Consider the following 72089-nt stretch of genomic DNA (forward strand, 5'->3'; position numbering starts at 1 on the left):
AGTAATTAAAAATTATCGTAATAATCTGTGGGGTAAGACAAAATAATAAGAAACCAAAAGAACTTTGTAATAATGAATAGGTGGAAAGAAAAAAAAAACAAAATTAAACTGAAAGTGAAAGGAACTAAATAATTGGCAAAAAGGGAGATTGAAATTAAAGTGAAACTAGGAGAAATTCAAAGAAAAATGTTTGAACCGAATTAGCAATATTTCCATATGCCCTCACCCTTTCGTATTAAACTATTAATCTAAATATTAAAAAAAGGTAATTTTTACAAATTATAAAAAATATAAAAAACTATCAAAAAGTGGCTCCAAATCTGATGTTGCCGCGCCCGTGTTTTTGTTGTGTTTGACGTATTTTTAGCATAAATTCCTCGATTTTTTTGTTGCCAAGTTGTGCCTTCGTACAACTAAAGACAGTACCCAGTGTTATGTTTTGAGGTGATCTGCGAAAATTCAAAAAGCAAACTTATTAAAACAATAAAAAAGAATTAAGTTACAAAAAACTGATGTTACAAACGTGTGTACATATGTTTGTTTCTTGTTTGCATGGTTTATATGCGCACCTAAATACATATCTCTGTATGGAGGCGTGAACATAAACCTGCAATTTTGCTTTTGGCTTGCTTGAAAACTTGCATATGTGGAAGCCAAGTTCCCAGTGGGCACGCCAGATGATAAAAATTGTGGCTAGACTTACCAAGAGTATTCCGGGTGTGAGTCTGAGTAATAGCTCGCTTGACTGTTGATGGGATTGCCTTCCTTGGTTTTTTGGTACGTTTCGCGAGACTTTGCGGCGCGCACAACACTGTTTTAGGAACAGAAACCCTTAACTTGCGAATTTATTAGCGCACTTCACTTTAAAACTTAAATTTTCCTTTTTTTCACTCGCGCTTAGCGAACTGGCACTTTCACTGGACACTGATTCAACCAAACTTTGGCCCGTTGTCTAACGTTCTGCCTTTTTATCTCTACGGAAGTGGTAAGGAAAGTTACCCAAAAAGGATAGTTTTAACACATACAAGCTACTTACTTTCGAATTTCCCGTACTTTCCTTTATGCATTCACACAATCATACATTCACACATTTGTAAATTCACACAAAATAACACCTACACAGATACATCTAGATCGCGTCTTGGCCGCAATGCTGCTACGCCATCAGCAATGTTGCTACGCTGTCTACTCCAGACACAATGTTGCTATTGTGCTGTTGCGCCAGTCATTGCAACATTGCGGCCAACACGCGAACGTGGACACAAAACATATAGACACCTAGACACGTAGACACATATATATATGATGCCACTCATTCAAGCCAGTATGGAGACAGGCTGTCGTTACAGGTGCTAACAACTAGCATATCGATTTCGGATTTAATATTTGAAGGTAAAGTATTACAATCATTAGACCAAGATATATTACTTAAATTGAAATCGCTTAAATATATAATTTAATCAGAAGGATTAGGATTATTGACAACTCGACTTAAATTATCTATATGGAATATAGGACAATAGAAAAATTATTTTTTTATTACTAGTAAACGTAACGCATATACAAATTTGTTCCACGCCACCGTTATTATAATCAATATTAATTTGTCTACATAGATCAGATCTAACCGCAATTAGGACACCGCCACACCTTTCAAGCCCGATTGCATTAGAGCAACGATAATTACGATATACATAATAATAGTTATCGAAAAACTCATTAGATGAATAATTTTCAGTCAACCACGTCTCCGTCAAAGCTATTATATCGTATTCATGTGAAATGACATTACTATATAATTGCGATGATTTCGTACGCATTCCACTTACATTTTGATAATAAAGCGTATATTTAGATTTTAACTCAATAGGTCTAAGAATACCCACGTTAGATTCAATGGTTACGATTTCCGAAGAACCGGTTTTTGGCGGAACCGAAAAGGACAAACAGCCAAACCAGCAGGCCAAAGCTCAGGTTTGAGCATACTGTTGAACCAGGATTCGGGAACACCTAGTTTAAAGGTAATTCGTTTTAGTGATTCCACGGCAGTACCATTCTTAATAAGCCTGTGGCATGAAAGCAATACTTCCTGTATCCCGGAGTGTTTGGAAATATATTCAATTATATCATTTTCCGTGACTGATGGCGACAAAGAAGAAATGTACAGCCACTTAGTTTTGGCGGCAACACAAAGTTCAGAGTTTGCATTTGAGCCAACAATGCGAACATGTTTATCGTTAGATTTATTTTTTGCAGCAGCTACCTTCTGACGAGCAGGTTGCCCTTCATTTTCATTGGTAGTGTTCTCGGTACGAGTATCATGTTATTTATTGATGTTATTATTTGCTTGATTACAAACCGAAGCATAAGAAGGCAAACGTTTAGCCGAAGCTCAGCATCAGTGACGGAACGTTTAGCTGTTGTTTCGGTGTGCGAAGCAGAAGAAGATAAACGCGATGAAAACTCAGCAGCATCACCCTTTGATTTACTGGTCCACCTTTATGGCCATATCCTGAAATGGCGTCCACCTATAGAACTATGGCCCACTCCCTTTTAAAATATTCTTTAATACCTTCCATTTGATACCCATGGCATACAAACTCATTTTAGGGTTACCCTAGGTTCACTATCCTACATGGTAATTTTCCCCATGGTAAGGCTCTAAGCTGAGTATGTAATGTTCGGTTACACCCGCACTTAGCCGTCCTTACTTGTTTTAAATAACTTTTGAACAGTTAGAAAGAGTTAAATTTCGCAATTAGTTTCTTATAACTGGCAGTGATGCGTATCCGTTCATGCCACTTTCTACCATATGCGACCAATTTTCGACATGAACAATAAACGGTCTAAACAGTCTTAAATGAGTAGAAAATATAGTAACGCGCCGGACGCCGCTGCCGCTGCCGCTTCGCCGATATTTTTGACATTCTGCGGTGGCGTGCGAAAAACAACCAAAATCGGGGGCGGCGGCGGCGTTTATCTGCGGTGTATATCTCTACCGCCAACAAGTCCATTTTTATGGCGAAGGTCAAGTTGGCCAGGTACGGTTTGAGGTTGCCCCAGATGATGCCAACCAACTCCTTCTCAGGGATCCTCTTCCGCAAACGGAATGTAATAATGTGAAATTCGCTATAGAAATCGTCGAAAGCTTCCGCGGGCTGCTATTTCCTATCCATTATTTCACGGATGATTTCATAGTCGGACTCGGCAGTCTTGAAGTGGCTTAACAGCTCGGACTTCAGCTCAAAGTAGCCAAAGTCCGGCTCATCCGCATGGTGCTCGAGGACCTGCCAATACCACTTCAAGGCACCGCCGGAAACCAGACAATGAAAGTCCGTGAAAAGCTGGTAGAAGGAAATGTTATGCTGCTCTCGCATCCTCTCCACCCGAAAGATGAAGCTTTCGGCGCTTATGCATTTAATAGTGCCATCGAGTTTGATGTTCCATTTTTCCAGGTCGATCTCCTTTCACCTGGGAGGGTTACTGGAATATTGCCCGGCACTCTGATTTGTTGTTGGCTCATCGATGTTTCCAGTATCCCCACCCCCCGGCCACTCCTATGCTGATGCTGGGGCGTAGACGACAAGGCGGACCGATGTCCCGACGCTTGCGCAGATGCCTCCATCTCTGCCACGCAGCCACCAAGGCTTCCAACATTGGCGTTGATGTTCCGCACCTCTGCCGCCATTTCCAGAACCAAATCTAGCTGTTGTGCCATCATTGCCATCATTCGGTTCAGCTGTTCAACGCTGATTGCGTTTTCATTGGGGTCAGCGCGAGGAATATTAAGACCCCCGTAAGCCGTTGGAGGTGCGTTCACCATCGGAACACCGCCCCCTTGGTTACCCACGTCCTCAGTGTCGGACATTTGGCACACCAAATCGATCTTTTGTGAGAACTTCAAACTGTCCCCTTTCACGTTGAACGACACCTCGTTTGCGAAAGAGACCCTAAGCGGATGTTCAGGGCCAAACGATCCGAAAATCCGTGAAGCGCACCTATTAAAATAGTCTGTGGGCACAAAGTCGACGGCCCTCGGGTCAGTTTGATTAAAAACAGAACCAGCGATCTGGTTCTCTAATCCAATCGGTTCGCGATTCTTGACCTGCATGTCCTTATCAGACATTCGCTGTCTGAGAACAGAACAAAATAGCCCCAAAAACGAAAACTGATCTGATAAACCGACCAGCTATTTGCTACCGTACATCTTAATGTGCCCACCTGCATGAATTACTGAAACCCGAGATTTTTCGGCCAAGGTAAAACCCAAACGCCATGAAAATAAAAAGGAGAAATGTAAATATCGATGCAAAAATAGTAAATATATTCAATCCACGATCAATTGAAATTATACCGTGCGTTATCTTATAACTTTAAACGGGCAATTCTCGTATATTCGTATATTTGTATGTTTGTATAGCCGAACGATCTCGGGAACGGCTCAACCGATTTAAATGACATTTGGCACAGAGATACCGTATCACCTTCAAAGACTTTCTATCTAGGTGTTGCCACACAGAATGTTTCACAAGGGGGCCACCTATTCGAAATTAAAAATAATGCATGATATATGCCGATATGGGTATCAAACGAAAGGTATTTCACTCCGTATTACAATAGGGACATCTTTGAGTAGGGCTGCATTTTAGGGTTGCCACCTATTCGAAATAAAAAACAAATTCGATGAGATATGCCGATATGGGTATCAAACGAAAGGTGTTTCACTCCGCATTACAATAGGGCCATTTTTGAGTAGGGCTGCCATTTAAGGTTGCCACCTATTCGAAATTAAAAAAAAATTGTATGAGATATGCCGATATGGGTATTAAACGAAAGGTATTTCACTCCGCATTAGAATAGGGACATTTTTGAGTAGGGTTGCCATTTAGGGTTGTCACCTATCCGAAATTGAAAAAAAAAAATGCATGATGAAAAATGGAAATGGAAGGTATTAAAGAGTATTTTAAAAGGGAGTGGGCCATAGTTCTATAGATGGACGCCATTTCGGGATATCGCCATAAAGGTGAACCACGGGTTACTCTAGAATGCGTTTGTAAGATATGGGTATCAAATGAAAGGTGTTAATGATTATTTAAAAGGGAGTGGGCCTTAGTTCTATAGGTGGACGCCTTTTCGAGATATCGCCTTAAAGGTGGACCAGGGTGACCCAGAACATCATCTGTCGGATACCGCTAATTTATTTATAGATGTAATAGTACGCACAGTATTCCTACCAAGATTCCAAGGGCTTTTGATTTCGTCCTGCAGAACTTTTTCATTTCCTTCTACTTAATAGGTGGACGCCTTTCATTTTACAAAGTTTTTTCTAAAGTTATATTTTGCGTCAATAAACAAATCCAATTACCATGTTTCGTCCCTTTTTTCATATTTGGTATAGAATTATGGCATTTTTTTCATTTTTCGTAATTTTCGATATCGAAAAGTGGGAGTGGTCATAGTGGGATTTCGGCCATTTTTATAGCAAGATAAAGTGAGTTCAGAAAAGTACGTGAACTAAATTTGGTAAAGATATATCGATTTTTGCTCAAGTTATCCTGTTAACGGTCGAGCGGAAGGACAGATGGTCGACTGTGTATAAAAACTGGGCGTGGCTTCAACCGTTTTCGCCCATTTTCACAGAAAACAGTTATCGTCATAGAAGCTCTGCCCCTACCAAATTTCACAAGGATTGGTAAATTTTTGTTCGACTCATGGCATTAAAATTATTCTAGACAAATTAAATGAAAAAGGGCGGAGCCACGCCCATTTTGAAATTTTCTTTTATTTTTGTATTATATCATTACTGGAGTTGAATGTTGACATAATTTACTCATATACTGTAAAGATATTAAATTTTTTGTTAAAATTTTACTTTACAATTTTTTTTTTAAAGTGGGCGTGTTCGTCATCCGATTTTACTAATCTTTTTTTAGAACACATATAGTAATAAGGGTAACGTTCCTGCCAAATTTCATCGTGATATCTTCAGCGACTGCCAAATAACAGCTTGCTAAACTTTTAAATTACCTTCTGTGAAAAGTAGGCGGTGCCACGCCCATTGTCAAAAATTTTACTAATTTTCTATTCTATAGTTTCATCGATTTATCTGCCTTTGGTAATAAATTATCGCACTCTTTCGGTTTTTCGAAATTTTCGATATCGAAAAAGTGGGCGTGGTTATAGTCCGATTTCATTAATTTTAAAAAGCGGTCTGAGATAAGTGCCCAGGAACCTACATACCAAATTTCATCAAGATACCTCAAAATTTACTCAAGTTATCGTGTTTACGGGCGTACGGACGGACGGACGGACATGGCTAAATAAATTTCTTTTTTCGCCCAGATCATTTTGGTGTATATAAGTCTATATCTATCTCGATTAGTTTATGCCGTTACGGATAACCGTTATGCGAACAAAATTAATATACTCTGTGAGCTTTGTTCAGCTGAGTATAAAAAATTGCATGAGATATGCCGATATGGGTATCAAACGACAAGTATTTCACTCCGCATTACAATAGGGACATTTTTGAGTAGGGTTGCTATTTAGGGTTGGGGTAGTTAAACGAAATAGTACTCTACTGACTCATATTCTATTAAAGCTTTAAAGCAGAACATTAAAGTTAACAAGTAAAGAAGGCTAAGTTCGGGTGTAACCGAACATTACATACTCAGCTGAGAGCATTGGAGACAAAATAAGGAAAATCACCATGTAGGAAAATGAACCTAGGGTAACCCTGGAATGTGTTTGTATGACATGTGTATCAAATGGAAAGTGGTAATGAGTATTTTAAAAGGGAGTGATCCTTAGTTCTTAGGGAGGGTGGAGCCGTGTGTAGAAGTCCACGAAAGTGGGGAAAGCTTCTGACCGCCATTCACCTGGGAATGGCCAGAGCGATTATTTTGCATGCGGTTCAAGCAGCTCACTACTGCCGGTCGCTTGCGGCTAAGTATCCTCTGGGTAGCCACTAAACATCCGTTTAACGGTGAGCTAATGTGAGAAGGCGACAACCTGGCTAGGCCACTCTGACATAATCGGTTTAAGGGCTAGCCGGGGGAGATCTCATCGGCAGCGTCTGTACACCTCTAGGTGCGGCTGCAAGCGGGCGTCTGTCTTGGAGCAAGCGGCTCGCTATATAAACGTGCCAAGTACTATTTTCACTCCCCGCTGAGCGGGTTGTGCGCAGGGCTTCGGACCCGCCACGTAAAACCATACTCCAATGAAATATAACAACAAGCTTCGGATAAATACACTCTCTATTGATGACGACCATGGCAAACGTTTGAAGGACAAAGAAATGAGGGCATGCACCTTGAACGTCCACTCCCTGAATGGGATTGGTGCAGATGCCCGGCTTGTTGATGTCCCCGTCAAAGCAAAATCTGCCATCACCGCCATCCAAGAAATGCGTTGGACGAAGCAAGGAAGAAAGAAGATCAAAAATTCTGACATCTATTGGAGTGGCCATACGAATAAGCGCAGTTTCGGCGTCGGATTCGTGGTGGGAGAGAGACTTTGTCGCCAAGTGCTGGCGTTCACACCTGTGGACGAACGTCTCGCCGCTATCTGAATAAAAGAAAATTTTTTTAATATATCATTCATCTGCGCCCATGCGCCGACAGAGGAGAAAGACGATAAGGTGAAATACACTTTTACGAACAATTAGAACGCACATACGAGCGCTGCCCCCGTCATGATATAAAAGTCGTGCTTGGTGACTTTAACGCCATGGTGGGCAAAGAAGGTGTTTTTGGCCATACAGTCGGAAAGTTTAGCCTACACAATGAAACTTCTCCTAACGGACTAAGGCTGATTGACTTTGCCGGTGCTCGAAACATGGTCATATCCAGCACGAGGTTCATGCATAAAAAGATACATCAAGCTACATGGCTGTCTCCTGATCGAAATACTCACAATCAGATCGATCATAGTGTGATAGACGGACGGCATGCCTCCAGTGTTTTAGATGTGCGCACGATCCGAGGACCTAACATTGACTCGGACCATAATCCCGTTGCGGCCAAAATATGCACCCTCCTCAACGCGGCTAAAACCAAGGAGCAAAAACACAAGGAAAGCTAGACGTCGAAAAGCTTCAATCACAACAGACTGCCAATAATTTCGCAACTCGACCATCACACCTGCTCTCTGAGAGCGCAACTCATTCTGAAGGAATACAGGAGCATTGGAAGCATATTTCCAAAGCACTTCGTACTGCCGCCGAGGAAAAAATTGGTTACCGGCAACCACGAAAAACAACTGGTTCGATGAAGAATGCCGCGTTGCAACTGAAAGAAAAGACGCTGCTACGTTAAAAGCGAGCGCGACAAGAGGATTGTGTGAGCGCTATCGTGAGTTGAATAAGGAAGCGAGACGCCTTCTTAGGAAGAAAAAAGCAGAAGCAGAAAGGCGTGAGTGCGAGGAGATTGAGCTGCTAGCCCCCAGGAATAACGCCCGAAAATGATATCAGAAAATACGGCGACAGACGGAAGGTTTTAAAACAGGGGCAAATTCCTGTAGGAACGAAACAGGTGACCTTGTAACTGATGTCCAGAGAGTGCTTAGATTATGGAGGGAACACTTCTCTGTTCTCCTAAATTGAGGCAGCAATTCACCGCGCAGAGATGAAGAATCCCATTCCGCAATCGATGATGATGGATTATATGTGCCCCCGCCCGATTGTGACGAAGTTACAATAGCAATAACCAGATTGAAAAACAACACGGCCGTGGGCGCTGATGGATTGCCTGCGGAGCTATTCAAGTACAGCGGCGAGGAGTTGGTGCGCATGCAGCAGCTTCTTAGCAAAATATGAGCGGAAGACTGCATGCCCGACGGTTGGAATCTAAATGTTCTTTGCCCAGTCCACAAGAAGGGGGATACTGCAAAATGCACCAACTATCGTGGAATCAGCCTTCTTAATATCGCATATAAGGTCCTTTCAAGTGTATTGTGCGAAAGATTGAAGCCCACCGTGAACCGGCTAATTGGACCTTATCAGTGCGGCTTCAGACCTGGTAAATCTCCCATCGACCAGATTTTCACAATACGCCAAATCTTGGAAAAACCCGTGAAAAAAGAATCGAAACACATCACCTCTTCGTCGACTTTAAAGCCGCCTTCGGCAGCACGAAAAGGAGCTGCCTATATGCCGCTATGTCTGAATTTGGTTTCCCCGCAAAACTTATACGGCTGTGCAAAATGACGTTGAGCAACACCATCAGCTCAGTCAGAATTGGGAAGGACCTCTCCGAGCCGTTCGAAACTAAACGAGGTTTCAGACAGGGTGACCGCCTATCGTGTGATTTCTTTAATTTGATGCTGGAGAAAATTATACTAGCTGCAGAACTTAACCGCACTGGAACAATATACTATAAAAGCGTGCAATTACTGGCATATGCTGATGACATTGATATCATCGGCCTAAACACCCGCGCTGTTAGTTCTGCTTACTCCAAACTGAAAAAAGAAGCGGTAAAGATGGGTTCGATGGTGAATGAGGACAAAACGAAGTACCTGCTGTCATCGAGCAAAGAGTCAGCGCATATGCGCCTTGGCAACAACGCTACTGTTGGCAGCCATAATTTCGAAATAGTAAAAGACTTCGTTTATTTGGGAACCAGCATCAACACTAGCAACAACATCAGCACTGAATTCCAGCGAAGAATCAATCTTGCCAATAAATGCTACTTTGGACTAGGTAGGCAATTGAAAAGTAAAGTCCTCTCTCGGCGAACGAAAATCATACTCTACAAGTCACTTATCCTACCCGTCCTGTTATATGGGGAAGAAACATGGCCAAAGAAAGTGTTTATATCGGAACCCGCCTACGGAAGAAGAGGTAGAGGGCGGCCCCCACTCCGTTGGAAGGACCAGGTGGAAAACGATTTAAACTCCCTTGGTGTGACCAATTGGCACCGGTTGGCGCAGCAAAGGAGCGGCTGGCGCGCCTTGTTGGACGGCCATAACCGTTTAGACGGTTAAGCGCCAATTAAGTAAGTAAGTAAGATCCTTAGTTCTATAGGTGGACACCTTTTCGAGATATCGCCATAAAGGTGGACCAGGGGTGACTCTAGAATGTGTTTGTACGATATGGGTATCAAATTGAAGATGCTAATGAATATTTTAAAATGAAGTGGGCCTTAGTTCTATAGGTGGACGCCTTTTCGAGAAATCGCTATAAAGGTGGACCAGGGTTACTATAATGTGTTTGTACGATATGGGTATCAAATTAAAGGTATTAATGAGGGTATTAAAAGGGAGTAGCCCTTATCTGTATATGTGAAGGCGTTTTCGAGATATCGACCAAAATGTGGACCAGGGTGACCAAGGACATTATCTGTCGGGTACCGCTAATATATTTATATATGTAATACCACGAACAGTATTCCTGCCATGATTATAAGGGCTTTTGATTTCGCCCTGCAGAACTTTTTCATTTTCTTCTACTTAATATGGTAGGTGTTACACCCATTAAATATAGTGTTTTCTAAAGTTATATTTTGCGTCAATAAACCAATCCAATTACCATGTTTCATTACTTTTTTCATATTTGGTATAGAATTATGGCATTTTTTCATTTTTCGTAATTTTCGATATCGAAAAAGTGGGCGACTATGACGGATCTCGGCCATTTTTTATACCAAGATAAAGGGAGTTTAGTCAGATAAGTACGTGAACTAAGCTTAGTAAAGATATATCGATTTTTGCACAAGTTATCGTGCTAACGGCTGAACGGAAGAACAGACGGTCGACTGTGTATAAAAACTGGGCGTGGCTTCAACCGATTTCGCCCATTTTCATAGAATCTATGCCCCAAACAAATTTCACAAGGATTTGTAAATTTTTGTTCGACTTATGGCATAAAAAGTATTCTAGGCAAATTAAATGAAAAAGGGCGGAGACACGCCCATTTTGAAAATATCTTTTATTTTTGTATTTTGTTGCACCATATCATTACTGGAGTTGAATGTTGATATAATATACTTATATACTGTAAAAATATTCAATTTTTTCTTAAAATTTGACTTAAAAATTTTTTTTTTAAAGTGGGCGTGTTCGTCATCCCATTTTGCTAATTTTTATTTAGCACACTTATAGGAATAGGAGTAACGTTCCTGCCAAATTTCATCATGTTATCTTCAACGGCTGCCAAATTACAGCTTGCAAAACTTTTAAATTACCTTCTTTTAAAAGTGGGCGGTGCCAAGCCCATTGTCCAAAATTTTACTAATTTTCTATTCTACGTCATAAGGTCAACCCACCAACCAAGTTTCATCGCTTTATCTATCTTTGGTAATGAATTATCGCACTTTTTCTATTTTTCGAAATTTTCGATATCGAAATAGTGGGCGTGGTTATAGTCCGATTTCGTTCATTTTAAATAGCGATCTGAGATGAGTGCCCGGGAACCCACGCACCAAATTCAGTCAAAGATACCTCAAAATTTACGCAAGTTATCGTGTTTAGAGACGGACGGACGGACGGACATGGCTAAATAAATTTCTTTTTTTCGCCCAGACCATTTTGATATATAGAAGTCTATATCTATTGCGATTAGTTTATGCCGTTACGGATTACCGTTATGCAAACAAAGTTAATATACTCTCTGAGCTCTGCTCAGCTGAGTATAAAAATCTTCGTAAAAAAATCTTACACATGATTCGACTTAATTTTATTAATTTCACACACGCTAATAAAATTGAAATGCATTTTATCAAGGCACCGTGGCAAATTCAAGCAGAATATATTTAAATGCATATTTTTGGCAAATATGAAATGAATAATTGCAATTTCTCACAGATTACTTTTAGAAAGATTTCTCACCATGGCAGAAAGATATCTCACCATGGTAATTTGCTACCGTTGAACACTAGAGGCATATGTTCAATTTGAAAACGACACATAACCATTTAGCTACTTACAAACAGATGGCGCTTAGGGAAGTAAGTTGACATTTAATTAAACTAACTCATAGTTGTCATTCGTGAAATTTTCAAGTTTTTGTAATATAATAAAATTGTGAGACTTTCATAGTGTATAACTAAAAAAATGTTTGAAATTAATAATTCGGCGCATGAAGATACTCGACCTAAATAACTTAGTTCTCGATTTCACTAACTGTCATAACAATGCCTTATAATAGAGGCTGGAAATACTCATTTCAAATTTTTCATTCCAGTTCATTTTGCAGTTAGTGTTTGATATCTTTTTGAAAGCTATATTTAAAGAAATCAAATATTGGTAAGCAAAAGTATATAATATATGTACATACAAAATAAAAAGATGATAAAAAAATTTTAAGGACTACCTTTATATAAATGGACCAAAAAATAGAAGGCAATTTTTCCTTTAATACAGACATAGTCTTGTGGAATTTTGACTAAAAAATTTTAACAATAGCTCTTGTAAAAGAATTTTGGCATTTAAAACTATAAAAGTGGAGCGGAATCTTTCAATTTAAGGCAACCCATGTACTTGGGATTAACTAATTGATTATTTAAAATTTAAACACGGGCTCTACCTTTATAAATTTAAATCCCAAAATTCTTTTACAAGAGCTATTGTTAAAGTTTTTTAGTCAAAATTCAACAAGACTATGTCTGTATTAAAAGAAAAATTGCCTTCTATTAAAGGTAGGACTTAACTTTTTTTTCTTTTTATTTTAAATTTTTTAGTACTGCCTACAAAAAGGCAATTGCAACTTTGATTAGTAATTTAAGTAATTCCTAAGTGAAATTTCTTATCTTTATTTATTTGTTCAAAATAGCAAGATTTAAGAGAATTATTTGAATTTTCGCTGACAACACTGGCGAAAACAACAGAATTCCACCTCGCATCATAACAAGAAAATTCTACCTCGTTTGTCAGCTACTTAATTTGCACAGCTGAAAATCGTGGTGAAAATCGCATACGCCTGAAAGTCTAAAACAACGTGGTGAAAGTCGCGTACGCCTAAAAGTATGCAAGGACGTGCATTGGGTTGGGCCTTCAACGAGGTGGAAAGGATTTGCAGTTATCTTGACTAGCGCGCCACTTAGCGGAACTTTGTCTTCTATAAATTGTATTGTCACCAGGCCTCTAACTAAGTGCCAAGTTTCAAGTCTCTAGGTAACCGGGAAGTTAGTTAAAAATGGATTGAAAGATTCTCAAATTAAAATTTGTTTTCTTACTATCACGATCCGCATGCCACCTAGCGAATTTTTTTATCAAATTTTGCATTGTCACCGGGTTCTGACCCATGGCCCAAGTTTCAAGTCTCTAGCTCACCGGGAAGTTACTTAAAAATCAATCGCAAAATTCCCTGCCTTTTTTCAGGGATTTTCGTTTATCTAGATTCGTCTGCAACATGGCGGTATTTTGTTTTCCACGGATTGTAGTGCCATCGACTCGCAAACTATGTGCTAAGTTTAAAGTTTCTGGATAACCGAGAAGTTAGTTAAAAGTCGATATCAAAATTTTCATTTTAAAATTAATTTTCTGTATATCTCAATCCTGGCGCCACCTAGCGGATTTTTTTTCACTTGCATTGCAATGTCTCCCAGATCTGAACTATGTTCTAAGTATCAAGTGTCTAGCTCAACGGGAAGTTACCGAGAAAGACTTTTCCGTGGGTCAAAAATTCGTATGAAAATGAGGGGACAAACATGAAAGGGACTTAATATAAAGGTAAAAAAAGTTGAACAAAGTATGTTATGCGGCATACTCGAAGATTGCCGAGCAAAGCTCGGTCACCCAGGTACTATATCTTAAAGATAGCAGAAAACTTAACAGTTGTGTTTCCAAAACCAAAAGAGAAAAATGTTTATTCAGGACCAACATTAAAAATAAAAAAGGTAAATATGCAAATATATATAACACAAAAAATTAAAATATTAAAAAAAAATACTTATAACTAAAATAAAATTCAAATACTTTGTGTGGATGTATATATGTGAATGAAAATTCAGGAATGTGTGTGTATATTAAATAAAATTTTTATGCTTTAAATGCCTCATCAAGAAAATTAATAAAATTTACGCAAAACCAAAGATCAGAAATGAAATGGGGCTGAGTACTAGGTGTTACCAAAAGAAAAATTTCAAGGGTATTCCAATAATATGTACAGAACCCAAAAAAACTTAAATGTTTACAAAAACTCCAACGGAAAACCAAGGTAATATACATACATGGGTATCATAAAGATAAAAGAAAATCAAAACCCAATAACGGAAATGAGAATGAGATATTAAGTACTATCTATATAACAAAGAGGAAATTTAAAAGTGTATCAGACAACTGAAATTCAAGAAATGTGTTTGTACGTTTGATTATCTGTATGTATGTATGACATACATTGTATGTATATCCAAAACTCCTATTGAATTTCTATGTGTGAAAGGTGTATGTGTTATCTTAAATTTATAAAAGCGAAAAGGTAATAAAACATAAAAATATATAAAAATTAAGAAATGGAAAAATTTTTCCAAAAACCAAAATCAAAAAAAACTATTACGTTTATACATATATCAAAAAGAAAAAATATTAAAAATACTTAAAACTGACATAAAATTTCTACACTATGTTTATGTATGCAAACAAAATCCAGGTTGCGGGTGTATGCGAGGGTAGTACCAGAAATCAGAGATAAAAAATTAAAAGTTGAAATTGAATTGCTGTTTTGGTGTTTCGGTGCTGTCTTGGCGAAGATTCGGTGAAGGCAGTATGTTCGTCCGTATCTAACTACGGTCTAGACAGCTTTCGTACTGTCCGTGGAAGTGTGGCACATCACGCTCATGAGCTAGTCCCTTAGAGTTGATGCCACATCTCCTCTCCTAACTATCGTGGCCACCACTGCAAACCTCAATTACCGGTAGTTCTGGACTCACGGTAAGGTAGCTTAAATAGCTCGCCACGACCTCCTGCTAACGTCCGTCTTCTAGCTAAGTGCCATAACAGGTACCACTTAATCAAATTGCAGGAACCCGAAGAAGGAACCCTGGCATGCACCTCAGCTACTCCTAATCCATTTGTCATGATGACACTTATAGACCAGCCGAGCCCAATCGGCGTTGCCATCATGACGGTCCCTGTCCAGTCTGAAGATGGAAATAAGTATTGGAATCGGAAGGATAAGAAGGATTAAACAAAAAAATCTAAAGGAGGAAACGTAAAAAAAAAATTAAGAAATTTAAAAGCAACAAATAAGAAATAAGTGATCAAAAGAAAAATGGATATTTGAAATTTACAATTTAAAATAAGAAATAACTAATTAACTGGGAAATGAAAAATTGATTGGGCTATTAGCGTTGGGCGCCACTGTTACGTGGCTGGCTGTTTGGAGTGGTGAGGAATCCTGTCAGTAGTCTGTCCGTCTGTCACTCGGACATTTTTCTCTACCACTCACTGGGGTTCCTTATTCTAGCAAATAAAATAGTTACGAGCCACCCTTATCCTACCAACTCCTATCTTAAAATCTACAGATACAAAATTCAAGCAAAGTACAATAAAAAGGCAACAAAAAAAATCTAAAACCCTAATCCCTGACCTATTTTAATAAAAGTAAGAAATATAGGCAGAAATAAAGTAAGATAAAAAAAAAAAAATAATTTGGAGCAATGAAAAAATATGTATAATAATTGTTTTTGTTAATAAACCATGAGCACTTGGGAATGTCAAACAAAGTAATTGACAATAAACAAAAATCCAGCATTATCAGTGATTTGCACCAGATGGCGCAACACTGAATAAATATAGTTGGTAAAAGGAACCAGCATCAACACTAGCAACACCATCAGCACTGAAATCCAGCGAAGAATCAATCTTGAGAATAAATGCTACTTCGGACTAGGTAGGCAATTGAAAAGTAAAGTCCTTTCTCGGCGAACGAAAATCATACTCTACAAGTCACTTATCGTACCCGTCCTGCTATATGGGACAGAAGCATGGACCATGACAACAGCAGATGAAGCGGCTTTGGGAGTGTTCGAGAGAAAAGTTCTTCGAAAGATTTATGGACCTCTACGCGTTGGCGATGGCGAGTACCGAAGAAGATTTAATGATGAGCTGTACGAGCTATACGCAGACATCAACATAGTCCAGCGAATTAAAACTCAGCGGCTGCGCTGGCTAGGCCATGTTATGCGAATGAAAGATGATGCTCCGGCCAAGAAAGTGTTTCTATCGGAACCCGCCTATGGAAGCAGAGGTAGAGGGCGGCCCCCACTCCGTTGGAAGGACCAGGTGGAAAACGATCTAAACTCCCTTGGTGTGACCAATTGGCGCCGGTTGGCGGAGCGAAGGAGCGACTGGCGCGCCTTGTTGGACGGCCATAACCGTTTAGACGGTTAAGCGCCAATTAAGTAAGTAAGTAAGTAAAAGGAATAGAAGTAGCAAATTTGCCAGTCAAACAAACCACCGCTGTTTAGCTAAATGGTTAGCACGCTGCCTAAAGCGTACTGATGATGAAGGCTTAGCACCCTTCGAAATGGATCTATCTGCGCAGCTATGGCAGGTTGTCTGAAAAAATTTCTACTTACTATTCCAAAAACAAAATACAATTTTTCAAATTTAGAAAAATTAAAAAATAACAATAATTATCATTAGAAAAAAATTATTGTTCTGGCCTTGAGCTCGAATCGAACCTTGAATCAAATATGTATAATTGTAAATCAAAAGTGCCAAGTTCAATTCCTCAATCCCTTTTCTGAATTTGAATACAGCTTGGGATTGCATGCTGATATGTATATGTGTAAACACTCAATCAAACATAGATACTCAAGTAGATACAATCAAATGCAGTACTTTTCTCACTTACCAATTTCACTTAATTCGATGGAGACTTTCATGCTGTTGAGTACCTATATTGGAAAGAGAGAAAAAAAGACTCAAGGCATATATGCTCAACAGCCTGATTCAGTTATTGATCTATTGATCACTCGCTACTACTTTTGGACAATGAGTGATTTCTGCTCATTAAATGTGAAGTGTGAAAATGATTAAGGCGATTAAGCAAGAAACGTGGTAATTAAATTTTGCTTATTTTTTCCGTGGTAGAAAAATAAAAAACGTAAAAAAATTATAAATCTGCTCCTGTCCGAGCTATTGTGGCGTGAAGTTCCCAGTACCTCTAAGAAAAGCCTCGGGAAGGCCTCTCATATTATGTTACACAGAAATAACACAAGGTAATTTCCGGGCCGGTGACGTAATTTGGGAACGGGGTGTATTGGCTAAGGTTCCAAGCACCAAAACTATGAACACTTTTAAATATTCTCTAAAGAAAAAAAGGTGGACACAAAAAAAGCTTTTCGAAACTGAGGAATTTGTACTTAGTCACTACTGCCAGTCAAAAATATTGACCATGCGAAGAAAAAACAAGTAAGGAAGGCTAAGTTCGGGTGTAACCGTACATAACATACTCAGCTAAGAGCTTTGGAGACAGAATAGGGAAAATTACCATGTAGGAAAATGAACCTAGGGTAATCCTGGAATGTGTTTGTATGCCATGGGTATCAAATGGAAGGTATTAAAGAGTATTTTTAAAGGGAGTGGGCCATAGTTCTATATGGGGACGCCATTTCGGGATATCGCCATAAAGGTGGATCAGGGGTGACTCTAGAATGTGTTTGTGCGATATGGGTATCAAATGAAAGGTGGTAATAAGTATTTTAAAAGGGAGTGATCCTTAGTTCTCTTGGTGGACGTGTTTTCGAGATATCGCCATAAAGGTGGACCAGGGGTGACTATAGAATGTGTTTGTACGATATGGGTATCAAATGAAAGGTGTTAATGAGTATTTTAAAAGGGAGTGGGCCTTAGTTCTATAGGCGGACACCTTTTCGAGATATCGACAAAGGTGGACCAGGGGTGACTGTAGAATTTGTGTGTACGATATGGGTATCAAATGAAAGGTGTTAATTAGTATTTTAAAAAGAAGTGAGCCTTAGTTCTATAGGTGGACGCCTTTTCGAGATATCGCCATAAAGGTTGACCAGGGGTGTCTCTAAAATGTGTTCGTACGATATGGGAATCAAATGAAAGGAGTTAATGAGTATTTTAAAAGAGATTGGGCCTTAGTTCTATAGGTGGTCGAGATACCGACATAAAAGTAGACCAGGGGTGGCTCTAGAATGCGTTTGTACGATATGGGTATTGTGGTGAGTTGTTTGTAAAATTAAACAAAAATATAAGTTGAATAGCGCTTATGGTCAGCGCAGACATCAGATTGATTTTTATTCATGAATACTTTCTATTTTACAGTAAAATTACTTACAATACTATTACAACATTTACATACTTACATACTAGAAATAACTACATTCTATTTCGTATGCCCCAAGTCAGCAAATATTTCTTATGACGTCCCATTGAAAAACAGACACTGGCGATCGGGCATTTTAACAGGCACGTGTGCTTGTTAATGTGACTCATTGAGCAAGGGTTTACAAACAAATGCAAATGGATATGCTTGTTGTTGTCGGCATTCACATGACGTTGAACTCCCACTGTGTTGGAGTGAATGTAATTTATGTGGATCAACATTGTAATATGAGTGCAATATGACTGTGTATGGTCGGTATTTAAATATGCATAAGAATGCATTCGCATAGGAGGTCATGATGCACATGCTGAAATGCATTGGCATAAAAAGGGGTAATGCATAATGCTACACCATCCACCTTTGAGAAGGGTCACATACACTTGAGAACAATTGTATGTGATCCTTAAAATGACTTAAAGACCCAGTTAGAGTTTACAAAATTTTAATTGCTTTTAGTTTTTTATTGTAATTTATTGTATTGCGGTAACTTGATATTGAGCGTGAGGAGTTTGTTTATTTATTTTTGTATCCGTTTAAATTTGCTTGACATGTTTTTTTTTTCAATAAAAGGGTTGCTTGACATGTGTAATTTTTTGTGCTGACACGTTTTTTTCTATTGTTCTTTTGTTTGTACATTTTTTTATTTTTTTATATATATTTTGAAGTATAATGTATATATGTCTTTTTGTATGGTTATGTGGTCGTGATTATGAATAATGTTTTGCATCAAGTGTTACTGACGTTTGGTTTTACATATCAGAATTTTAAGTGTATTTTGCACAGCCGGTCTTTAAGAGCGTCGACTCGCTTAAAAATCGGCATGTGTTTACAAATTATTTTGGGGTAACCGTAACTTGATGCCAACATGACTTTATATTTATATATGTTTTTTTTTTGTTTGTTTACATTATTGATGACGAGAAAATTGGAATATTTATAGTGTGATCGTTTTGAGTTTTTATTTTTCAAATCCATTGTGGTTACTAGCAAATGTTCTGTACTGTTTTAAACCTATTCTTATTAATTACTAGCAGGGCAGGCAGACGTTGTTCTGCCCTAAATATGCCCTATCTGCATACATTTTAATAAACTTTTCCGTCTAACTCTGTCCTAACCTTCTACACTTTTTCCTAATCTTTTTATTCACTCCTCCCTCCGTCTTTTTCACTTCATCTCCATCTTCGTCTCATTCTATCTCTTTCTCTTTCTCAGTCTCCTTCTCTCTTTTCTCTGCTCTCAAGTTTTCTCCTTCTTCTTCATCTCTTATTGCCAGTCCCAGAGGGTGGTATGTATTTTGTTCCACTCCCACTCCGAGTCGCAGTCTCAGTCCCAGTCCTAGTCCTAATCCCAGTCCCAGTCCGTCTCTGGTATACTTCCCGGAAAAAAGCATCGTAAATATTAATATAGGCAAATTTATATACAAAATTTCAGGCAAATCGAATAGGACGTATGTAAATAGGTATGTGGGCATTATTAATTCTTGCCTTTATTTCGGCTTCGCATGCATATTAATCAGCTTTGCCAGGTTGATGCGACTAAATCGAATATCACAGTGAACTTTAGAGCTCTCAGCAACAACTTTTATTTGATATCCATAATACACACATATTCTAGGGGTATCCGGGTCCATGTTTTGGCCTATATCTCGAGACCCTAGTCACTCAGCGGTGTAAAACTTACTCTGTATTATAGCGGACATCAACATCATCAATTTGATACCCATAATATAAAAACACATTCTAGGTGTATCCGGGTCCATGTTTTGGCCTAGTCACCCAGCGGTGTAAAACTTACTCTGTACTAAAGCATACATCAACGGCTTCAATTTGATACTCATAATGTAAAAACACATTTCGGGTGTATCCGGGTCCACGTTTTATGCTATATCTCGAGACCCTAGCCTCCCAGTTGTATGAAAATTGTCCTGTACTATAGCACTCATCAACAGTTTTCATTTGATATCCATATTGTATAAACACATTCTAGGGGTACCCGGGTCCACGTTTTATGCTATATCTCGAGACCCTAGCCTCCCATTTGTATGAAAATTGTCCTGTACTATAGCACTCATCAACAGTTTTCATTTGATATCCATATTGTATAAACACACTCTAGGGGTACCCGGGTCCACGTTTTGGGCTATATCTCGAGACCCTAGCCTCCCAGTTGTACGAAAAAAATCCTGCACTATAGCACTCATCAACAGCTTTCATTTGATATCCATATTGTATAAACACATTCTAGGGGTACCCGGTTCCACGTTTTGATCTCAAGAACCTATGCTCGTAGCGAAAAAAAGGTAGACGTTGGCCGATTCTCAGACCTACCCAATATGCTCACAAAATTTGATGAGAATCGGTTCAGCCGTTTCGGAGGAGTTAAGCCTCTAACACCGTGACAGAAGAATTTTATATACCTATTGAATTATTTCTAAAAAAAATTATAACTCAAGAATGGCTAAACCGATTTGGGATTTCAAAATCAGCTAACCATCATCTCTCCTTCCTGTATCTTTCCTAAAAATTTCATCGCAATCTTTCTATCCGTTCTCGAGTTATGGAGTGACAATCAAAATGTATACTTCTTTTTATATATATAGATATGTGTAGGTTATAGTAAAAATGTTTGCTATTACTATTTTTATTCTACTGGAATTGAAGTAAAAAATATTTTTCCTAGAAGTAAGACTAGCGAGGCTTTCCTATTAGACGAAATGGTTCTTTTTTTGTTTTTTGGTCAAGTCTGTAACTAATTGCATAGACATGAAATATTTGACTATTTTTATTAAACAACGTTTTTCATTGTTTATTAAGTTCTACTAAACTAAGATTATGTAATTAATTATACAGGAAATTTAGGAGCTGTAATTGATGGTAGAGCCGTGTGGTTAAGTATTAGAAGTTGTAGTTTAGCTAGTGAGCAGAAGGGAGGTACAATGCATGCAAAAATTTTTCGTATCTTTAAGTGTTCTTGTTATATTTTTGATATTTCCTCTATTTTCCAGCAATTTCTTTGATCTTATTTGTCATGCGATTTTTGCAGCGGCCACCAAGACAGAATCGTCATGATTTTTATGAAGAATCATTTTTGTTTTTATACCGGGATTGTCACATGCACAACCTCTTTGGTTAATGCAATTATTTGATCTTAGAGAACTTGGTTATCAATTATTATTTTATTTTATTTGCCTACTCGAGTAAATATTCAATTATTTTTCACCAATTTGTCCCTCAGGACAACTGTGTTTTCCTTATAAATTTCAAGTCCTGGACTGGCGGCATTTGTACAACGTGTGTACAGCCTGATAAGTAATTGTCCTAAGTCAATTTTATAATCTACAACCAGGTTGCTTGTATTTCTTACGCTACCATTTTAGGACCGTGACATGTCTTTTTGCTGCAAATTTATATAGCGCTTCACATATATTTTTATATGTTCTCTTCGTGACTTTTTCTTCATTTTTTTTGTTGGATGGTTGTAAAATTTTTGTATTAGATTTTGCTTACTTCCAGTGTCCTAGAATTTCCTATTGCTTCATGACCATTTTTGTCAGGAGCATTCACAGGGATTTATGCAAATTTTTGATTTGCTGTTTGCTTTAGGCAGGGCTGCCTTTACTGTCGATTGTGACATTTTGAGATTTACTATTTGAATTGCTGATTGCTCTTCCTCAGTTTTGGGTTTGGTTTAGGTAATGGGTTGCAAAAATTGGTGTTTCTTAGATACGATCTGTGGCGGGTTTTACCTGCCTATATTTGTGCTTCATATAATTTTTGAGCATCATTGCTATTGTGATGATCAATAGCATGAATACACAACCTATAATTGCTAACCAAACATCTGGAATGTTCGGAATATTTTCTCTATCTACCTTAGTTGGTGAATCATACTTGGTTATCTTGTTCTCTGTTGTTTCAGAGCTTTCTTTCCCTAGTTCGTTTCCGGCTATCACTATCATGATGCCTTGCGCAATCTTTGTCCACCAAGACATTTTAAAAAATGTTAGACATTTTGTTTTATTTATAACTTTTTATTTTGTGAAAACTGTTGTTCAAAAAAATTTCTTAAAAATATTTTTATTTAAGGTAAACATTTTAGTATTCCAAAAAAAATTTTTTTTGATTTACTAGCTTAGTGTAGTTTATAAAATATTTAAAAATATTTTTATCATTCGTAGTAAAAAAAATTTTAGATGCTATTATAACTTAACATTTGGCATTTTGGGGAACACTCTCCTAATCATTTGCATTATTTCCTCCACCCTGGTTGTGGGATTTATAATGTCTTCTATTGTTGGTTCCCTTTCCATTCCTATTATTTTCCACCATTTCTTTAATCCTTGCAAAACTTTGAAATTACCTTCTTTTAAAAGTGGGCGGTGCCACGTCCATTGTCCAAAATTTTACTAATTTTCTATTTTGTGTCATAAGGTCAACCGGCCTACCAAGTTTCATTGCTTTAACCGTCTTTGGTAATGAATTATCGCACTTTTTCGGTTTTTCGAAATTTTCGATATCGAAAAGTAGGCGTGGTTATGGTCCGATTTCATTCATTTTAAATAGCGACCTGAGGTGAGTGCCCAGGAATCTACGTACCAAATTTCATCAAGATACCTCAAAATTTTCTCAAGTTATCGTATTTAGGACGGACGGACGGACGGACATGGCTAAAATAAATTTCTTTTTTCGCCCGGATCATTTGGATATATATAAGTCTATATTTATCTCGATTAGTTTATGCCGTTACGGATTACCGTTATGCGAACAAAATTAATATACTCTGTGAGCTTTGCTCAGCTGAGTATAAAAAATTGCATGAGATATGCCGATATGGGTAACAACCGAAAGGCATTTCACTCCGCATCCTAATGTAATGCGTTTTTGAGTAGGGTTGCTATTTAGGGTTGGGGTAGTTAGACGAAATAGTACTCTACCTACTCATATTCTATTAAAGCTTTAAATGAGGACATTAAAGTTAAAAATCTTCGTAAAAAAATCTTACACATGATTCCACTTAATTTTCTTAATTTCACACACGCTAAAAAAATTGAAATGCAATATCAAGGCACCGTGGCAAATTCTAGCAGAATATATTTAAATACATATTATTGGCAAATATGAAATGAATGATTGCAATTTCTCACAGATTACTTTTAGAAAGATTTCTCACCATGGCAAAAATATATCTCACCATGGTAATTTGCTACCGTTGAACACTAGAGTTTTGATCTGCAAACCGTTTTTGGACCCACCCAGGGTAATTTTTTATAGCGCGGCCGAAGGCCGCCAATGCAGAAAGGTGTTCTGCGCAAAAATACAATGGATACCACTCCTGGTTTCGGAGCACTCCGAGGTCATTTTACCGTTTTTATTTAAATCTTTTGAACGACTAAACATTTTTACTTTCCGTTTTCGGATTCACCATCCTGGATCCAAAACGCGTTTTTGATACCCGTCTCGATTACTTTGGACATGTTTTCGTCATGCTTTCGTATAGAATTACCGTTTTTAAAAAAAGTGGTCTGCTCGGTACAGAATTTTTCTCAGATTTCTATGTGCTACCAAGAACAATAATTCTGCAAAATTGCATAGTCATACTAACGGCTTCTAATTATCGTCTTGAAATTTTCTTTCAGTTTCTACTAAATGTTGGCGATGCCACGCACATTTTCTATCATTTTATCACATTTATATTTTTCGTCATAAAGTCAACCCACATATCAAGCTTCGTCACATGGACAGTCTTTGGTATTGAATTATCGAAAAATGTCCAGGTTTTGATACCGAGAAAGTGGACGTGGGTATCTATTGTTCGATTTAGTCAATTTTCAAACCAAGATAAACCAACATACCAAATTTCGTAAAGATATCGCTCATTTCCTTCAATAGTGGCATAACTCAAAAAACATGACTTTTGAGTTAATAACATATAAACGTACCCAATATCATGATCTACATATGTTGTATAAAAAAACTTTGTGATCCGTTAAAAATTTACCACGTGCTATAAAAATAAAAATATGCTTTTATATGCTCAACATATGGCAGTTAAAACTTTTGAATGGCTCTCCTGGAAAATTGTGTTTTTTGAGTTATGACACTATTGAAGTAAATGAGCGATATGTCCCTCAATTTTTGCTCATAATGTGGGCCCACTTTATTTTTGGCGGTACAACAAGCCTACTTCCGTCAATCGTTTAGATTCCATATAAAATCCCTACAAATCCCCTATCTGTGATTTGGGTAAAATCCCAACGATAGAAGCCGCAACTTGGGAGCACTTAAACGTCAAAACCAGCTGGCACCATAGTACAGGTCTACAAGTAGGATATGTAGCAGCACGCACATACACAGCCACGCTCACCTGATATAATGCTTGTTCTTGTTCGTGTTTTTTGTGGATGCTATTTGGCACTGTTGTATTTCTTAGGTCCAAGAAAAGTGTAGTAGCTGCTAACGAAAACTGACTAAAATTTTTGTCGTAAAATTACAAAGAAATATACTTATTTACTTTCAAACGAGCACTTAATTACATCTCCCTTTACAATCCATATGTTTTGCACAATTTTAATCAACAAATTGTGATACTTTATTACCGGGGACGATTGCTAAAACACGACCAAAACCGTCGGGGGAAGTATTAATAGACGCGTTTTTACCTCGCTTCCAATAATTCGAATACTTTTTCGCCTTTGGACTATTGATAACAGGACAAAACGCGTCTTTTCATTTCTCTTTTCACATTTTTGGACGGCTTAGTGCAGTCCACCTCGGTTTCAAACTGTTTTTCGCGGAGAACTTTTGAACGGGTAGAAAACCTTAGCACCCGTGTTTGTATTCTTAATACTGGAGTAACTACGCGTCCTCAGATACCCCAATTCAAGACTTTTGTATAATTTTCTGTAGGACCAATATAGGTGCACTACATTTTCATACTAAATTGGTTCAAAAACATTTACCATCACAGCAACCCATATCTGATATTCCGGACCTTTTTTTGTTTCCCTGCGTCTCTTTCCACGACAGCAACCCTGGTAATTTTGACACTTCGTTCAGTGTCAAACGCAAGTTCCACGCAGGTTCCACTGAGTTCCACAAAAGTTTGACACTGACCGAAGTGTCAAACGGCAGTGTGTTAGAAAGAGAAAGGAATTATTTCCTTCTCATACATATCACACTTGTAAACCTGTACTATGGCTGGCACTTTGCAGATTTGTGAAATACTACAGCGAAATCGCATTTTCCCCCAATTAAATTTAAAGAACTCGTGTTGTGATTAAAACAAAAACAAAATTCGTCTGCTGAGAGAAAATTAAAATATGTGTGAGCCGAATACACCAAGCACGCCCGGTAGCCAAGCTATCGTTAATCTAAAAGAGCGCAATAAATCTCTACAAAACTTCAAAGTACCCGCGGCAGGAGCAACGCGTAAGAAAATAAAACAAAAAATTCTAACCGAAGAAATGTACATTGAGGAGATAGCAAAAATAATACAACGTGACTTCTTTCCACACTTGGATAAATTGCGAGCGCAAAATGATTACCTCGATGCAATGGATCGTAAAGATTACGCTCAAATGGAAGCGATACGTGAGAAGTATAGTGGGCGCAGACCTACCGATAGACGAGGTAAATGAAACAATAATATAGACATATGCGTTCCTGTTATTAACATTTATCTATATACAGCCGTGTCACCAGCAACGTTTGAAACACCAGCTAGCGCGAATGCCAGCGGAACACCACGTCCTGGCTGTGACGGAAATGCCTCAGACACGCCCAGGTCTACTGTTTCTAGTTCTTCTAAAGCGTCAGAAACAGATAAAATAACGGATAAGCATTCATTAGACTCATTTCTACAATACTATACCAGCGAAGATAATCATAGTTTTCAAGAAATCATCGATACGGCGGATCGAAAGTTAAGACAAAAGTTTGCGGTGCTATATAATGAAGAAAAACTATCTGCGGATAAATTAGCGCGTGCGCTTACTTTACCATCTATTGAGCAGCAATTCGAAGAACCTGATCCAATGCGAAAGGTATGTAAGAGAATTAATGTAATTGCATACTTATACACGTAAATACTTCATTGTCTGGTGTAAAACGAATCATAGTGAAAATAGTCATGCAGTGGCCTTGCAAACAGCAAATACGTGCAACTCTTCATGTCCAACACATCGGGTTTATGTACCGCAATGGCTCCGGACTTACTCTTCCAAGGGCTATAACTTCAGTATAACATTGTTTAAGTGGATTTCTGTTACAAAAACACTTTCACCACCAAATCGGTTGGATCCAAAAATCCTTAAGAGAACAGAAAGATAACATGAGACCACCCTAAACTTCGGTTAGGTCAAACAAACCGTTCGCTCGAACAACTGCCTAATATTTGAAAGCGCAAGTTCGACTTTCGATTTTATTAATCTAGATTCTAATGCATTTAATGCAGCCTAGTTGTTATTTCATTCACAACCAAAAAATAACTGACATTATATGTGTCAAAAGTTAACTGAATTTTTTATAAGACGTCCTAAACATTCCAATTTACTTATTTAATTCAACAATCACACTATTATTTAAATTTTGGATTTGAATTTAATTTTCTTTTACATTTAATTAATTCTGTTCATTCTAAAATCTCCTTCTATTTAAAAAAAAAACCTAAGCAAAAATGGAATGGTTTAAAAAATACTTATAAAAGATTAGTTGTTTCCGCTTGCTGCTGGTCCTTGTGCCATATAAAAGGTTTCTTTATTTGTTGTTCCTCTACTGATGATCTTTATTTGCTAACGTATCTCCTTTTTATTCCACTTGAATTATGCCCGCTCGTTGCCAGTGGGTAATGCTGATCTTCTTTACCTTGAGATTTGTTCAAAATTCGCACGAAAAGGCTCAATTTGTTGAAATTCCAATTTCTGCTGTTGCTAAATATTAGTACCATTTATATTGTTTAAAAGTCCTGGATTGTTACGAAGGCTGACTTTGCCCACCAGTATGAATACTCGCTTAAATTTGAGCGTTTATGTCAATAGAATTTTTCCTTTTTGCCTTACTGGCAAGGAATCCTGAATTTTACTTTTTAACTTTTAGGCTTGGCGGAATTTCTAGTCAGTTAGATTATTTTGGCAGTTTTGCCGATATTAACCTAAACTGGCAGGATCGCCATGTGGTGAGTTGTTTGTAAAGTTAAACAAAAATATAAGTTGATTAGCGCTTATGGTCAGCGCAGACATCAGATTGATTTTTATTCATGAATACTTTCTATTTTATAGTAAAATTACTTACAATACTATTACAACATTTACATACTTACAAAATAGCAAATATTTCTTATGACGTCCCATTGACAAACAGACACTGGCGATCGGGCGTTCTAACAGGCACGTGTGCTTGCTGGTGTGACCCATTGAGCAAGGGTTTACAAACAAATGCAAATAGATATACTTGTTGTTGTCGGCATTTACATGACGTTGAACTTCCGCTGTGTTGGAGTGAACGTAATTTATGTGGGTCAACATTGTAATATGAGTGCAATATGACTGTGTATGGTCGGTATTTAAATATGCATAAGAATGCATTCGCATAGGAGGTCATGATGCACATGCTGAAATGCATTGGCATAAAAAGGGGTAATGCATTATGCTACAGTATCAAATGAAAAGTGCTAATGATTATTTAAAAAGGAATGGGCCTTAGTTCTATAGGTGAACGCCTTTTCGAGATATCGACAAAGGTGGACCAGGGGTGACTCTGGAATTTGTTTGTACGATATGGGTATCAAATGAAAGGTGTTAATAATTATTTTAAAAGGGAGTGAGCCTTAGTTATATAGGTGGACGCCTTTTCGAGATATCGCCATAAGGTGGACCAGGGGTAACTATAAAATGTGTTTGTACGATGTGGGTATCAAATGAAAGGTGTTCATGAGTATTTCGAAAGGGAGTGGGACTTAGTTCTAAAGGTGGACTTTTTTTCGAGATATCGCCATAAAGGTGGACCAGGGGTGACTATAGAATTTGTTTGTACGAAATGGGTATCAAATGAAAGGTTTTAATGAGTATTTTAAAAGGGAGTGGGCCTTAGTTCTATAGGTGGACGCCTTTTCGAGATATCGCCATTAAGGTGGACCAGGGGTGACTCTAGAATACGTTTGTACGATGTGGGTATCAAATGAAAGGTGCTAATGATTATTTAAAAGGGATTGGTTCCTTAGTTTTATAGGTGGACGCCTTTTCGAGATATCGCCATAAAGGTGGACCCGGGGTGACTCTAGAACGCGTTTGTACGATATGGGTATCTAATGAAAGGTGCTAATGATTATTTGAAAGGGAGTGGGCCTTAGTTCTATAGGTGGACGTCTTTCCGAGATATCCCCATAAAGGTGGACCAGGGGTGACTCTATAACGTCTTTGTACGATATGGGTATCAAATTAAAAGTACTAATGAGGGTTTTAAAAGGGAGTGGCCCTTAGTTGTATATGTGAATACGTTTTCGAGATATCGACCAAAATGTGGACCAGGGTGACCCAGAACATCATCAGTCGGGTGCCGAGGGCTTTTGATTTCGCCTTGTATAACTTTTTCATTTTCTTCTACTTAATATGGTAGGTGTGACACACATTTTACAAAGTTTTTTCCAAAGTTATGTTTTGCGTCAATAAACCAATCCAATTACCATGTTTCATCCCCTTTTTCATATTTGGTATAGAAGTGTGGCATTTTTTTAATTTTTTGTAATTTTCGATATCGAAAAAGTGGGCGTGGTCATAGTCGGATTTCGGCCATTTTTTATACCAAGATAAGGTGAGTTCATATAAGTACGTGAACTAAGTTTAGTAAAGATATATCGATTTTTGTTCAAGTTATAGTGTTAATGGTAGAGCGGAAGGACAGGCGGTCGGCTGTGTATAAAAACTGGGCGTGACTTCAACCGATTTCGCCCATTTTCACAGAAAACAGTTATCGTCATAGAATGTAGGCCCCTACCAAATTTCACAAGGAATGGTAAAATTTTGTTCGACTTGTGGCATTAAAAGTATTCTAAGCAAATTAAATGTGGCGGAGCCACGCCCATTTTGAAATTTTCTTTTATTTTTGTATTTTGTTGCACCATATCATTACTGGGCTTGAATGGTGACATAATTTACTTATATACGTGGAGATATTCAATTTTTTGTTAAAATTTGACTTTTAAAATTTTTTTTTACAAGTAGGCGTATTCGTAATCCGATTGTGCTAATTTTTATTTGGCACACATACAGTAATAGGAGTAACGCTCCTGCCAAATTTCATCATGTTATCTTCAACGACTGCCAAATTACAGCTTGCAAAACTTTGAAATTACCTTCTTTTAAAAGTGGGCGGTGCCACATACATTGTCCAAAATTTTACTAATTTTCTATTTTGTGTCATAAGGTCAACCGGCCTACCAAGTTTCATTGCTTTAACCGTCTTTGGTAATGAATTATCGCACTTTTTCGGTTTTTCGAAATTTTCGATATCGAAAAGTGGGCGTGGTTATGGTCCGATTTCATTCATTTTAAATAGCGACCTGAGGTGAGTGCCCAGGAACCTACGTACCAAATTTCATCAAGATACCTCAAAATTTACTCAAGTTATCGTATTTAGGACGGACGGACGGACGGACATGGCTAAAATAAATTTCTTTTTTCGCCGGGATCATTTGGATATATATAAGTCTATATTTATCTCGATTAGTTTATGCCGTTACGGATTACCGTTATGCGAACAAAATTAATATACTCTGTGAGCTTTGCTCAGCTGAGTATAAAAAATTGCATGAGATATGCCGATATGGGTAACAACCGAAAGGCATTTCACTCCGCATCCTAATGTAATGCGTTTTTGAGTAGGGTTGCTATTTAGGGTTGGGGTAGTTAGACGAAATAGTACTCTACCTACTCATATTCTATTAAAGCTTTAAATGAGGACATTAAAGTTAAAAATCTTCGTAAAAAAATCTTACACATGATTCCACTTAATTTTCTTAATTTCACACACGCTAAAAAAATTGAAATGCAATATCAAGGCACCGTGGCAAATTCTAGCAGAATATATTTAAATACATATTATTGGCAAATATGAAATGAATGATTGCAATTTCTAACAGATTACTTTTAGAGAGATTTCTCACCATGGCAAAAATATATCTCACCATGGTAATTTGCTACCGTTGAACACTAGAGTTTTGATCTGCAAACCGTTTTTGGACCCACCCAGGGTAATTTTTTATAGCGCGGCCGAAGGCCGCCAATGCAGAAAGGTGTTCTGCGCAAAAATACAATGGATACCACTCCTGGTTTCGGAGCACTCCGAGGTCATTTTACCGTTTTTATTTAAATCTTTTGAACGACTAAACATTTTTACTTTCCGTTTTCGGATTCACCATCCTGGATCCAAAACGCGTTTTTGATACCCGTCTCGATTACTTTGGACATGTTTTCGTCATGCTTTCGTATAGAATTACCGTTTTTAAAAAAAGTGGTCTGCTCGGTACAGAATTTTTCTCAGATTTCTATGTGCTACCAAGAACAATAATTCTGCAAAATTGCATAGTCATACTAACGGCTTCTAATTATCGTCTTGAAATTTTCTTTCAGTTTCTACTAAATGTTGGCGATGCCACGCACATTTTCTATCATTTTATCACATTTATATTTTTCGTCATAAAGTCAACCCACATATCAAGCTTCGTCACATGGACAGTCTTTGGTATTGAATTATCGAAAAATGTCCAGGTTTTGATACCGAGAAAGTGGACGTGGGTATCTATTGTTCGATTTAGTCAATTTTCAAACCAACATAAACCAACATACCAAATTTCGTAAAGATATCGCTCATTTCCTTCAATAGTGTCATAACTCAAAAAACATGACTTTTGAGTTAATAACATATAAACGTACCCAATATCATGATCTACATATGTTGTGTAAAAAAACTTTGTGATCCGTTAAAAATTTACCACGTGCTATAAAAATAAAAATATGCTTTTATATGCTCAACATATGGCAGTTAAAACTTTTGAATGGCTCTCCTGGAAAATTGTGTTTTTTGAGTTATGACACTATTGAAGTAAATGAGCGATATGTCCCTCAATTTTTGCTCATAATGTGGGCCCACTTTATTTTTGGCGGTACAACAAGCCCACTTCCGTCAATCGTTTAGATTCCATATAAAATCCCTACAAATCCCCTATCTGTGATTTGGGTAAAATCCCAACGATAGAAGCCGCAACTTGGGAGCACTTAAACGTCAAAACCAGCTGGCACCATAGTACAGGTCTACAAGTAGGATATGTAGCAGCACGCACATACACAGCCACGCTCACCTGATATAATGCTTGTTCTTGTTCGTGTTTTTTGTGGATGCTATTTGGCACTGTTGTATTTCTTAGGTCCCAGAAAAGTGTAGTAGCTGCTAACGAAAACTGACTAAAATTTTTGTCGTAAAATTACAAAGAAATATACTTATTTACTTTCAAACGAGCACTTAATTACATCTCTCTTTACAATCCATATGTTTTGCACAATTTTAATCAACAAATTGTGATACTTTATTACCGGGGACGATTGCTAAAACACGACCAAAACCGTCGGGGGAAGTATTAATAGACGCGTTTTTACCTCGCTTCCAATAATTCGAATACTTTTTCGCCTTTGGACTATTGATAACAGGACAAAACGCGTCTTTTCATTTCTCTTTTCACATTTTTGGACGGCTTAGTGCAGTCCACCTCGGTTTCAAACTGTTTTTCGCGGAGAACTTTTGAACGGGTAGAAAACCTTAGCACCCGTGTTTGTATTCTTAATACTGGAGTAACTACGCGTCCTCAGATACCCCAATTCAAGACTTTTGTATAATTTTCTGTAGGACCAATATAGGTGCACTACATTTTCATACTAAATTGGTTCAAAAACATTTACCATCACAGCAACCCATATCTGATATTCCGGACCTTTTTTTGTTTCCCTGCGTCCCTTTCCACGACAGCAACCCTGGTAATTTTGACACTTCGTTCAGTGTCAAACGCAAGTTCCACGCAGGTTCCACTGAGTTCCACAAAAGTTTGACACTGACCGAAGTGTCAAACGGCAGTGTGTTAGAAAGAGAAAGGAATTATTTCCTTCTCATACATATCACACTTGTAAACCTGTACTATGGCTGGCACTTTGCAGATTTGTGAAATACTACAGCGAAATCGCATTTTCCCCCAATTATATTTAAAGAACTCGTGTTGTGATTAAAACAAAAACAAAATTCGTCTGCTGAGAGAAAATTAAAATATGTGTGAGCCGAATACACCAAGCACGCCCGGTAGCCAAGCTATCGTTAATCTAAAAGAGCGCGATAAATCTCTACAAAACTTCAAAGTACCCGCGGCAGGAGCAACGCGTAAGAAAATAAAACAAAAAATTCTAACCGAAGAAATGTACATTGAGGAGATAGCAAAAATAATACAACGTGACTTCTTTCCACACTTGGATAAATTGCGAGCGCAAAATGATTACCTCGATGCAATGGATCGTAAAGATTACGCTCAAATGGAAGCGATACGTGAGAAGTATAGTGGGCGCAGACCTACCGATAGACGATATAAATGAAACAATAATATAGACATATGCGTTCCTGTTATTAACATTTATCTATATACAGCTGTGTCACCAGCAACGTTTGAAACACCAGCTAGCGCGAATGCCAGCGGAACACCACGTCCTGGCTGTGACGGAAATGCCTCAGACACGCCCAGGTCTACTGTTTCTAGTTCTTCTAAAGCGTCAGAAACAGATAAAATAACGGATAAGCATTCATTAGACTCATTTCTACAACACTATACCAGCGAAGATAATCATAGTTTTCAAGAAATCATCGATACGGCGGATCGAAAGTTAAGACAAAAGTTTGCGGTGCTATATAATGAAGAAAAACTATCTGCGGATAAATTAGCGCGTGCGCTTACTTTACCATCTATTGAGCAGCAATTCGAAGAACCTGATCCAATGCGAAAGGTATGTAAGAGAATTAATGTAATTGCATACTTATACACGTAAATACTTCATTGTCTGGTGTAAAACGAATCATAGTGAAAATAGTCATGCAGTGGCCTTGCAAACAGCAAATACGTGCAACTCTTCATGTCCAACACATCGTGTTAATGTACCGCAATGGCTCCGGACTTACTCTTCCAAGGGCTATAACTTCAGTACAACATTGTTTAAGTGGATTTCTGTTACAAAAACACTTTCACCACCAAATCGGTTGGATCCAAAAATCCTTAAGAGAACAGAAAGATAACATGAGACCACCCTAAACTTCGGTTAGGTCAAACAAACCGTTCGCTCGAACAACTGCCTAATATTTGAAAGCGCAAGTTCGACTTTCGATTTTATTAATCTAGATTCTAATGCATTTAATGCAGCCTAGTTGTCAAACAAATCTTTATATTTCCAATGTACATTTGATAGGGATGGACCATTGTGAGAGAGGTCTTAGAGGCGTTGGTTCCGCATTACAATTGAAGAGATGGTTGGTGTCATGTGATTGACACAAGCAATCTGATGCGTTGGTATATATATATATATTTGGGTGTCGCCGGGGTCGTGCTGTCTTATAAGGTCACGATCGCTCACTAGAGTTGCAGCCTCCGCTGGAAAATGTGGCCGGATTACAGGGATTCTTCCGAAGGGAATAAAACGAGCCGAAGCGGATTCAATGACTTTGCAGAAAGCACGCTCCCCTTGACGAGCAATAGTCGGGAAAGCGGATGCCACTATATAATGTCGCTGTTGTTATAGCGCTTACATTTCCCGAGCAGCATACCAAGTCATATTTGATCGAGAGCATCTAATGGCAAAGGCAGGTAGACTGAATAGTTGGTCTCAAATACGCCCACTTTCCTAGTTATAGTCAGATAGCTGAATGTTCAGAATGTAGAAAGGCGAAAGAATAATTGGTCTAAAGCCATGGATCTTTTATACGGGTCCTCTTATTACATTTCGAAATAAAGTCTGCCCTCTATCTTCTTTAATTATTGATTAGCCCAAGGCAAGCTGTAAAATGATCTCACCAATAAAAACTGAAGAATATTAAGGGACTTCTTGCGACCTTCTTTCTTAGAAGAAAAGAGAAAAGCCTTTAAAAGCTACCGATAATACCTGGGCCTTCAATCAGTATACTAGTCAAGCTCTCAGTCTTTCCAGCTCTTGTTTCATAACTCCGATGATCACATTGAGGAATAAACCACCAAGTCCCCAGTGGGTTAGGGGGCTTAGAATATACCCGCCGTAGGTATGCCTGTCGTAATAGTCAACTGAAATACCAAATTGATTCAAAGGGTTGTGTAGCGCAACCCTCTCAAGGGGTTGCCAGTGCAATTTATAGCTTCTCCAACCCAATTGTCAACCTCACCTACCCATGGCGAATCCTGTTTCATTATGTGGTCATACCAAATCGTCTGCATCCGGCAAATGACCGTCAACATCGATAATACTCCCCAAGGCCTTCGGGGAGTGTCCTCATCGCTACAACAACAACAACAGGAACAGGCCATAAAATGTTGTAGATATCGTTATAAATTTAATAAAAATAATTTCAAATCCCACTACCGGAAGACAAGACTTTGAAGAGATTTATAAGGTATAATCGAAACATCTGTCCTTGTCCTTCCTGATGTCACGTTGTTTAAAAAAATTTCCCAAATTATTAAATAAATTAAAAATAATTTATTTTTTAGATTGAGACATGGACTTAAATGAACAAAAATTCCGTTATGTACATTCCCGATGGAGTCCAGCTTACTGAGCAAGAACAAGTGGAAGCAGCAAAAAACGCAAAAATAATACAACACAATGCAACACGGCTCCATACTAACCCTTTTGTTGAGCCCAAAACCTCAAAATCAAGCAATGAACTGGTTAAGTCACAATCACAACCGTTAGCAAATAAAATTGGTTTTGATGGCAATGTCATCATACCAGGCAACAATAGCGGCGACGGTCCCGAAGTGCGCGGTTTTAGTTTAGTAAAAACACCATCGCCACGTCCAGGTGAAGCATTTTCACCACTCATGACATGGGGTGAAATTGAAGGTACACCCTTTCGTCTTGATGGCTCCGACACCCCAGTACGACCAAATGTTGGACCAGCCTTTACCATTACCGAAAATTCACGTCGTGAGAATATAGCAATTGCACTAGCTGAAAAAGTCGGTGAAAAGATGCGTGCCCAAAAGCAGCGAGCAGCCGATACGGCTCACACAAATATTCATTCTCCATTTATTCGTTCAAATATGGAACGTTTGGCTTCAATGTCACCGGCGGCTAGACGTTTGGCAACGGGGAAACTGAGAATTGGTACAACACCGTTTATGCCTACACCAGGGCGTACACCTGGTGCGGCCGCTCCTCGAAGACCCAAAATCACGCTAAAATCCGCGAATAGACGTAAAACCCCTGGTGGTGCTATAGAAAAAACAACAAGCAGCTCTGCGCCAAATACACCCAAACAAATAAGTAGTGGAAAATCAACGCTGACTGATAACTTACTGAAAATTCCAACGAAACGACTACGAGCTTCCGATTTCTTTTAAATGAATGAAAAGGTGAGATAGTAGAAATTGTAGTAGATTATAGAGTTAGGTGTCTAACGCACAAATACATTAAATAAATGTATATGATATGTATTGTATATAAATTTTAGAAACATAGAAACATAGCCATATACAAGAACTCAGCAAATAAAGCGCATAATTTGCTTGTTATTTATTTAAAAAAAAGTATTAAATTTATTCCAAATATTGATACACATTTCTGTAATTCATACGACGATCTTTAGGTCCTTACAGAACCGTTGACTACATTGTCTTGCAGTTATTATAGAATTTAATCTTTAATTATGTTGTCATAAGCGATAATAGCTCACACACGCAATTCTTAGGCTGTTATTGCTCGTTACCACATAATTACAATCGAGACCAGCCAACATGATAATGCTATTGCCACAATGTAAAGCCAAATGGGGATTGATGCTGCATGAATGTCCATTTAAAGAAGTCGTGTCGGGCGGATAATTTCCACATATATTCAGTTAAATGCAAACAAGATAAATAAGAATCAAATCTATTAGAGAATAGCAAAGTAAAATCTGAGTAATGCGGGTCAATCTGTAATGTATGGTGATCGGTCTCCAAGTATCGCATTTTGCGGATGGTAGTTTTTTCAGAAAGCTTTGTCAGTCGCACTGTGAATTGTACTTTTTCCCGAAAACCGTTACTGATTGACTTAACGGCTTTGTTGTTGTTGCTGTAGCGATAAGGACACTCCTCGTAGGCCTTGGGATGTTAATGGTCCTTTGCCGGATGCAGATCCGGTACGTCCCGGTAACAAGCACCATAAAGGTACTAGTCCGACCATCACGGGAACGATTTGGTATAACCACATGAAACCTTCTAGGCCATACCTCCCTCCCACCCCCTAGATACATCAGGAGTTCGGGGCCGCCAGAGCCTCGGCTGTTAATGAAACAGGATTCGCCACGGGTAAGTGAGGTTGACAATTGGGTTGGAGAAGCTATATATTGCGCTGGCAAGCCCTTGAGAGGGTTGCGCTACACGCTCCCTTGAATCAATTTGTTATTTTAGTCGCCTCTTACGACAGGCATACCTACCGCGGGTTTTCTAAGCCCCCTAACCCGCTGGGCTTTCCTTGAATGCGAGATTTTTCGATTCCATGGTTATATTGTATGTTTTAGACACGAGTAAAACGATACCTGCTGCCCTTGAGTGGGGATATGGGGTATATTATTAGTGAGCAGAAACACGTTGAGGACATTCGTTAGAGATATTACATCCGCGGGATATAAATGATTCAGCTTCAGTGTTGAAATGCCGCCAAAATCAATAAGTTGGAAGTGTTTTTTTTTATGATGACTTTGCAGACTGCTGTGTTTGAGAGGGTAAAGAGTGCGTGACTATATTTAAATTTTCGCCTCCAAGTTCGATGTTCTTGCCCACCAATTGCTGCAGTGTGAATAGCCAATTCCGAAGCTCTCGCATTGCTGCATGTTCGATGCCATGACGGTTAACAATGTTCGTTCGTTTTTACCAGCTGGAAAACTGTATGCTCTTATTAGTTCCTCCTATTTGATCGCATTATTTATCCATTGAATTCCCCGATTACCTGATCATGAATGAAGCCTTTTGTGTCATGCTTCGGATGTTGATTGGTACGAGCTTCCTCTCGTCCAATCAATAATTGGATATATAGTTGCTTTTGTAGCAATATTTCGCCCCGCTTAGTCAAACATTTAAAAAAAAAATCTTTCTAACTGTAGTTCTGTTGTTGTTGTTGTAGCAGTGCTTCGCCCCATCCAATAGGTGCGACCGATCACAAAATGTCACCAATGTCCTCTAACGGGAGTGCAGGGAAACTTGCAGTTTCAACAGGGTGGACCAGAGTGAAAGGTGTGTTAGAGGCGTTCGTTCCACATTACAATTGAAGAGATGGTTGGTGTCATGTGGGGACACATTGCAAGCAGGACATATGTATATTTTGTATGTCGGTGTGGATTCTGAATAGGTACGAGTTTAACATATTACAGCATCCTTCTGCGAGTTCTGGATATTTTTCTCGGTTCGCCGGGCAATTCCCCACATAGAGTAACGGTAGTTCTAAGAGCGTGTTGTGCACTCAGGTGACTTATATGGTATAGCCGTCTACATTTTGGTGAGAGATTAGCTATTATTCATATATTGGAACGATTTTCCGTGATCCATTGTCAGATACAGCTAAAAGACAAACCGATTGCTAAACGTGAAGAACAACACTAAAGAAACCGATTTGTTTCTCTAGTATGAGAACCAAAAATGGCACTGAAGATTGTACAGCCGCGAAAAATGGTTTGTCTCCAAGTCAAATTTGTCAAGGAATGACGGAAAATTGTTGCAATACACAACACCTGTCAGGTCTTGGCCTAGATAGGTAAGAGTTAATAATAAAAACCTTCATTTGCTACTATTGGCTTACAATTAGTGTATTTACTAATATTTTTATAGAATAAATTTGAGACTCGGACATGATTAGCACCGGCTACCCCATTACACTCCTATATAACAAAAACTTCTAGCACCTTAGCGGACCATTAACGTATTTTCCTGAAGTTCCTGAATTTAATGCTGTCTGCAAGAAACTTGGCAAGAGAGTCGATATTATATCCATTTAAAATAGCAATGACCTTTGCCATATCTAAAGTTCTTTTCCCAAAATAGAGCAAAGGGATATTGTTATATATAGGACATGAACCAATAAAGTGATAAGCGTCTTCTGCCATCTGCAAGTTACACACTGTGCAAAATGGAGACGATATGTTTTTGTAAGCTCTTGCTTTTAGGTTCACCAAACCTCCCCTTGCACGTAAAATTAAGCTAACGGCATAAGCGGTGAGAGCATCCATGAAATATGAACTCACTTATGGCTCTAACATAGGGTACAAATCGTGGGTAGTAGACTTTTGTGCCATTTCTAGGAACATACTCGTATTACTCTCAGCAAGGCGATCTAAAAGCGAAGACGTGAAAACCTGAATATTAGCTATTGAAAATTCCATAATGAAAGGTAAATTAAATCTGTTAGCGAGTTCCTTCCAAACGTTTGCGCCAGAGATCCCAAACTTGGCTGTCTCCACTGCCAGGATGCGAAGTCTGTCATGAGTAAGTCTGAGACAACGAGCAATATAAAGCATGTGTAGACGGAGCGTGTGTAAATATAGGGGTTGCAAACCAGTTTCCAGATGCAGCATGTAATTTGGCGTTTTAGAGGGAAGGAAAAACAGCTTTTTTATGAAAAATCTAATGTAAACTGCATTATTTTGTACAGACAAACATGTTTATTTAAATATGTTAATTATTGAAAAAAATATATAGATGATTGAAAATTGAAATGTATGTAATTGAGAGTGAATGTATTTATGTATAAGTACAGATGTTGTTGGAAGTGAACGTTGACTATATTTACGAATTACGGAGCGACGCGTGCTTATGCTTTCGTAGCTTACCAACTCACTTGCTAACTGTCTGTGACAGCTCGGCCTTTCCTGATCCCTCGTCCTCACAGGACGATTCATCTTCGTCTTCATCCATGTCTAGCTCCGGACTTGATACACACCAGGCTTTTATATGGTCTGATGACATAACGTTGGAATAGCGCCTTTGCGTAACCGTGACATCTGGTAAGTCTTCGACAATATAGCGCTCGTGAGTGAGCACTTTTGATACCATGTATGGGCCCTTGTATGCCGGGTCCAATTTATGCGACTCGCCTGTTGCTGATGGAACGTGATCAACTACTACCAGGTCGCCGACTTCATATTTCGTTGGAGTTGTGTGCTTTTTGTCGTATCTCTCTTTCCACTTATTCCGCTCGGTCATGATTCTATCGACTGCCATATCGCGCTTCATATCTATATCCGACATATCGGCCTCGCCATGTATCGCTTGTATCAGTCGGTTGCACGTAACATCTCTAGGATTGAAATAAAATACTAATTCGTTAGGAGTATAGCCGGTTACCTCGTTTTTTGTGAGCTCCAGTGTATCGTTGTGAGATGCGCGTACCAATTTTTGTTATCCTCGACTGTACATTTGAGTGCTTGCAATAATGTTTTGTTGACCCGCTCGGCTTGACCGTTGGCCCTTGGTGTCCTAACCGCCGTCTTGATATGCTGTATGCCTCGCTTATCCACGAATGCTTGGAATTTCGCAGAAGTAAACGCGGTTCCTCGATCGGACGTTAGCTTAATAGGTTGACCGAATATGCCGATCATCTCTTCTAATGCCTTGATGACTGGTTCGGTCTTCGTATTCCGTGTTGGTTTGAGTACGACATACTTGCTGAATCCGCAGACCACTACTAGCACGTACACGTATCCAGATCGACTTTTTGGGAATGGGCCCACATGATCGACGTAAACGTGCCTAAAAGGAATTGGAAAAGCATTCGTAATGTGGAGCTGACCCTCCTTTCGTCCACCCTTGACTTTAACGCATAAAGCTATATACGACTTCACGTATCGTCTCATTCGTTCGAACCAAAAATGTTTTGATATTCGTGCTAGCGTTTTCTCGAGAGAGAAATGTCCAACATCGTCGTGGCTGGCCTTTGTAATGCGCCACCTAACCGCTCGTGGCACCACTAACTTGTATTCCTGACCTACCTTACGGAAAAGTCGATTGTTGCGTATCTCGTAGTCTACCTCGATTTGTTTAGCCACCGATGTATCCACATTTTTAACGCCTTTGAGAACGTCACATATTGGCTGTAACTTTAGATCTTGTGTTTGCATCGCGTATACCCAGTCGTGGCATTTCATATGGGTTACTTGTAAGACTCGTTCGGCTACTGTATCCGGTTTTGGTGGAGGCTCGACCGGTGCCCGGCTTAAAGCATCGACGTGTTGCATTTGCGTTCCTGAGCGATGGACGCAATCGAAGTCGGACTCTTGTAAACGAAGCCACCATCTGGCTACGCATGGACGCACTGATGTAATACTCTTCGTCGTTGCTGTCTGTTCGCACCACAAAGTGTGTACCCAGCAGAAATACGCGAAACCTCTCAAGAGACTCGACGATAGCGAGCACCTCCAGCTCGTGGCTCGAATACTGTGCTTCAACGGAACTACACTGTCGGCTGTAGTACTGGACTGGTTTCCACCCGTTGCCTTCCAGCTGTAGCATAACACCTGACAAACCTATTGCGCTGGCGTCCGTATGCACTTCGTGTGGTTTGGTGATGTCAAACATTGACAAAACTGGTTGCGTTGTGGGTACATATTTTAATTTACAAAATGCCTTTTCGTGATCCGTAGTCCACTCGAACGTGATACACTTTCGTAGAAGTGTAGCTAGTGGTTTAGCAATTACGCCGTAACTCTCAACAACTATCCGAAAAATCCGGTGAGTCCCAGAAACTGTCGTACTTCTGTTGGTGTGCGTGGTTGTGGGAACTCAGCAATGCATTTTACTTTTTCTTCACATGGTTTAATGCCCGACGCATCCACCACGTGACCCAGAAACTTTATTGTTGTTGCTAAAAATGTACATTTTGACGGCCTTAACGTGAGCCCTGCTGCTCTGACCGCTTGAAAAAATTCCGTAATTACTTCAATGCTCTCGTCGACGACTTTAGTGGCAATGACTACTTCATCCACATAGCTAATGATATGTTTACGGTGCTTTAAATTCTGAATCAGTTTCACAACCATTTCCTGAAATACCATGGAGCGTTGCGTAGCCCAAATGGCATGAAGTTGTGCTCGAATAATCCATCAGGCGTAAGGAAAGCCGTGTACGGTTTGCTTTCTTCCGTTAGTGGTATCTGATAATACCCGAATGTCATATCGAGCGACGTAAATAAAGTATTACCTGCAAGCTTTGAAAGCTGCTCCTCCACCACAGGCATAGGAAAATGTTTTTTCAGTGTCACCGCGTTAAGAGCCCTGTATTCGACGCACATTCGGTCTTCGCCGTTGGATTTTGCACCATAATTACAGGAGCTGCATGTACCGATGAACTGCACCATATAATACCGTGTTTGAGCAGATTGTCAATAATTTTCGTTAACGTTGAGCGTTGAGACAAGGGCACTTTGTACTTTTTGCCCACTACCGGCTGATCCGTCGAAATAGCTGTATCCATCTCTGTTGTTTTGCATCTGCCTAACTTTGCCAAGTCTTCAGCAAAGCAATCGCTATACTCATGCAACAAATTTCCGACTTTCGCGACGATTTCATGTGGCAATTCTTCGTTTATGTTAAATGAAATTCCCGTCTTCTTATGAACTTGCATCACACCCGCATCAATGGTCAACCTGTAATCGTTTTGGCAAAGTACATCTCTACCCAAAAGAATATCAAATGTCATAAACTTATCTGGAACGACCTGCCAGGTGGTCAAGATCGTAATTCCATCGACGATAATCTCTGCGTTGATAGCCTCTGTGCTGCTGCTAACCGCACCTCCGAAACCTGTAAGCCGTTTTGCTGAAGTTGTACGATGCACCCCAGGTGGAACTTTGGACAGTGCAATTAGTGACACATCACTACCTGTGTCGATGAACGCCTTGTATCGGTTGCCATTCCACTCGACCGTTTTTATGACTGGCTTTGGTACACCTTTCGCTTCACTTTGCACCTCTGCTACTGTTGCTTTGTCAACCTTACATGATTTTGCGTCGTGACCAATTTTGTTGCATTTGCTCCATCTCGGCTTCCGTTGTGGTTGCGTGCATTTGGACAAAATATGTCCCAACTCGTTGCAGTTGTAGCATTTAATGGGTTTCTTGTCCTGCATCGTTTTCTGCGTTTGATCAACACTACCTTTATCGTATGGTGCACTAGATCTCGTAAAGCTCTGCATCGGCATGACGGCCATAGCTTCGTAGCAGATCATTACACGTTGGTAACTTCATCGCAAGTAACGTGCGCGACAATTTAGTATCGCTAAGCCCCGATATAATATAGGAATTTATGGATTCTTCATCCATTTTACCTCGTCTACCCATGCTCAGCATTGCGTAATAAAATTCTTCCAATGTTTCTTTTGGTTGACGTTTGCGTTGTGCCATTTCGCGGTGCACTTGCGCCGATATGATAGACTTTGGAAAATCTTTCGTGAAATTCGATACGAATTCCTGCCAAGACTGAAACACCTGTTGCGAATCCAACCATGTTTTCGCAACGCCTTTGAGGTTGAGCTGTGCCGCCACAAAAATTTCTTTGTCAGACCATCCGTAAATATTTTTCAGTTGCTCTACCTTTTGCACAAATGCCTCTGAATTTATGCTGCCTTTTAGTGGATCGAACGTTGGAAAAATTCCACTTATTTCGTGCACACTGGCTGGTCGTTGTAGTGCCGCCGTTGCCTGAAGTGGCGCTGCAGTCACTAGTTGTTCCGTAGCTGGTGTCGTTGCCGCCACTGGTTGTTCCGTAGCTGGTGTCGTTGCAGCCCCTAGCTGTTCCGTAGCTGGTGTCGTTGTTCGTTGTGCCTTTTGTGTGGTGGCCAATTCCGTTACCGTTTTCGTGAGTTCCATGAGCATTTGACGTAGCTCATCGACTTGCTGCTGCGTTGCATCTTCGTCGTTAGTTTCTTCCAATTCGTCGGATTCATTCTTCATCGGTTCCATATATCTCCCACAATTTGTTTACTTTTGCCGCTTTGTTTCCCGTGACGACTACGCCATGAGTTTGTAGCAATTTATTTAGCTGGTCAATTTTCAGCGAATTTAACTTTACCATCACCATGGCTTTAATTTACGCGTCTGTCCGCTTTCAGTGTCACCTTCCAAATTTCCTTATTTTAAAATCTGTACTTTTCTATTTCAACGCACTTGGTTTTTCTCGAAAAATCTACCGCTAGGATGGCGTTCCCGTTTCTATATATAAAATTTTTTTTTATTCGTATCGTTTCCTATTTACTTTATTTTACTTTGCAAAATCAATTGTTAAGCGGCCGATTGCCATGCTAAACCGCTGTGTATTTATTTGCGACTCCATTCGCTCAAGTTGTTGACACTCAGTAAATTTTTTTTTGTCTGTACGTACATATAATTCGTTTTGTCTGCTATCGAGCGTTCACATATGTGCCGGTATGTATGGCGTGTGTATTACATACATATTCGTACAAGCCACTGCTTTAACGGGGGTTGAAAGTATTTTCTGCGCTATATACTTTGCGCTGTCGCTATGCGTTTATTTATTTCTTTGTTCGTTTGTAGGCGGAATGAATCCTGCTTCTGAACTCTAAACTGCATTATTTTGTACAGACAAACATGTTTATTTAAATATGCTAATTATTGAAAAAAAATATATAGATGATTGAAAATTGAAATGTATGTAATTGAGTGTGAATGTGTGTATGTATAAGTACAGATGTTGTTGGAAGTTAACTTTGACTATATTTGCGAATTACGGAGCGACGCGTGCTTATGCTTTCGTTTCGTAGCTAATTACCAACTCACTTGCTAACTGTCTGTGACACTAAAGACTTTTTCGAAATGGGCGACTCCCCATACTTATGCGCCATTTAACATGATGGACCTGGAAGCAGCCTCAAAGATTTTTATTTTCTGGCTGAAACAGATACGGCGGTTGTTAATGTAGCTCAACCACGTTGCGTTAGTAGCGTTTTTAGCATCCAACAACTTTAAAAGATAACTGGCAAGTGAGCAGAACACCTAAGTATTTGTATTCGTTAACTATTTCAATGTCTTCGCTGCCATAATATCATTTCCAGGATCCAGGCATCCTACCGCCTTTCCTAAATATCATGATTTTCGACTTGCTCAGGTTGAAAGTTAGTGCCCATTGGCTAAAGTAGTCACAAAGGTAGTTTATCATTTCCTGAAGCTGTTCAGGAGGTTCAGCAAGTAGGACCAAATCATCCGCATACATAAATACCTTTACCTTACTGTTATCAACCATGACGCCCCCGCACAGATAATCATTCAAGTCATTTAAGTATAAAGAAAATAAAATCGGACTTAAAAACAGCCTTGACGGACCCCGTGATTTACAGGGAAAGATTTGGGACAGTTTTCCGTCGAACAAAACCTTACAAGATTTATTAACGTAGATAAGACTCAAAATTTCAATCGTATGAGTAGAAATACCATAGGAGGCTAGTTTGTAAAAGAACATATTGCGGGGAATCGTATCAAAAGCACACGAGAAGTCTACAAAAAAGGCAAAAGTTCTTCTGTTGCGTGAAAAATTTAGATTGACAATACTTGAAAGCACAAAGATATTGTCTATTGTCGAATATCCCCTGCGAAACCCTGCTTGGGACTCCTCCAAGATATTATTACAATCGATCCAAGCATTTATGCAGTTAAGTAAGAGCCCAGAGAAGATTTTGTAGATAGTATCTAAAAGAGACAAACCTCTGTAATTTGTAGTAATGTTAGGGTCACCTTTGTTGAAAAGAGCGATCAAGATAGCGGAACTGAAAGAGGAAGGGATCTGCTTTCGCACGTATATCAAATTTAGAAGCGCCAGCAGTTCATTGAGGAAACATTGCGGAGCAAATTTATAAAACTCATAACATATGCCATCCTGCCCTGGGGCTTTATTGCATTTGCCCACGCCCACTTTTTCGATATCGAAAATTTCGAAAAAGTGCTAAAGACGAATAAAGCGATGAAACTTGGTAGGTGCGTTGAACTTATGACGCAGAATAGAAAATTAATAAAATTTTGGACAATGCGCGTGGCACCGCCGACTTTTAAAAGAAGGTAATCTAAAAATTTGCTAGCTGTAAATTGGCAGTCGTTGAAGATATCATGATGAAATTTGGCAGGAACGTTACTCCTATTACTATATGTATGCCTAATAAAAATTAGCAAAATCGGAGAACGACTACACCCATTTAAAAAAAAAAAATTTTAAGTCAAAATTTAACAAAAAATTTAATATCTTTACATTATATAAGTAAACTGTGTCAACATTCAACTCCAGTAATGATGTTATGCAAAAAAATGCAAAAATAAAAGAAAATTTCAAAACGGGCGTGGCTCCGCCCTTTTTCACTTAATTTGTCTAGGATACTTTTAATGCCATAAGTCGAAGAAAAATTTACCAATCCTTGTGAAATTTTGTAGGGGCTTAGATTCTGGGACAATAACTTATTTCTGTGAAAAAGGGCGAAATCGGTTGAAGCCACGCCCAGTTTTTATACACAGTCGACGGTCTGTCCTTCCGCTCGGCCGTTAAAACGACAACTTGAGCAAAAATCGATATATCTTTATTAAACTCAGGTCACGTACTTATCTGAACTCCCTTTGTATTGGTGTAAAAAATGGCCGAAATCGGACTATGACCACGCCCACTTTTTCGATATCGAATATTACGAAAAACGAAAAAAATGCCATAATTCTATACCAAATACGAAAAAAGAGATGAAACATGGTATTTGGATTAGATTATTGACGCAAAATTCAACTTTAGAAAAAACTTTGTAAGATGGGTGTGACACCTACCATATTAAGTAGAATGAAATGAAAAAGTTCTGCAGGGCGAAATAAAAAACCCTTGAAATCTTGGCAGGAATACTGTTCGTGGTATTATATATATAAATAAATTAGCAGTATCCAGCAGATGATATTCTGGGTCACCCTGATCCACATTTTGGTCGATATCTGGAAAACGACTTCACATATACAACTACCACTACTCCCTTTTAAAAGCTCCATTAATACCTTTAATTTAATACCCATATTGTACAAACACATTCTAGAGTCACCCCTGGTCCACCTTTATGGCGATATCTCGAAAAGGCGTCCACCTATAGAACTAAGCCACACGCCCTTTTAAAATACTCATTAACACCTTTCATTTGATACCAAGATCGTACAAACATATTCTAGAGTCACCCCTGGTCTACCTTTATGGCTATATCTCGAGAAGGCATCCACCTATAGAACTAAGGCCCACTCCCTTTTAAAATACTCATTAATACCTTTCGTTTGATACCCATATTGTTCAAACGCATTCTAGAGTCACCCCTGGTCCACCTTTTTGGCGATATCTCGAAACGGCTTCCACTTGTGGAACTAAGGATCACTTCCTTTTTAAATACTCATAAAACCTTTCATTTGATACCCATATCGTACAAACAAATTCTAGAGTCAGGCCTGGTCCACCTTTATGGCGATATCTCGAAAGGCGTCCACCTATAGAACTAAGGCCCACTTCGTCTTAAAATACTCATTAACACCTTTCATTTGATACCCATATCGTACAAACAAATTCTAGAGTCAGCCACCTTTATGGCGATATCCCTAAATGGCGTCCACCTATAGAACTATGGCCCACTCCCTCTTAAAATACTCTTTCATACATTCCATTTGATACACATGTCATACAAACACATTCCAGGGTTACCCTCGGTTCATTTTCCTACATGGTTATTTTCCCTTATGTTGCTACCATAGCTCTCAACTGAGTATTTAATGTTCAGTTACACCCGAACTTAATCTTCCTTACTCGTTCTCACTTGCATTGTAATGTCTCCCAGATCTGAACTATGTTGTAAGTATCAAGTTTCTAGCTCAACGGGAAGTTACCGGGAAAGACTTTTCCGTGGGTCAAAAATTCGTATGGAAATGAGGGGACAAACATGAAAGGGGCATTTTAGTAGTAGTAGTAGTATATATTTATTTTAACAAATCAGAATACAGCTTATGACTAAAGCTCTATGAAAATCGAACAAACATATAAATAAAATAAATAAATAAAAGTACAAAATCGCGACAATAACAGAATTTGTTGCGTGTCGCATTGCATGTTAAATAAATAGCTTACAAGCTATGAGAATTCGTTTAATATTAAGTTCCTGAATTTAATGCTCTTTGCAAGAAACTTGGCAAAAGAGTCGAAATTATATCCATTTAAAATAGCAATGACCTTTGCCATATCTAAAGTTCTTTTCCCAAAATAGGGCAAAGGGATATTGTTATATATAGGACATGCATTAATAAAGTGATAAGCGTCTTCTGCCAGCTGCACTTTACACACTGTGCAAAATGGAGACGATATGTTTTTGTAAGCTCTTGCTTTTAGGTTCACCAAACCTCCCCTTGCACGTAAAATTAAGCTAACGGCATAAGCGGTGAGAGCATCCATGGAATATGAACTCACTAATGGCACTAACATAGGGTACAAATCGTGGGTAGTAGACTTTTGAGCGATTTCTAGGAACATACTCGTATTACTCTCAGCAAGGCGATCTAAAAGCGAAGACGTGAAAACCTGAATATTAGCTATTGAAAATTCCATAATGAAAGGTAAATTAAATCTGTTAGCGAGTTCTCTCCAAACGTTTGCGCAAGAGATCCCAAACTTGGCTGTCTCCACTGCCAGGATGCGAAGTCTGTCATGAGTAAGTCTGAGACAACGAGCAATATAAAGCATGTGTAGACGGAGCGTGTGTAAATATAGGGGTTGCAAACCAGTTTCCAGATGCAGCATGTAATTTGGCGTTTTAGAGGGAAGGAAAATCAGCTTTTTTATAAAAAATCTAAAGAGTTTTTCGACTTGGTCGAAATGGGCGACTCCCCATACTTATGCGCCATTTAACATGATGGACCTGGAAGCAGCCTCAAAGATTTTTATTTTCTGGCTGAAACAGATACGGCGGTTGTTAGTGTAGCTCAACCACGTTGCATTAATAGCGTTTTTAGCTTCCAACAACTTTGAATCTAAGTGCTTAGTAAAAGATAACTGGCAAGTGAGCAGAACACCTAAGTATTTGTATTCGGTAACTATTTCAATGTCTTCGCTGCCATAATATCATTTCCAGGATCCAGGCATCCTACCGCCTTTCCTAAATATCATGATTTTCGACTTGCTCAGGTTGAAAGTTAGTGCCCATTGGCTAAAGTAGTCACAAAGGTAGTTTATCATTTCCTGAAGCTGTTCAGGAGATGCAGCAAGTAGGACCAAATCATCCGCATACATAAATACCTTTACCTTACTGTTATCAACCATGACGCCCCCGCACAGATAATCATTCAAGTCATTTAACTATAAAGAAAATAAAATCGGACTTAAAAGACAGCCTTGACGGACCCCGTGATTTACAGGGAAAGATTTGGGACAGTTTCCCGTCGAACAAAACCTTACAAGATTTATTAGCGTAGATAAGACTCAAAATTTCAATCGTATGAGTAGAAATACCATAGAAGGCTAGTTTGTAAAAGAGCATATTGCGGGGAATCGTATCAAAAGCACACGAGAAGTCTACAAAAAGGCAAAAGTTCTTCTGTTGCGCGAAAAATTTAGATTGGCAATACTTGAAAGCACAAAGATATTGTCTATTGTCGAATATCCCCAGCGAAACCCTGCTTGGGACTCATCCAAGATATTATTACAATCGATCCAAGCATTTATGCGGTTCAGTAAGAGCCCAGAGAAGATTTTGTAGATAGTATCTAAAAGAGACAAACCTCTGTAATTTGTAGTAATGTTAGGGTCACCTTTGTTGAAAAGAGCGATCAAGATAGCGGAACTGAAAGAGGAAGGGATCTGCTTTCGCACGTATATCAAATTTAGAAGCGCCAGCAGTTCATTGAGGAAACATTGCGGAGCAAATTTATAAAACTCATAACATACGCCATCCTGCCCTGGGGCTTTATTGCATTTGCCCACGCCCACTTTTTCGATATCGAAAATTTCGAAAAAGTGCCAAAGACGAATAAAGCGATGAAACTTGGTAGGTGAGTTGAACTTATGACGCAGAATAGAAAATTAATAAAATTTTGGACAATGCGCGTGGCACCGCCGACTTTTAAAAGAAGGTAATCTAAAAATTTGCTAGCTGTAATTTGGAAGTCGTTGAAGATGTCATAATGAAATTTGGCAGGAACGTTACTCCTATTACTATATGTATGCTTAATAAAAATTTGCAAAATCGGAGAACGACCACGCCCACTTAAAAAAAAAATTTTAGTCAAAATTTAACAAAAAATTTAAATCTTTACAGTATATAAATAAATTATGTCAACATTCAACTCCAGTAATGATATGGTGCAAAAAAATGCAAAAATAAAAGAAAATTTCAAAACGGGCGTGGCTCCGCCCTTTTTCACTTAATTTGTCTAGGATACTTTTAATGCCATAAGTCGAAGAAAAATTTACCAATCCTTGTGAAATTTGGTAGGGGCTTAGATTCTGGGACAATAACTTATTTCTGTGAAAAAGGGCGAAATCGGTTGAAGCCACGCCCAGTTTTTATACACAGTCGACCGTCTGTCCTTCCGCTCGGCCGTTAAAACGACAACTTGAGCAAAAATCGATATATCTTTATTAAAGTCAGGTCACGTACTTATCTGAACTCACTTTGTATTGGTGTAAAAAATGGCCGAAATCGGACTATGTCTACGCCCACTTTTTCGATATCGAATATTACGAAAAACGAAAAAAATGCCATAATTCTATATCAAATACGAAAAAAGAGATGAAACATGGTATTTGGATTAGATTATTGACGCAAAATTCAACTTTAGAAAAAAACTTTGTAAGATGGGTGTGACACCTACCATATTAAGTAGAATGAAATGAAAAAGTTCTGCAGGGCGAAATAAAAAACCCTTGAAATCTTGGCAGGAATACAGTTCGTGGTATTATATATATAAATTGTGACGGACTTTTCCTTTGACTTTGCCGGGGTTAGCCTCAGTCCGTCCAGGGTTCCTGAAAGTAGAAATTCCTACCGGTCCTTCTAAAAGAATAACCCTGTTTAGTTCTTATAAAACGTTATAAAAGTATTTATTTAATAAAATTCTCTTTCTACTCCAGCTGATTCCCTTGCTTTGTAAGAGGTGACTGAGGTAATAAAACCCTCGGCCAACCTCTGCGGTCGAATGGAGTAATAAAGCCTCCAGACGAGTATACTTTTAGTACAAATGAAGTGAAAAACCTTCAGGTGTACCCTTGGTCGGTAGTGATAAAACCTACCGACTCGTATGCCTGTCTCCTAATCTCTGAATCTTAATGCGAACTCGTCGCCCTTATATACTAATTTTTGCACGCAGGTAAACGGTTATTTTATAATAACAACTTCCAACTAATAGTATTAACAATATAAAACAACTGTTATTCCGGTAAATATTTCCTTCCCATGAATTTTTATGCACCATAATGCTCCTTATTGAATACAATTCCTTTGTACTTGCTCATACCGTGCTTTCCAGGCTTTGGTTTATATATTGTGTGTTTGTATATTTGTTTGTGGTCACCTGATTCTAATGTTGTGTTTTGCTTTGCCCAATGCTTCTGCCTTCTGTTGTATGGCGTGCGTTGGTGTGTTGTATGCTAGTGCGTAAATATGTATAGCGAAATTTTAATTAGTAGCGGCGCTTATTTTGACGACTTGCTACTGATCTCCGTTCACTTAAGTTATTATGTATCTTGTCTTTGTAACTGGGTACATTGGATTTTGAGTGTGCAAAGGGTTGATCGACCGCTACATTTTGATGTTTTGTGCGTATCTACCTTCCAAATATTTAATGCATGTTAGGGTGATCCTATATTCAAAGTTTATGTTTGCGAAAATGTAAATATTTTGCTTGCGTGCAAAAGTGCGCAAGTCTAATTTGTTCTTCATTTTAATAATTATCAATTCAATGTACAACAGAATATATGTATTTAGGGTATAATTCATAAAGGTATACATATGCATATTTCTTGTGCTTCATATAAAATGTATAAGTGATAAATTCAAATATTATTATAAATTTCAAGTTATTTCAAAATGTATGTTCTTTAGAAAAATGTATGGATATGTGTATGTTGTGAGGATACAAAGTCCTCGGCTTTGGGTCCTCACAAACTAAATTAGCAGTATCCAGCAGATGATGTTCTGGGTCACCCTGGTCCACATTTTGGTCGATATCTGGAAAACGCCTTCACATATACAACTACCACTACTCCCTTTTAAAAGCTCCATTAATACCTTTAAATTGATACCCATATCGTACAAACACATTCTAGAGTCACCCCTGGTCCACCTTTATGGCGATATCTCGAAACGGCGTCCACTTATGGAACTAAGGATCACTTCCTTTTAAAATACTCATTAACACCTTTCATTTGATACCCATATCGTACAAACAAATTCTAGAGTAAGGCCCGGTCCACCTTTATGGCGATATCTCGAAAAGCGTCCACCTATAGAACTAAGGCCCCTTCGTCTTAAAATATTCATTAACACCTTTCATTTGATACCCATATCGTTCAAACAAATTCTAGAGTCAGCCCTGGTCCACCTTTTTGGCGATATCTCGAAACGGCGTCCACTTGTGGAACTAAGGATCACTTCCTTTTTAAATACTCATTAAAACCTTTCATTTGATACCCATATCGTACAAACAAATTCTAGAGTCAGGCCTGGTCCACCTTTATGGCGATATCTCGAAAGGCGTCCACCTATAGAACTAAGGCCCACTTCGTCTTAAAATACTCATTAACACCTTTCATTTGATACCCATATCGTACAAACAAATTCTAGAGTCAGCCCTGGTCCACCTTTATGGCGATATCCCTAAATGGCGTCCACCTATAGAACTATGGCCCACTCCCTCTTAAATACTCTTTCATATATTCCATTTGATACACATGTCATACAAACACATTCCAGGGTTACCCTCGGTTCATTTTCCTACATGGTTATTTTCCCTTATGTTGCCACCATAGCTCTCAACTGAGTATGTAATGTTCAGTTACACCCGAACTTAACCTTCCTTACTTGTTTTCACTTGCATTGTAATGTCTCCCAGATCTGAACTATGTTCTAAGTATCAAGTGTCTAGCTCAACGGGAAGTTACCGGGAAAGACTTTTCCGTGGGTCAAAAATTCGTATGGAAATGAGGGGACAAACATGAAAGGGACATTTTAGTAGTAGTAGTAGTAGTAGTATATATTTATTTTAACAAATCAGAATACAGCTTATGACTAAAGCTCTATGAAAATCGAACAAACATATAAATAAAATAAATAAATAAAAGTACAAAATCGCGAAAATAACAGAATTTGTTGCGTGTCGCATTGCATGTTAAATAAATTGCTTACAAGCTATGAGAATTCGTTTAATATTAAGTTCCTGAATTTAATGCTGTCTGCAAGAAACTTGGCAAGAGAGTCGAAATTATATCCATTTAAAATAGCAATGACCTTAGCCATATCTAAAGTTCTTTTCCCAAAATAGAGCAAAGGGATATTGTTATATATAGGACATAAACCAATAAAGTGATAAGCGTCTTCTGCCAGCTGCAAGGTTCACATTGTGCAAAATTGAGACGATATGTTTTTGTAAACTCTTGCTTTTAGGTTGAGCAATCCTCCCCTTGCACGTAAAATTAAGCTAACGGCATAAGCGGTGAGAGCATCCATGAAATATGAACTCACTAATGGCACTAACATAGGGTACGGATCGTGAGTAGTAGACTTTTAAGCTATTTATAGGAACATACTCGTATTACTCTCAGCAAGGCGATCTAAAAGCGAAGACGTGAAAACCTGAATATTAGCTATTGAAAATTCCATAATGAAAGGTAAATTAAATCTGTTAGCGAGTTCTTTCCAAACGTTTGCGAAAGAGATCCCAAACTTGGTTGTCTCCACTGCCAGGATGCGAAGTCTGTCATGAGTAAGTCTGAGACAACGAGCAATATAAAGCATGTGTAGACGGAGCGTGTGTAAATATAGGGGTTGCAAACCAGTTTCCAGATGCAGCATGTAATTTGGCGTTTTAGAGGGAAGGAAAATCAGCTTTTTTATAAAAAATCTAAAGAGTTTTTCGACTTGGTCGAAATGGGCGACTCCCCATACTTATGCGCCATTTAACATGATGGACCTGGAAGCAGCCTCAAAGATTTTTATTTTCTGGCTGAAACAGATACGGCGGTTGTTAGTGTAGCTCAACCACGTTGCATTAATAGCGTTTTTAGCTTCCAACAACTTTGAATCTAAGTGCTTAGTAAAAGATAACTGGCAAGTGAGCAGAACACCTAAGTATTTGTATTCGGTAACTATTTCAATGTCTTCGCTGCCATAATATCATTTCCAGGATCCAGGCATCCTACCGCCTTTCCTAAATATCATGATTTTCGACTTGCTCAGGTTGAAAGTTAGTGCCCATTGGCTAAAGTAGTCACAAAGGTAGTTTATCATTTCCTGAAGCTGTTCAGGAGATGCAGCAAGTAGGACCAAATCATCCGCATACATAAATACCTTTACCTTACTGTTATCAACCATGACGCCCCCGCACAGATAATCATTCAAGTCATTTAACTATAAAGAAAATAAAATCGGACTTAAAAGACAGCCTTGACGGACCCCGTGATTTACAGGGAAAGATTTGGGACAGTTTCCCGTCGAACAAAACCTTACAAGATTTATTAGCGTAGATAAGACTCAAAATTTCAATCGTATGAGTAGAAATACCATAGAAGGCTAGTTTGTAAAAGAGCATATTGCGGGGAATCGTATCAAAAGCACACGAGAAGTCTACAAAAAGGCAAAAGTTCTTCTGTTGCGCGAAAAATTTAGATTGGCAATACTTGAAAGCACAAAGATATTGTCTATTGTCGAATATCCCCAGCGAAACCCTGCTTGGGACTCATCCAAGATATTATTACAATCGATCCAAGCATTTATGCGGTTCAGTAAGAGCCCAGAGAAGATTTTGTAGATAGTATCTAAAAGAGACAAACCTCTGTAATTTGTAGTAATGTTAGGGTCACCTTTGTTGAAAAGAGCGATCAAGATAGCGGAACTGAAAGAGGAAGGGATCTGCTTTCGCACGTATATCAAATTTAGAAGCGCCAGCAGTTCATTGAGGAAACATTGCGGAGCAAATTTATAAAACTCATAACATACGCCATCCTGCCCTGGGGCTTTATTGCATTTGCCCACGCCCACTTTTTCGATATCGAAAATTTCGAAAAAGTGCCAAAGACGAATAAAGCGATGAAACTTGGTAGGTGAGTTGAACTTATGACGCAGAATAGAAAATTAATAAAATTTTGGACAATGCGCGTGGCACCGCCGACTTTTAAAAGAAGGTAATCTAAAAATTTGCTAGCTGTAATTTGGAAGTCGTTGAAGATGTCATAATGAAATTTGGCAGGAACGTTACTCCTATTACTATATGTATGCTTAATAAAAATTTGCAAAATCGGAGAACGACCACGCCCACTTAAAAAAAAAATTTTAGTCAAAATTTAACAAAAAATTTAAATCTTTACAGTATATAAATAAATTATGTCAACATTCAACTCCAGTAATGATATGGTGCAAAAAAATGCAAAAATAAAAGAAAATTTCAAAACGGGCGTGGCTCCGCCCTTTTTCACTTAATTTGTCTAGGATACTTTTAATGCCATAAGTCGAAGAAAAATTTACCAATCCTTGTGAAATTTGGTAGGGGCTTAGATTCTGGGACAATAACTTATTTCTGTGAAAAAGGGCGAAATCGGTTGAAGCCACGCCCAGTTTTTATACACAGTCGACCGTCTGTCCTTCCGCTCGGCCGTTAAAACGACAACTTGAGCAAAAATCGATATATCTTTATTAAAGTCAGGTCACGTACTTATCTGAACTCACTTTGTATTGGTGTAAAAAATGGCCGAAATCGGACTATGTCTACGCCCACTTTTTCGATATCGAATATTACGAAAAACGAAAAAAATGCCATAATTCTATATCAAATACGAAAAAAGAGATGAAACATGGTATTTGGATTAGATTATTGACGCAAAATTCAACTTTAGAAAAAAACTTTGTAAGATGGGTGTGACACCTACCATATTAAGTAGAATGAAATGAAAAAGTTCTGCAGGGCGAAATAAAAAACCCTTGAAATCTTGGCAGGAATACAGTTCGTGGTATTATATATATAAATTGTGACGGACTTTTCCTTTGACTTTGCCGGGGTTAGCCTCAGTCCGTCCAGGGTTCCTGAAAGTAGAAATTCCTACCGGTCCTTCTAAAAGAATAACCCTGTTTAGTTCTTATAAAACGTTATAAAAGTATTTATTTAATAAAATTCTCTTTCTACTCCAGCTGATTCCCTTGCTTTGTAAGAGGTGACTGAGGTAATAAAACCCTCGGCCAACCTCTGCGGTCGAATGGAGTAATAAAGCCTCCAGACGAGTATACTTTTAGTACAAATGAAGTGAAAAACCTTCAGGTGTACCCTTGGTCGGTAGTGATAAAACCTACCGACTCGTATGCCTGTCTCCTAATCTCTGAATCTTAATGCGAACTCGTCGCCCTTATATACTAATTTTTGCACGCAGGTAAACGGTTATTTTATAATAACAACTTCCAACTAATAGTATTAACAATATAAAACAACTGTTATTCCGGTAAATATTTCCTTCCCATGAATTTTTATGCACCATAATGCTCCTTATTGAATACAATTCCTTTGTACTTGCTCATACCGTGCTTTCCAGGCTTTGGTTTATATATTGTGTGTTTGTATATTTGTTTGTGGTCACCTGATTCTAATGTTGTGTTTTGCTTTGCCCAATGCTTCTGCCTTCTGTTGTATGGCGTGCGTTGGTGTGTTGTATGCTAGTGCGTAAATATGTATAGCGAAATTTTAATTAGTAGCGGCGCTTATTTTGACGACTTGCTACTGATCTCCGTTCACTTAAGTTATTATGTATCTTGTCTTTGTAACTGGGTACATTGGATTTTGAGTGTGCAAAGGGTTGATCGACCGCTACATTTTGATGTTTTGTGCGTATCTACCTTCCAAATATTTAATGCATGTTAGGGTGATCCTATATTCAAAGTTTATGTTTGCGAAAATGTAAATATTTTGCTTGCGTGCAAAAGTGCGCAAGTCTAATTTGTTCTTCATTTTAATAATTATCAATTCAATGTACAACAGAATATATGTATTTAGGGTATAATTCATAAAGGTATACATATGCATATTTCTTGTGCTTCATATAAAATGTATAAGTGATAAATTCAAATATTATTATAAATTTCAAGTTATTTCAAAATGTATGTTCTTTAGAAAAATGTATGGATATGTGTATGTTGTGAGGATACAAAGTCCTCGGCTTTGGGTCCTCACAAACTAAATTAGCAGTATCCAGCAGATGATGTTCTGGGTCACCCTGGTCCACATTTTGGTCGATATCTGGAAAACGCCTTCACATATACAACTACCACTACTCCCTTTTAAAAGCTCCATTAATACCTTTAAATTGATACCCATATCGTACAAACACATTCTAGAGTCACCCCTGGTCCACCTTTATGGCGATATCTCGAAACGGCGTCCACTTATGGAACTAAGGATCACTTCCTTTTAAAATACTCATTAACACCTTTCATTTGATACCCATATCGTACAAACAAATTCTAGAGTAAGGCCTGGTCCACCTTTATGGCGATATCTCGAAAAGCGTCCACCTATAGAACTAAGGCCCCTTCGTCTTAAAATATTCATTAACACCTTTCATTTGATACCCATATCGTTCAAACAAATTCTAGAGTCAGCCCTGGTCCACCTTTTTGGCGATATCTCGAAACGGCGTCCACTTGTGGAACTAAGGATCACTTCCTTTTTAAATACTCATTAAAACCTTTCATTTGATACCCATATCGTACAAACAAATTCTAGAGTCAGGCCTGGTCCACCTTTATGGCGATATCTCGAAAGGCGTCCACCTATAGAACTAAGGCCCACTTCGTCTTAAAATACTCATTAACACCTTTCATTTGATACCCATATCGTACAAACAAATTCTAGAGTCAGCCCTGGTCCACCTTTATGGCGATATCCCTAAATGGCGTCCACCTATAGAACTATGGCCCACTCCCTCTTAAATACTCTTTCATATATTCCATTTGATACACATGTCATACAAACACATTCCAGGGTTACCCTCGGTTCATTTTCCTACATGGTTATTTTCCCTTATGTTGCCACCATAGCTCTCAACTGAGTATGTAATGTTCAGTTACACCCGAACTTAACCTTCCTTACTTGTTTTCACTTGCATTGTAATGTCTCCCAGATCTGAACTATGTTCTAAGTATCAAGTGTCTAGCTCAACGGGAAGTTACCGGGAAAGACTTTTCCGTGGGTCAAAAATTCGTATGGAAATGAGGGGACAAACATGAAAGGGACATTTTAGTAGTAGTAGTAGTAGTAGTATATATTTATTTTAACAAATCAGAATACAGCTTATGACTAAAGCTCTATGAAAATCGAACAAACATATAAATAAAATAAATAAATAAAAGTACAAAATCGCGAAAATAACAGAATTTGTTGCGTGTCGCATTGCATGTTAAATAAATTGCTTACAAGCTATGAGAATTCGTTTAATATTAAGTTCCTGAATTTAATGCTGTCTGCAAGAAACTTGGCAAGAGAGTCGAAATTATATCCATTTAAAATAGCAATGACCTTAGCCATATCTAAAGTTCTTTTCCCAAAATAGAGCAAAGGGATATTGTTATATATAGGACATAAACCAATAAAGTGATAAGCGTCTTCTGCCAGCTGCAAGGTTCACATTGTGCAAAATTGAGACGATATGTTTTTGTAAACTCTTGCTTTTAGGTTGAGCAATCCTCCCCTTGCACGTAAAATTAAGCTAACGGCATAAGCGGTGAGAGCATCCATGAAATATGAACTCACTAATGGCACTAACATAGGGTACGGATCGTGAGTAGTAGACTTTTAAGCTATTTATAGGAACATACTCGTATTACTCTCAGCAAGGCGATCTAAAAGCGAAGACGTGAAAACCTGAATATTAGCTATTGAAAATTCCATAATGAAAGGTAAATTAAATCTGTTAGCGAGTTCTTTCCAAACGTTTGCGAAAGAGATCCCAAACTTGGTTGTCTCCACTGCCAGGATGCGAAGTCTGTCATGAGTAAGTCTGAGACAACGAGCAATATAAAGCATGTGTAGACGGAGCGTGTGTAAATATAGGGGTTGCAAACCAGTTTCCAGATGCAGCATGTAATTTGGCGTTTTAGAGGGAAGGAAAATCAGCTTTTTTATAAAAAATCTAAAGAGTTTTTCGACTTGGTCGAAATGGGCGACTCCCCATACTTATGCGCCATTTAACATGATGGACCTGGAAGCAGCCTCAAAGATTTTTATTTTCTGGCTGAAACAGATACGGCGGTTGTTAGTGTAGCTCAACCACGTTGCATTAATAGCGTTTTTAGCTTCCAACAACTTTGAATCTAAGTGCTTAGTAAAAGATAACTGGCAAGTGAGCAGAACACCTAAGTATTTGTATTCGGTAACTATTTCAATGTCTTCGCTGCCATAATATCATTTCCAGGATCCAGGCATCCTACCGCCTTTCCTAAATATCATGATTTTCGACTTGCTCAGGTTGAAAGTTAGTGCCCATTGGCTAAAGTAGTCACAAAGGTAGTTTATCATTTCCTGAAGCTGTTCAGGAGATGCAGCAAGTAGGACCAAATCATCCGCATACATAAATACCTTTACCTTACTGTTATCAACCATGACGCCCCCGCACAGATAATCATTCAAGTCATTTAACTATAAAGAAAATAAAATCGGACTTAAAAGACAGCCTTGACGGACCCCGTGATTTACAGGGAAAGATTTGGGACAGTTTCCCGTCGAACAAAACCTTACAAGATTTATTAGCGTAGATAAGACTCAAAATTTCAATCGTATGAGTAGAAATACCATAGAAGGCTAGTTTGTAAAAGAGCATATTGCGGGGAATCGTATCAAAAGCACACGAGAAGTCTACAAAAAGGCAAAAGTTCTTCTGTTGCGCGAAAAATTTAGATTGGCAATACTTGAAAGCACAAAGATATTGTCTATTGTCGAATATCCCCAGCGAAACCCTGCTTGGGACTCATCCAAGATATTATTACAATCGATCCAAGCATTTATGCGGTTCAGTAAGAGCCCAGAGAAGATTTTGTAGATAGTATCTAAAAGAGACAAACCTCTGTAATTTGTAGTAATGTTAGGGTCACCTTTGTTGAAAAGAGCGATCAAGATAGCGGAACTGAAAGAGGAAGGGATCTGCTTTCGCACGTATATCAAATTTAGAAGCGCCAGCAGTTCATTGAGGAAACATTGCGGAGCAAATTTATAAAACTCATAACATACGCCATCCTGCCCTGGGGCTTTATTGCATTTGCCCACGCCCACTTTTTCGATATCGAAAATTTCGAAAAAGTGCCAAAGACGAATAAAGCGATGAAACTTGGTAGGTGAGTTGAACTTATGACGCAGAATAGAAAATTAATAAAATTTTGGACAATGCGCGTGGCACCGCCGACTTTTAAAAGAAGGTAATCTAAAAATTTGCTAGCTGTAATTTGGAAGTCGTTGAAGATGTCATAATGAAATTTGGCAGGAACGTTACTCCTATTACTATATGTATGCTTAATAAAAATTTGCAAAATCGGAGAACGACCACGCCCACTTAAAAAAAAAATTTTAGTCAAAATTTAACAAAAAATTTAAATCTTTACAGTATATAAATAAATTATGTCAACATTCAACTCCAGTAATGATATGGTGCAAAAAAATGCAAAAATAAAAGAAAATTTCAAAACGGGCGTGGCTCCGCCCTTTTTCACTTAATTTGTCTAGGATACTTTTAATGCCATAAGTCGAAGAAAAATTTACCAATCCTTGTGAAATTTGGTAGGGGCTTAGATTCTGGGACAATAACTTATTTCTGTGAAAAAGGGCGAAATCGGTTGAAGCCACGCCCAGTTTTTATACACAGTCGACCGTCTGTCCTTCCGCTCGGCCGTTAAAACGACAACTTGAGCAAAAATCGATATATCTTTATTAAAGTCAGGTCACGTACTTATCTGAACTCACTTTGTATTGGTGTAAAAAATGGCCGAAATCGGACTATGTCTACGCCCACTTTTTCGATATCGAATATTACGAAAAACGAAAAAAATGCCATAATTCTATATCAAATACGAAAAAAGAGATGAAACATGGTATTTGGATTAGATTATTGACGCAAAATTCAACTTTAGAAAAAAACTTTGTAAGATGGGTGTGACACCTACCATATTAAGTAGAATGAAATGAAAAAGTTCTGCAGGGCGAAATAAAAAACCCTTGAAATCTTGGCAGGAATACAGTTCGTGGTATTATATATATAAATTGTGACGGACTTTTCCTTTGACTTTGCCGGGGTTAGCCTCAGTCCGTCCAGGGTTCCTGAAAGTAGAAATTCCTACCGGTCCTTCTAAAAGAATAACCCTGTTTAGTTCTTATAAAACGTTATAAAAGTATTTATTTAATAAAATTCTCTTTCTACTCCAGCTGATTCCCTTGCTTTGTAAGAGGTGACTGAGGTAATAAAACCCTCGGCCAACCTCTGCGGTCGAATGGAGTAATAAAGCCTCCAGACGAGTATACTTTTAGTACAAATGAAGTGAAAAACCTTCAGGTGTACCCTTGGTCGGTAGTGATAAAACCTACCGACTCGTATGCCTGTCTCCTAATCTCTGAATCTTAATGCGAACTCGTCGCCCTTATATACTAATTTTTGCACGCAGGTAAACGGTTATTTTATAATAACAACTTCCAACTAATAGTATTAACAATATAAAACAACTGTTATTCCGGTAAATATTTCCTTCCCATGAATTTTTATGCACCATAATGCTCCTTATTGAATACAATTCCTTTGTACTTGATCATACCGTGCTTTCCAGGCTTTGGTTTATATATTGTGTGTTTGTATATTTGTTTGTGGTCACCTGATTCTAATGTTGTGTTTTGCTTTGCCCAATGCTTCTGCCTTCTGTTGTATGGCGTGCGTTGGTGTGTTGTATGCTAGTGCGTAAATATGTATAGCGAAATTTTAATTAGTAGCGGCGCTTATTTTGACGACTTGCTACTGATCTCCGTTCACTTAAGTTATTATGTATCTTGTCTTTGTAACTGGGTACATTGGATTTTGAGTGTGCAAAGGGTTGATCGACCGCTACATTTTGATGTTTTGTGCGTATCTACCTTCCAAATATTTAATGCATGTTAGGGTGATCCTATATTCAAAGTTTATGTTTGCGAAAATGTAAATATTTTGCTTGCGTGCAAAAGTGCGCAAGTCTAATTTGTTCTTCATTTTAATAATTATCAATTCAATGTACAACAGAATATATGTATTTAGGGTATAATTCATAAAGGTATACATATGCATATTTCTTGTGCTTCATATAAAATGTATAAGTGATAAATTCAAATATTATTATAAATTTCAAGTTATTTCAAAATGTATGTTCTTTAGAAAAATGTATGGATATGTGTATGTTGTGAGGATACAAAGTCCTCGGCTTTGGGTCCTCACAAACTAAATTAGCAGTATCCAGCAGATGATGTTCTGGGTCACCCTGGTCCACATTTTGGTCGATATCTGGAAAACGCCTTCACATATACAACTACCACTACTCCCTTTTAAAAGCTCCATTAATACCTTTAAATTGATACCCATATCGTACAAACACATTCTAGAGTCACCCCTGGTCCACCTTTATGGCGATATCTCGAAACGGCGTCCACTTATGGAACTAAGGATCACTTCCTTTTAAAATACTCATTAACACCTTTCATTTGATACCCATATCGTACAAACAAATTCTAGAGTAAGGCCTGGTCCACCTTTATGGCGATATCTCGAAAAGCGTCCACCTATAGAACTAAGGCCCCTTCGTCTTAAAATATTCATTAACACCTTTCATTTGATACCCATATCGTTCAAACAAATTCTAGAGTCAGCCCTGGTCCACCTTTTTGGCGATATCTCGAAACGGCGTCCACTTGTGGAACTAAGGATCACTTCCTTTTTAAATACTCATTAAAACCTTTCATTTGATACCCATATCGTACAAACAAATTCTAGAGTCAGGCCTGGTCCACCTTTATGGCGATATCTCGAAAGGCGTCCACCTATAGAACTAAGGCCCACTTCGTCTTAAAATACTCATTAACACCTTTCATTTGATACCCATATCGTACAAACAAATTCTAGAGTCAGCCCTGGTCCACCTTTATGGCGATATCCCTAAATGGCGTCCACCTATAGAACTATGGCCCACTCCCTCTTAAATACTCTTTCATATATTCCATTTGATACACATGTCATACAAACACATTCCAGGGTTACCCTCGGTTCATTTTCCTACATGGTTATTTTCCCTTATGTTGCCACCATAGCTCTCAACTGAGTATGTAATGTTCAGTTACACCCGAACTTAACCTTCCTTACTTGTTTTCACTTGCATTGTAATGTCTCCCAGATCTGAACTATGTTCTAAGTATCAAGTGTCTAGCTCAACGGGAAGTTACCGGGAAAGACTTTTCCGTGGGTCAAAAATTCGTATGGAAATGAGGGGACAAACATGAAAGGGACATTTTAGTAGTAGTAGTAGTAGTAGTATATATTTATTTTAACAAATCAGAATACAGCTTATGACTAAAGCTCTATGAAAATCGAACAAACATATAAATAAAATAAATAAATAAAAGTACAAAATCGCGAAAATAACAGAATTTGTTGCGTGTCGCATTGCATGTTAAATAAATTGCTTACAAGCTATGAGAATTCGTTTAATATTAAGTTCCTGAATTTAATGCTGTCTGCAAGAAACTTGGCAAGAGAGTCGAAATTATATCCATTTAAAATAGCAATGACCTTAGCCATATCTAAAGTTCTTTTCCCAAAATAGAGCAAAGGGATATTGTTATATATAGGACATAAACCAATAAAGTGATAAGCGTCTTCTGCCAGCTGCAAGGTTCACATTGTGCAAAATTGAGACGATATGTTTTTGTAAACTCTTGCTTTTAGGTTGAGCAATCCTCCCCTTGCACGTAAAATTAAGCTAACGGCATAAGCGGTGAGAGCATCCATGAAATATGAACTCACTAATGGCACTAACATAGGGTACGGATCGTGAGTAGTAGACTTTTAAGCTATTTATAGGAACATACTCGTATTACTCTCAGCAAGGCGATCTAAAAGCGAAGACGTGAAAACCTGAATATTAGCTATTGAAAATTCCATAATGAAAGGTAAATTAAATCTGTTAGCGAGTTCTTTCCAAACGTTTGCGAAAGAGATCCCAAACTTGGTTGTCTCCACTGCCAGGATGCGAAGTCTGTCATGAGTAAGTCTGAGACAACGAGCAATATAAAGCATGTGTAGACGGAGCGTGTGTAAATATAGGGGTTGCAAACCAGTTTCCAGATGCAGCATGTAATTTGGCGTTTTAGAGGGAAGGAAAATCAGCTTTTTTATAAAAAATCTAAAGAGTTTTTCGACTTGGTCGAAATGGGCGACTCCCCATACTAATGCGCCACTTAACATGATGGACCTGGAAGCAGCCTCAAAGATTTTTATTTTCTGGCTGAAAAAGATACGGGGGTTGTTAATGTAGCTCAACCATGTTGCGTTAATAGCGTTTTTAGCATCCAACAACTTTGAATCTAAGTGCTTAGTAAAAGATAACTGACAAGTGAGCAGAACACCTAAGTATTTGTATTCTTTAACTATTTCAATGTCTTCGCTGCCATAAGATCATTTCAAGGATCCAGGCATCCTACCACCTTTCCTAAATATCAAGATTTTCGACTTGCTCAGGTTGAAAGTTAGTGCCCATTGGCTAAAGTAGTCACAAAGGTAGTTTATCATTTCCTGAAGCTGTTCAGGAGATTCAGCAAATAGGACCAAATCATCCGCATACATAAATACCTTTACCTTACTGTTATCAACCGTGACGCCCCCGCACAGATAATCATTCAAGTCATTTAAGTATAAAGAAAATAAAATCGGACTTAAAAGACAGCCTTGACGGACCCCGTGATTTACAGGCAAAGATTCGGACAGTTTTCCGTCGAACAAAACCTTACAAGATTTATTAGCGTAGATAAGACTCAAAATTTCAATGATATGAGTAGAAATATCATAGGAGGCTAGTTTGTAAAAGGGCATATTGCGGGGAATCGTATCAAAAACACACGAGAAGTCTACAAAGAAGGCAAAAGTTCTTCTGTTGCGTGAAAAATTTAGATTGACAATACTTGAAAGCACAAAGATATTGTCTATTGTCGAATATCCGCTGCGAAACCCTGCTTGGGACTCATCCTGCTTGGGACTCATCCAAGATATTATTACAATCGATCCAAGCATTTATGCGGTTCTGTAAGAGCCCAGAGAAGATTTTGTAGATAGTATCTAAAAGAGACAAACCTCTGTAATTTGTAGTAATGTTAGGGTCACCTTTGTTGAAAAGAGCGATCAAGATTGCGGAACTGAAAGAGGAAGGGATCTGCTTTCGCACGTATATCAAATTTAGAAGCGCCAGCAGTTCATTGAGGAAACATTGCGGAGCAAATTTATAAAACTCATAACATACGCCATCCTGCCCTGGGGCTTTATTGCATTTGGTACTATCTATAACTACTTGTAGTTACCAGTAGTCGAAAGGAGCATCTAGAATGAGGTCAGTACGCTGAGGCATAGCCCAGTGTACACACGAGTCAATGTTATGTCGAAAAAGAAGATATTTGAAGTGGGAATAGAAATAATGGAGTTGGAGGTTGGAGCTTACTTTTCAGCGGATCTTTTTGAGAGAGTTTGCTAAAAGCCACCAATCGCTTGAATTTCTAACAGTGTTCAGCTGTTCAATCTTGTTGCATCTCCACTCTAGTTCCTTTCGGTTGCAAAGCGTAACATACTCTTTACGGAGAGCGATATACTTAACCCTATCGCATTCAAAATTCCTATTTCTCAGTATATTTAAAGCGCTCATTACCTTTCTGCGTAAGTTTGGGCACTGGCTGTCAAACCAATCATTTTTCGGCGACAAACGATAGTTTCCTTTGGCGATTTGTGCTGCCGACTTGATTTTTCGGTAGTTATAGACACTTTCTGATTAATAGGTACCAGGGAGTATAAATAATCGTTATTGCAGGAACTAGCGATAGCCTCTTTGTATTTTTCCGCACTGCGCGGTTTCCATGAGGGTCTGGCAGAAGATGAAGGCCCGACATAGTCGGTAGCATACACGCGACCGTGGAGTTTCATAAAGATCGGCTAATTATCCGAGAAGTATTTTAATCCTACAGAAAAACTATCGATTAGGCCCATAATGTCAAAAGAACAGATAGCATAATCGATCAATGTACGGCCAACCCCGCCGCAAAAAGTAAATTCACCACTCAGATCTCCATCACCCCTACCACTTAAAATAACCCCACCAAATTCTTCAGCCAAACTAAGAACTTGTTTGCCTTTATTATCTACTACCGAGTCCTTGGAAACACGTGACACACGAACATGAGACACTCCAGATGAAAGGGACTTAATATAAAAGTTGAACAAAGTATGTTATGCGGCATACTCGAAGATTGTCGAGCAAAGCTCGGTCCCCCAGGTACTATATCTTAAAGATAGCAGAAAATGCAACTGTTAAACAGGTTTCCAAAAGCAAAAAAAAATTTTTATTCAGGACCAAAATTAAAAATAAAAAAAGATAAATATGCTAATATATGTAAAAAACAGTAAGTTTATTGATATCATATTTCATGAGCAAATTAGTTTTCATTATTAAAATTCACGGTATGGATATAATTGAGGTTTAAGCAGTTAAATCAACTTAAATAAAATAGGTAGGTTTAATGCCAACGATCAACTTTACAACTTTCAACCGATCGACGTTCTGTTGAGTCACGACTTGACGACTGACTTCCTCTCTTCTAATGTTACTCCGTTTTACTTCATCTAATGGGAGCATTGGAGAGTTGCCAGACTTCCCTTTTACATTCGGCCATCTGACAACTTGTCGTCAGACCCTGACGACAGCAAATCTTCGTTGGATTCTACGTATCTCCACAGCTTCATATTATCTGCACTCGTACACGTAGTATTTGGGCCTTCTATTTGTGCAGCCAAGAAATGGGCTTGCTAACTTTTGACCGGCGAAAAATTGTGTGCGCTTAATTGCAACCAGATCACCTTCTTTATATGCGTATTCCTCTTTTCGCTTCTTATCGTACTGCTTTTTATAAATATCTTGAGCTCGCTGTATTTAACCTTTCCCCACCTCCCGCACCCTTCTTCGCTCTTCTTCAAAGTCATCGATGATTTCCTGTTCCAGCATAGACAACAACTTATCACTGCTTTTATATCGGATTTTAACACCAAAAATTAATTCAAAAGGCTTTTTTCGTAGAATTGTGAATATGAGAGTTTATTGCTTTTTGGACTTGCGGAACAAACTTGTACCACTTTGAAGGATCCTCTGTTGACAGCTTGGATATTATGGAAAGAATAGATCGATTAATAGGTCAATTTGACCATTGCCACCGGCAACACGGGTAGTGCACCATACATGCTCAACCCCATTTTTTTTTACGAATTCCTCAAACGCATTTGAGGTGAACGCTGCTCCACGGTCACTCATTATACCGGTTGGCATGCCAAATATGTTTGACCACTCATCCGACTTTTTGATGACTTTCTCACAGCTGGTAGATTTTGTTGTGAAAAGCCAAACGAATTTAGTGAAGCCATCCAACATTGCCAATATAAATTTATATTGTTTAGCTGTTGAATCCATCGGCCCCAGATGGTCGACGTGCACCGTATGTAGAGGCCTCTCGCCTTTGTCGATACAGTTCAAATACCCTTCCTGTCTACCCAGCTTTCTGTTGTGTATTATACAATGTACACAGCAGCTTACTATGTCCATTACTTTTCGCTCCAAGTGTGGTACCCAAAACAGTTGTTGCACAGAGTGTATCGTTTTTTGAACTGCGAAGTGGCCGACTTGATGCGCCTCTGCTATTATGGTGCGTTCCATGGCTCGAGGCACTACCAGAAGATCATTTCCACCGACGTTCTTATACAAAATATCACCTTTTAGTTTGAAACCGTCATATGGGCCTTTTTTCAATAACTCCCGAATTGCGGTGATGACACTATCCTTCTCTTGCGCCACTTTTAAACGTGCATAAATACTCGCAAAAAGGACCAGAATACTCGGATAGCGACTAATTGAGTCTACATGTTTCAACTTATCAGCTGCTCGATATTCACCATCGAAATTAAAATCTTGCATGTGTAAAATCCGCTGCGCTACTTCCCTTGGAACGCCTTTTTTTCTTACGGTTTGCGTAAATGCTACGCAGTCTGTTACCAGCGCAAATTTTATACCAATCAAATAATGCCGAAATTTTTTAATAGCTAGGTATGCTGCTTTAACTTCTAATATATAACTGTGGCGCTTAGCATCACTTGACGACGTCTTATTGCTCCAGTAAAAAACAGGATGCAGCTCTTGGTCGAATCTCTGAACCAGTGCTGCCCCGAAGCCCTCTTTGGAGGCATCTGTGTGCAGCTCCGTGGGTGCATTCCTACAATACAGCTTTAAGACTGGTTCCCTACTGTGCCAGCTGCGAACAACCCTGAATAAATCTTCGAAAAAAACCTGTTAGGCCTAGAAAAGATTGCACCGCTTTAATATTCTTCGGCGTGGGGAAATGTCTAACTGCGCTTGTTTTCTCGGTACTTGGCCAAATTTTGCCGTTCTCTATTTGATGCCTCAGAAAATTAATTTTTGGTTTTAAAAAATGGCATTTCTTCCAACTAATTTTAAGATCAAACCTGGCCGCAACTTCTAAAAGTACTTTAAGTTTCGCTATGCACTCGTCGTCTGTCTGCGAATAGACAATAATATCGTCCATGTTCAGCTGCTTTACGTGCTGGGCTTTTAAATTTGAAAAACGCAATTTATGAAACGAATAAAAGCCGCAGGGGGTTGCAAAAACCAAACGGAGCCTTGAGCTTTGTGATAAAAGCTGTGTATTTCCTATCGGCTTCGTCGATGGGAACATGGAAAAAGCCATTTTCCAAGTCCATGGCACAGAAAACTTCCGCTGCTTGAAGTGTCTCGAGCACGTCATCGATAAGCGGTACCGGGAAGCAATCTTTAAGAACCATACTGTTCAGTTGTCGAAAGTCAACACAAACTCGAAGGGTTCCATCCTTCTTCTTAACTGTTACGACTCTACTTGCAAAATTCGACGATGATCTACGCACAATGCCATCTTCCAACCAACAATCGACTTGATGTTTAATTGCTTCGCATTCGACGGGAGGGTGATGGCTCGGCTGCTGGCGAAAAGGTTTGATGTTTCCGTCTGGTACTATTTTGAGCGTAACTGGACATTCAACGCTCGAAGTTGTTGGCTTATATTTGTTGATTAGAGACTGGACAAGTGATTGGAACTGCGGTGGAGTGCTGATTTCTACCATACTTTCGTTAATAGTATATAACTTCAACTCGTCGACCACTTCTGAGGCAACGGTCGCTGATGGCAACACAAACGTGAAAGCCTTTTCATTCATCGTGACATGAAATTTTGAAACAAAGTCATACCCCAACAACACATCATACCCAATTTTGCTGTCGTGAACTACGAAGAACCGCTGGTGCGTTTCAATGCCATCTACATTTACAATGCCTATAAAGTCACCTATCGGCATAGTTTTGTTGTTCCCTAGCCCACTTAACACTGAGTAGCATTTCTGCATATTAGAGTCATTACATTTTTTGTAAATACTGGCCTTGACAATAGAAACATCAGCCCCTGTATAAACAAGGCAGCTGACCTCAACATCGTTTATTCGTACTACCTTAAAATGTTTTAGATCTTTCACCAGTTGCACACTCTTCGAGATTTGTGTACAATTTTTTGACATATGTCCATTACCATCACACCTAAAACATTGTGTGTCACCCTTGCAGTCTTTTCTTAAATGCTCCACTGAGCCGCAGTGAAAGCAATGATTAGTTTTAACACCTTTTTTTTTTTTTTTTTTTTTTTTTTTTTTGCGGGGAGGCTGAAAAATGCCTAATGCACCATAATTGCTGCCGTCGCAGCAACCGTGTGTCCGTAGACTAAAAAACAGCCCCGTTCTGGAACCGTCGCCCACCCCGGCACCACTTTCGCATTACTTCAGGGTGGCGTTCCATATTTCTCATTTTTTAAGAGCCTACTGTTGTCCCTGCGTCCAGGTTCCCGCTATTTGCTCTGAGTGTCCATTTAATCACCACTGCTTCGCATGCGCATTTCTCTGCGCTCCCTCTCAGCATCCATCAGGCGTGTCATTACTATAAATGCCATTTTGCTCACTGCAGTCCAGCATTCTTTCCTGCTGGACATATGTGAAACTAAATTTCTTTTTAACACCTTGTGTACTTTTTTTGCCACCACTGTATATATTTTTATTTGTATTTTCGGTCCCGCCTTGCATATGTTCGTACATTTCATGTTTTTCATATTGTTCCGACCACGATTTGCAAGTGTACATAATGTATTTGCGCTCTTTCTTTACAATCAAGTCGTCGACTATATAATGAATTACCGAATAAATGTCAACACTACCAAGAGCGGCTATCTTTTTCATATGTAAAACATATTCGTCAAACGTCTCTTCAGCTCTCTTCTTTCTATCACTTAGTTTTTTATGCACTTCTGCACTTCCCCAATTTTTCTTGAATTCTGCTTCTATCGCTTTCTTTAGCTCTGTATACGCACTTACAAACACGGATTCTAGGTATAGTTGCGCAGTTTTAGTCATTTTGCTACGCGCCTGAACGTATTTTTGTTTTTCGTTTAGACCGTAAGCGTCCGCGTTTTATTCGAAGTTAGAAAACCAATGTTGTACCGGCATGTTTTGACCATCGAAGTCCGGCACAATATTCGCAAAACTTTCCACGGTTATATTTGGTTCATTTTGTTTAGTTTCATCAGCTTTTATTTTTAACGTAAGCAGCTTTATAACTTCTTGAAAACTCTTATTATTTTCTTCGATCTTTGCCTCCAAATTTTCACTACTTCTAATTATCGTTTCTACTTTTTCGTCTTCGCTTTCGGCCGCAGAGCTCACCGTTTTTGCAAGTCTCTGAGAGCGCTTTTGAGGTTGTTGTAAATTCTTTTCGGGAACTTCGCTCTATGGAAAATAAAGGCCTGTTTCTGATTAAAAATCAATAACTTTTTTATGAATATTATGAAAATTTTGCACAAACATAGAATAGGTATTTGTCTTCAAATGGAGTGTAATCTATTATGATTTAGTTTAAAACCATACCTTAAAAAATAAAAGAAATTCAAAATTAACAAAAATATGCAATATTTATTTTTTAACTATGAATACTATTATTTTAATACTTACAAAAACCAAATATCAAATAGTGCATCAAAATACAAATCAATTTAAATAATAAAAACATGAAAAAACTGTGATTGAAATTGAAAACAGATTAATTAACTAATTGTAATATTTACTATTGTTATTGTACATATGTGTTTATTATGTTATTTATACTTGATGAACTTCGGGATCTAAAATTAATTTGTTCACTTTCAAAAGATCTAAGGTATCTTCCTCAAGTTGCTGATGCTGGTTATTGCAATGATGGTTTTGTAGGGATCTGAATTATAAAGAAGAGTATGAAATACGTCCTCTTTTGTAGCGGATCTTGAGCATTTTCTAGCATAATGTAGACGGAATTTTTTGTAATCCTTATTACGGGATTCTTGTGCATCTTCCGAAAGTTGACCAAAGGAAGTACTGCAAAATGATTTATGACACTTTCTCCATGAATCAAAATTTTGTAAACTGAAGATGACATATAGTACCATTAATAATTGCTCACATAGATCCTGGCAGTCTCCATAGCATAACTGCCAAATTCTTAAGCATTTATCATTACACCCGATGAAAGAGCTTACAGAATTATGTAAAGTCGTTTAATCAAATTCATATCCACTCCTGTAATTTCAGCAGAGTATGCTCATTAAGTATTATTGTATTTTTTCTTCTTTTACTGGATTCTGACATATCTGGATAAGATACGCACGGCCTCCCACGTTTTCCAGAAGAAGTAGATGGTGTGGAGTCGGTTGTAACGTCTTCAGAGTTCGGTAAAGTTACTGAATATTCTGATTCTAGCCAATTACTGTTTTTCATTAAAAATGTTTCCTTTTTCCGTGAAGCTTCTGTCCATCATTTATTAAAAGTAGGAATAATATGTCTTTGAAAATCACTGAGGATGAAACATAAGTTGTCTTCAGATACATGATAATTTTCTTTTACAACTGTTGATAATGCCTCCAATGATTTTCCTCCTTCGATATAGGAAAGTATTA

General features: G+C 38.4%; 1 protein-coding gene across 1 annotated transcript; it reads left to right on the plus strand.

Moving 5' to 3' along the window:
- Nucleotides 1-25616: 25616 nt before the first annotated feature.
- On the plus strand, nt 25617-36003 carry LOC137236022 (splicing factor ESS-2 homolog). Its single transcript, XM_067758746.1, is given in 3 exon segments — nt 25617-25926; nt 32974-33326; nt 35051-36003. Coding segments are annotated over 3 exon segments (1518 nt in total). The 3' UTR covers nt 35906-36003.
- Nucleotides 36004-72089: the final 36086 nt, after the last annotated feature.

Source organism: Eurosta solidaginis, unplaced genomic scaffold (genome assembly GCF_040869045.1).
Source record: "Eurosta solidaginis isolate ZX-2024a unplaced genomic scaffold, ASM4086904v1 ctg00001241.1, whole genome shotgun sequence".
NCBI lineage: Eukaryota > Metazoa > Arthropoda > Insecta > Diptera > Tephritidae > Eurosta > Eurosta solidaginis.